Here is a 60,815-nt window from a genome sequence, read left to right as displayed (position 1 = left end):
ATGTCAGTAATTCTGAGACCACAGTGGCGTTTTCCCGGGTGTCTCTTTTCTCTGGAGGAGTCCTGCTGGTGCAGTGGTTTAAGCTCTGGCTGCTAATTGAAAGGTCGGCAGTTCAAACCCACGGGCTGCTCCACGGGAGAAAGATATGGCAGTCGGCTTCCCTAAAAAATTACAGCCTTGGAAACCCTACGGGGCAGTTCTACTCTGTCCTGTGGGGTCGCTGTGAGTAGGAATCGACTGGACGGGCAACATGTTTGCTTTCTTTTCTCTCATCCCGGTTCCCTACCTCTGGAGTTCCTGCCCCACCTCTTCCTTTCCTTCGCCACCCTCTCCGAAGGATCCGCCGTCCGGGATTTCCCGCGCTCCGGCCAGCCCGCCGCTGGGAATAGATAAGTGCGTGGGAGCGCTGCGGTAGCGGCAGCGGCAGCGGCAGCGGCAGCGGCAGACATGCGCAAAGGGGGCGGCGCACCGCGCATGCGGGAACATGGCGGGCCTGACATCTTGAACAGTAGTGGGTCACCTTCCTTTCCTCCCTTCTGTGTTAGCGACGCTGAAGTTCGTGGGGGTAGTGACGCTCCTGTGTGTAGGGCGGCCTAGACAGGCGGCGCCTCGGAGGAGTCGCAGGATCTGGTTCGCGCTGAGCCCCCGGAAAGCCGTGTGTTGGAGGCGTAGCTCGATCAGAGCGGGAGAAGGCGGGAGAGTGCGCAGGGTGCGAGGGGCGAATGGCTGCTCGGCTCGGCAGCATGAGTCAGCAGCGGGCACCGAGGAAATTGCCCAGCCTCCTCGTGAACCCGGCGGAGGAGACCATTCGCCGCCGCTGCCGAGACCCGATTAACGTGGAGGGCCTTTTGGTAAGCCACGGGACCGTGGGGTGGAGGGTCTCGGGCACCGGGCCCTCTCTGGGAGGAGAGCCGGGCTGGCCGTCGTCTGTATTATGAGCTCCCCCAGGGCTTCCCCTCCGTCTTCCCGGCTCTCCCACTGCCCATCACGGACTGTGAACCAGACTGGCTTATTTGCTCCTACATGTGTTGTCAGCTTTTTTGGCTCTTCCCTCGGGGCTCCAGAGCACTTTTAGAGAAAACTGCTCAGCCTCGCACGGTAAATGCATGCTTGTCTACCTAAACTGGCCGTTCAGTACATCTCTGCAGATTTGTTTTTCTCTTCAGCGTCTTCTCGCATTCTCCCGCTTAAATGCAGAGGTTTAAATCCTTGTCCACATCTCACATTTCCCACCCTACAGCTCTCCATTCAGTAAATTAGCTTCTGTCCTGTTTCACAGAGAAAGCAGAAGGGAGATTTGGCTCCCTCTCTGCAGAAGCCTTATTTCGTCTATTCTTGTTCTAGACTGGAAGTTCTATTCTCTGGGGTTCTCAGGGCACATTGATGGACCCGTCATTTTCTATTTCGGTCGATATTTTCAGTTTCTCTGCTGGCTTCTTTCTGTAACTTGTGATAGCTAAACAATTACTGAACAGTCAGATGCCCGGTTTTCATGTCAAATGGTTTATGAATATTATCTCATTTAATTGCTCACAGCAATCCTAAGAGATAGGCACTGTTACAGTATTATTCTTTTTTTTCTGTAGTGGTGTGTGCTGTGGAGTTCTTTCAGACTCACAGTGACCCGATAGGGCAGAGTAGAACTGCCCCATAGGGTTTCCCAAGCTGTAATCTTTACAGAAACAGATCGCCAGGTCTTTTCTCCCGTGGAGCCGATGGGTAGGTTCTAACAGCCAACCTTTTGCTTAGCAGCCGAGCACTTAAACGTGTGTGTTACCAGACCTACTGCGATATATCTAGTTGATTCCGACTTATAGCTGCTCTATGGGACAAAGTAGAACTGAAAAAAAAATTTTTTTTTTTTCATGGGACAAAGTAGAACTGCCCCATAGGGTTTCCAAGGATCAGCTGGTGGATTCGAACTGCTAACCTTTTGGTTAGCAGCCAGCTATTGACCACAGCTTCACCAGGGCTCCTTATTCTTGTTTTATGGTTGCCGAAACAGATTTGGAGATGTTAGGTGATCTGCCCATGGTTAGATAGCTGGTAAGATAGCTAATGAGCCCTGATTTAACCTCAGAATATCTGACTCCAGATGATAAATTCTTGACTGCTTAACTGATCCTTGTCTTAAAAGACTGTCCCTTAATTTTATATCCCCTTTCATCTGCTGTATGTCTTCCCCTTCACAGACAAGCTTCTTAAAATAGTTGTTTGCACTCACTTTGTCCGCTTCCCCACCTCTCATTAACTCTTCAACCCACTGCTCTGGGACTTCTGCCCTGCCCACACCTCTGAAGGGTTGGAACCAAGCTCATCATCCATCTTGTTAACTCTGATTAGATGTTTCACTCGTCTCCTGTAACTTTCACACAATTAACTACTCTCTCTTGTTCCAAAGTCTCTCCACTGAGCTTCTCTGACACCGCATATTCTTGGTGCTCCATCTACCTGTCTGGCTTCCATTGTGCTCCTTTGCAAACTCATCTTCCCCTTCCCATTCATTAAATGTTGGTGTTTTTCAGGGCTTTTGCTTACCTTCTATCTTGGTAAATAGTACCACACCCACCGTATTGCCCAAGCCAGTATCTTAGGCATCATCCTTACCGTCTCCCATCTCCAAACTGACCCCCTTCATCCTCCCAATCCAATTAAAATTAACCAGCAATACTCACCACTTCTAACCATTACCTGTTTTTTTAGATTATTGCAGTGTTTTCCTGTTTCCAGTCATGCCTCCCACTTTCTCATATGTTCTCCACATAGTAACCATAATGATCTTTGTAAAGTATATTTCTGATCATGTCATTTTGTTTAAAGAATCTGTCATGATTGCGTAGTGCTCTCAGAATAGAATAGAATCTCCTTAATGAAATGTGGCTCCTGGGTTTATCTTTTCAGCCATCCTGAACTGCTTATAGTCACTAAAGTTTTCCATATCCTTTCTTAACCCCCAGGTCATCACATGTGCTGTTTTCTTTGTCTGAGATGATTATGTATACTGCTGAGTGTTTGGTGGAGCCCTGGTTTCACAGTGGTTAAGAGCTCGGCTGCTAACCAAAAGGTCAGCAGTTCGACTCCACCAGCTGCTCCTTGGAAACCCTATAGGGCAGTTCTGTTCTGTCCTGTAGGGTTTTTTAGTGTTTGGTGTTGCCTGAGTAAGTGAGGAGAGCGCAGTCACCTCAGAGAAAGGTGCGTTTCCAAAAAGCTCTCGAAGGAATGTTACCACCCAGAACAGAGAATTGGGAAAGAGGCATTTGTGAAGAGAAATGTATAACCAATTTTGAGGCATCGCTTCGTATTTTAGTCCCTGAGATTCATCTTTTATTCTCTTATTCCACCTTGGAAGAAGCGTCTGAGGTCATTTCAGGCTTCGGCCAGAAGTAATAGGGACAAGGGACAGCGTGCTAGCCTCTGAGATCTCAGAATAGAAGAATAAGGCCTTTAGATGTGTGATTTGGAGCAGTAGTGAAATCCCAGTTTGGAACTTGAGAGAATAAACCAATTCATCCATTAAGAGCCATTGGTTCCTAGGGAAGCACTGAGATCATACTTAGTGGTTTTCAACTTAGAGGCTTATGCCTTCTCCATTCATTTTCCACCTAACATACAAACAGGCTAGATAATAAACCTGAACAAATGAGGGACAGAAATAACTTGAGAATTAAAACGGAAAGTTTATTAGCCAATCCAGTCTTAAGGTTTAACTACTCTCCCATGGCAGCTCCTCAGGGAAGTTACTTGAGAGGGATCTCTCAGTAAGGAGTCTCTGGGTGGCGTAAACAGTTAAGTGCTCAGTTGCTAGCCAAAAGGTTGACAGTTTGAACCCACCCAGCAGGCGTCTGGAAAGACAGGCCTGATGTTCTGCTTCCAAAAGGTCATAGCCTTGAAAACACTGTGGGGCAGTTCTACTCTACACACATGGTATCACCATGAGTTGTAATAACTTGATAGCAAGTAGCAACAAAAACAACTTCTAAGTAAAAGATTTCCTTAAAAAGACTGGAAACGTTGACAGTGCCCCCACAGTGGTGGGTTGCCAGAACTAGAAGCAGCAGCATCTATGCTGGCATCTGGGTGGGTTTACTCATAGAAATTTGAGGGAATGTTCCTCTGAGGATCACCATTTGGGAGATGCTGGAGAAAGTAGATAAGCGTCTTTCATGGGAGCTACTTGGAAAGGGTTTCCATTGGCCTAATCTGGGACAATTGGAGTATCAAAATAACAGAATTTAGCCCACAGGATAAAATAGGAATCCATGAGTCCACACTGAAGTGAATAAATAAATTAGAAGCGGAAAGTCTTCCTTACAATAGGATGCCAATTAGTAAGTGTAAAAGGAATGGTGAAATAGAAAATAACCATTTGGCAACCACCATAGTAATTGTTTCAGTCAGGGTTTATCAGTGGAAGCCAGTATGAGTGGGCAGAACTATGAGAAACAGGATACTTGCGTATCTCCCCACAGATACTATTATGAAGGGGAAAATACTAACTTTACAGTGGAGAAATCTGACAGATCACCTAAGCTAAGTGATCAAAACTGACATCACTAGTAATGGGAGAAATAAGCAAAATGTCTCTACTGAGATGATGGACTGAGAAGGACACATCACTTTTGTGGTATTCCTGCCAAAAATACATAACTTGAATCTAATAAGGAAGAAACTTTAGACAAACCCAACAGTTTTTTTTTGTTTTGTTTTTTTTTAATGAGGGATAGTCTGTAAAATAAGCAGTCTGTACCCTTCAAAGATGTCAGTCATGAAAGCTAAAGATTAAGTAACTGCTCCACATTAAAGGAAACTCAAGAGAAATGACAGTCAAATGCAATGTTTGATCCTGGACTGGGCTTTTTTTTTTTTTTTTTTTTTTTGCCAGAAAGGACATTAACAAAACAATTGGCACGTTTGAATAAAGTCTGAAGATTGGTGTATTGGTTATCTATTGCTATATAACGAATTACTCCGCAATTGTTGGCTTAAAACAACAAGCATTTATCACCTCACAGCTTCTGTGGGTCAGGAATTTAGCTGTATCTTAAGTGGGTGCTCAGGGTCTCTCAGGAGGTTGCCTTGAGGCTGTCAATCTCATCTGAAGGCAGGATTCAGTTCCTTGAGGGATGTTGAACAAGGGCTGACTGTTAGCCAAGGCCTTCCTCAGTTTCTTGCCACTAGTGCCTTTCTATAGGGCAGCTCACAATATGGCAGCTGGCTTCCTTCAGAGCAAGCAAGAGAGCACAAGCAACGTGGGAGCCAAACCTAATCTCAAGTGACATCCCATCACTTTTGGCGTGTCCTGTTCATTAAAAGTGAATCCCTAAATCCAGTCCACACCCAAGGAAGGGAGATTACACAAGACCATAAATACCAGGAGGCAGGGATCAGAGGCCATCTAAAAGGCTACCTACGACATTCCATTCCCTGATCCCGATGATTCATGTTACTCCCACATGTAAAATATACTCACTCCCTCTGAAGGTCCTAGAAAACGTTCATTCCATTGCAGCATTGGCTTAAAGTCTAGAGTCTCATCTCAGTTAGGTCTAGGTGTGGTTGCGGCCCCTAGGTGTTTTTTAAGAAAAGCTTCCCAGGCATAGATCCTCTGAATCTTTAGACCTGTGAAACTAAGAAGGTAAGTTATCTGACCCTCACATACAGCATACAATGGTGGGATAGACTCAGAGTAACTGCAGTAGACATTCCTGTTTACAAAGGAGGAAAATGGGAGTCACAAAGGAGTAACTAGTCCATAATAGTTCTTAAGTCTAGCAAGACAAATGTTGGAAGTTTCTTAAGTCTCAAGGTCTGGGAATAATTTTCCGTGGCTCTTTGTTCTACGCTCTGGGCTCTTGGTTCCACACTGTGAGTCTTCCTTTCTTTTTCATGAAAAGTAGTACCTATTTGCAGCTGAGTAGTTTTTTCAGCCTGCTTTCTGCCAGCAGAATTTTGGTTGTTCAACAGCTTCTTTTTCCATTTGAATTGTCTCTGTCTCTTCCAGTCCAAGCTGTCAGTGTTTTTGCTGATGCAGTTCTCTAAAAACCACTGTAGGTCTCCGGTTATTCTCATTGTTGTTCACTCATTAGACAAAACTCCCACCTGCAAATTTCATCAAGATAAATCCTTCTCTACCTTGGGCTCCTGGTAGGACAGCTAAGGACAATGTCCTTAAGTCTATTCGAGGCCCTGTTGTTTGAGATGATCTGAGATGCCCATTCTTAATCTGTTTAAAGGGATTTTTGTGTGACTGACTAGAACTCAGGGGCACAATCCTTGATCTAAGGTCTTGCTAAACACTCTGCCACTATATAACAAGGATCTCCCTTCTAGTTTCTGATAAAACATTCCTCCTTTCCTTTTGAACCATCACTGGCAGTGCCCTCAAAGTCTAGATTTTTACTACCAGTCTGTTGAAGGTTATTTAGGCTTGAACAGAGTTTGATTATTGTATTGTGGCTGTGTGAGAGAATGACCTTGAAATACACACTAAAGTATTTAAGAAATACACACTGCAGCTTATTCTCAAATGGTTCAGGAAGAGAAAAAAAAGTATGTGTAGAAGAAGAAATAATAAAGTAAACATAGTAAAATGTTAATAAAATTTGGAGGATTTGGGTGAAGGGTGTGTGGGAGTTTTTTTTTTAACTATTTTAGCAACTTTTTTTTAAGGCTAAAATTATTTCAAAATAAAAAGTTAGAAAGAAAATGGGTGTTCCTGAAAAGAGCTCACATGGTCAGTCTCCCATTGGGAGGGACCTCAGTTCCTTAGCATTCAGTGGGACCCTCTTTCCATACCATTTCATGTCTCGGTTTCCTCATCTATGTAAGAGTGCAGAGCCTAGGCAGTCTCCCACCATGGGCAGAATAACTACTCTGATCTGAAGCGCCTGAATGACTTGAAGCCAAGTGCAGGATGGCATTTCATTTCTTTTTTTTTTAAGAGCTAACTTGTGGCTGAGGAAACATTCTATTTTTAAGGCCACTGCAAAAGGATAAGATACACGCTTCTATCTACTTCCAGAAAAGTGCCTAGCCTACCTGTTTAATGCACAGCTCATCAAAGTTAGAGTAGATGTGAAGGCTTGCCAGAATTGAGCGTCAGGTTGAACCCATCCAGATAATACTGTATTAGGAAGCAGAAAATGAGGACTCGTATTCTTTTCAGTGATTGTTACTAATTGTGTACCCAAGAGGAAGTCTTTGCTCTCTGTTCTTATGTCTGTAAAATACTCATTGTTTCATAATTTCTAGGTCGTTTATCAGTTGAAGCCACCTATGACAAGGCACTATTTCAGTCTCTATACATTATTTTAACATACGTTTACCAGGTGCCCCGTGTGTGCTGGGCACTGTTCTGCTTCAAAAAGGAAAACAATACTGATAGCCTCTTGTGTTTGCATAGTATTTCAGAATTTATAAAATTTTTCATTTAATCTTCACGTTAGCTTAGAAATGAGCAGGAAAGTGCTATCGCTATGTTAGGTTACAGATAAAGATGGGGTGTCCCAGCAACTAAGATGTCATGTAGTTGGTAGTCCTGGACCCAGCCTTAAGCCAAGAACCGTTTTGAAAATAACGGAGATGAATGTGTCAGTGCTATGGGAGCTTTGGAAGACTCCGGAATTGGGGACCTGTGTTATTTATATATATTGGGATGCCTGGCCCTGAGAGGTGACGGCGATACCGTTGTGATTCCTCCAAGATAAAGTGATACTGCTTCATATTCAAAGAAAAAACAATGAATGAATGTTTTTGGGGTTTGGTTTCCACACAGTTATCAGTATAGCCAGTGTGTGATTCAGGTATTAGCCCTGTGCCAACCTGTGAATGACAGTAGTTTAGATAAGGAGGTAAGAGTCAGGGGTAGTATGTAGAGCAGAAAAGTACCCTTCTAGAATGTTTGGGTAGCAGATAGAGGTGTTGGATTTGGAAACGGTTACATTGTATGGAGTCCCTGAGTGGTGCAAATGGTTAACGCACTTGGCTGCTAACTGAAAGGCTGGGGGTTTGAGTCCACCTAGAGGCACCACAGAAGAAAGGCCTGGCGATCTACTTTTGAAAAATCAGCCATTGAAAACCCTGTGGAGCACAGTTCTACTCTGACACACATGGGGTCACTATGAGTTGAAATGAACTCAGCAGCAACAGGTTGGTTGTATTGTACATGTAGGGCTTCGCCCTGCCACTGTAAGAACAGAAGCTTCTCTGCAGCAAGGCACCTGTGAACTGTGCTATGTTAACCACTTCTGCCTACAATTTCAGGACTGCGCTAACAACTGTCATAAAATTTATTCTAATGCTACAGTAATTAAAGCAGTATGCTACGTATGCATAAGCAACACATCAACGGGCTGAACGGAATACTTCTAAAACAGGCCTTAATATATTTGCAGAGTGCTGGTGGCACAGTGGTCAAGAGCTTGCCTGCTAGCCAAAAGATCGGCAGTTGGAATCCATCAGCCGCATCCTGGAAACCCTATGGGGCAGTATTGCTCTGTTCTATAGGGTCGCTATAAGTCAGAATCGACTCAACAGCAGCGAATTTTGTTTTGTTTTGATATATTTAGCAACTTAGGGTATAGTAAGAGATGTTTCAGATGTTATAAGGATAGAACTTTTTTTCATTTAAGAATCTAGCTACAATAGATTCGTTATATGGGAAGATTTTAGTTAGACTCTGTCTCACAGAAGAGTTAAATGTAAAAATGGCATGGACAGCAGCCATACTTTGCGTTTGACTTAGAAGGAATGCTTCACATGTTTTGCTGTTGAATATCGTGTTGCAACTCAACTGTTGTAAGCACTGCTGGCGAGAGTTAGCCAGACATAGTCTCTGCCGCCTAAACAGGCATTCCCAGCTCTAGTTTTCATACCCTAGCGGGTCTGCTTTTAAATTTAAATTCTAAAAGCTAAATTAGTTTTACAGTAGAATTCTGTTTCGGTGGAGTTACTCCAGATCAAGTTAACTTGCCAGTAGATGCTGTCATCTTGTCATACTCGATAAGGAAATCATTGTACCAAGAATTTACAACACTGATAAACAAAGAGCTTGTTTATCACTTTGCCTTCAGGCTTCCCCATGCCCCCAGTCCTTTTGCTACATTGTTACCATACTCAGTTCTAAACCATGAACTTGAGTCTGTCATGTTCTTGTTCAGAAATCTTTGGTGATTCTCCACTGGTTTTTAAGGAAATAAAGTCCAGACTCCTTAACCTGACTTTTGTGGTCCTCCATGTTGAGTGCAGTGTTAGCATACCCTTCCAGCTTCAGAAGAGGTCACGTCACACGGGACACACAGGTGTGTTCCCAAATGTGCCCAGCAACTTATATCTCCATGCCTTTTGTTCATTCATTTCCCGTGCCAGGAAAACCTATTTTTCTCTTCCCTCCCCACACATTATCCAGGCACAGTCTAGGTTCTCCTTCAAGGCTCAAATAGGGGTCACCTTCCCTGTGAATCCTTCTGTGATTGTCCTCTCTGAGCACACCTCTAGTACTCTTGTTGGTTCTTATTCTTCTCTGATCGTACCTGTGGAATTCACTTATCCCAGCTTTGCCGTATGGGCTAATGTTTTTCCCTTAGACAAGAGTTGAACCTGATCATAGCCTGTCTGGAGGCATGTGACATCAGGCTCTCCCATTATATACTCTTCATTCTAAGCATGACATTAACATGGGTTTCTGTTTACACTGTTTCATCTTAAGGTTTTATATTATGTATTATTTTGTAAAAAATGATTTCTAAGTGTACTACAAGTGTTATCTCCAGTTTATGCAAACTTTCATAGCCTCTAAATAGCCAGGAAAATGGTGAACCTTGATAATGGAGCTACTACAAATGTCCTGGTTGTTTTAAGAATTTGGGAAACTTTTTTGTTAGTTTAATATCAAAGTTTCTAGTTATCCAAAATATGCATTATTTTCCATTATTAGAAATGCTGTTGTGTTTTACATTAATTAGAATGGGAACGTATGGCTGCATATAAAAGCTTCTGAGAAGAAAATTTTGGAGCCATTTATGCTGAAACAGCAAGAAATGAGCATTTGTTATTTCAGACGTATCTTTCACCTCCATCGAGCTTTCCAGTGTCAGTGTCTTAATCATTTTGTATTCCTTTTTATCCTCAGTGCCTGATGGTGGACAAACAGTAATAAATTCTCGTGTTCGTATTTTCTCTTCACTCTCTTTCTCTCCTTCAGCTACTACTTCTATATTTATGGAAGCCCGTGCTTTATTTTGGAGATGTTCCGATTGTCTATTCTTTAGCCATTTGGGAAATTTAAATCTATGAGCATTGTCAGATGTGATTACCGTTAGAGTAGACACAGTTTGGAAGAATGACTGCTTCTCTCACACCCAAGTTACTACCAGAGAGTGGGAGAAAAACAAAAGCAAAAACCCGTTTATCCTCTCCAGTAGAATGGTATCCGTTTGATTGTTGTTTTTAGATTGCTAAGTTAAATTTTTGTCTGTTTTTTTTTCAGCCGTCAAAAATAAGGATTAATTTAGAAGATAACGTACAATATGTGTCCATGAGAAGTAAGTTTACTTCTGAGTAGATTTTAAGTCTTGTAGCTTGAACTTTATGTGATTAAAATGATTCGTTCTAAATGTATGTGAGCTGCTGAGAAATTTAAATAAAGTATATCATTCTTGCACTGAAATGCAAAGTTTGACATTTTAGCTAAAACTACTGAGGTTATGGTCTGGATAATGCGTACAAATGCTAGTTTATGCCCCCATTGCTTTGGAAGTATGTCATTTTAAAATAGAACAGTCTATGGTTTAAGAATATTTCCCAAAATTCCTCTGAGAGAAATTACATGTTATCAGCAGAGCTGAAAGCAGTTTGGCAAGAAGCGTGAGAACAATCTTATGCGCTGCCCCGGGTTTCCTTTAACTCCCTTTACTCTTTCTTTCTTGGCCTCTGCCATGGATCAATGTTGAGGGTGTCACTTAAAGGAGATAGAGTATCAGTTGCTATAGTTTCCTATCTCTCTGGGAATCTTTACAGTAAGTTATTCCACCCCTAATATCCTCCTTATGTGATCCTAATCTCAGTGGACATCAATACCATCTATACAGATGCCCAAATACAAATTCTAATGCTAACCATTCATTTTTCCTCAGTCACTTCCACAGCCTCACCCACAGCTGGTCACCAGGTTTGGTCATCTTTACCTTTGAAGCGTTTGCTTCATCTCTCCTATCCTCCTGACTTATAATATCTAACTTTTATTGAGCTCCTGCAGTGCCTGGCACTGTATTATGCACTTTGCATGGATTATCTCAACATCCCTTTAATATATTGGTATGGATTAATATATTTTATAAAGAACCCTGGTGGTACAATGGTTAAGCACTCGGCTGCTGACCAAAAGGTTGGCAGTTCAAACCCACCCAGAGGCTCCATGGGAGAAAGACCTGGAGATCTGCTCCTGTAAAGATTACAGCAGTTCTCCTCTGTCGTGTGGGGTTGCTGTGAGTCGAAAATCAACTTGACGGCACCCAACAACAATCTTCATATTTTTTAGACCAATCAACTGAGGGCAGAGAGGTTATATATAACTTGTTCAGAGTTAGGATTCATCCCTAGACCTGTCTGACTCGAGCCCAGAGTCCCAACCACTGTGTCAGACTGCTTCTTTTAGTTCAGGTTCCCCCTCTCTCCCAGACTGAAGTAGTGGGGTAGCCTCCTAAGTAGGAGATTGGCTTTCAGGTTCTTCCTGCCCCCTTCCATTTCTGCTGCCAATGTGATTTTTCTTACACAGAAATGGGATTATGGTATCATTCAGCCCTGTCACCTGTAGAGAAAGCCACGACTCTTCATATATTTGATTTTACTTATTTGTATAAAATTTATAAGCCACTTCATACTTCAGAGGGAAGAAGGCGGTGGAGAATGGATCAGTGGGACAAGGCCTTCAAGGTTGTTTCCTGCTTACCTTTGCAGCCCCATCTGCGTGCAATCCTCTCCTCATCCGTTGCTAAAGCTGTGCTACGTGGGGATTCCCTGAACACACCGTGTTCTCAAATGCTGCTTTGTGTTTTGACATGTTTCCTGTGTCTCACTGTAGCCTCTTCCCTTCCCTCAGTGAGAGAAAAAACACCTTCCTATTTAGCTTTCTATACTCTGTTCCCAGCATGCTCCCATTAGGAGGCCTTCCTGATTTCTCATTCCAGTTAGGTTTTATTTCATGTTCTCAAGTAACTTCAGATGCCTCTCTTAGCACTTATTTCATTGCTCCTCCATGGAACTCCTTTAATTTGAAGACCTTTTTAATTGTCTTTATATCCTCTTGAGCAGTTGTTATGTTACAGGTGTTTAATTAATATGTTTTTTGTAAAATGACTAACATGATAGGAATGTACTTATTTTGAGCTTCTAAGACCTTGTTTTGTTAGTAATTTAGTATAACTAAATGTATACTTTATAAGTTAGAATTTCTCATTTTGTAATCTTCCAAGGTTTGTTGTAGAATTGTGACTTTCTTCTACTTCCAATTTAAAACTTTTTTTAAATTTCCTTATTTATTCTTGTTTAACTTTGAATATGCTAACCAAAGGGTGGGCAGTTCAAATCCGCCAGGCGCTCCTTGGAAACTCTATGGGGCAGTTCTACTCTCTCCTATAGGAACGCTGTGAGTCGGGAATGGGCTCAAGGGCACTGGGGTTTTGGGAACCTTGAATATGGGAGTGGTCTCCACAGGGAAGACATTTGTATTATAAAAAAATGTGCTTTTGTTCTTGGAGTAACTGCCAGAGGTCTTTAAATTAAATGTCACATTGCAGAAGTTCTGGGTAAGGGCGTTTCTAACTGAAGATAGGAGGAGGTTTTGTTTTGAAGCACACTGACTTTTTTCTAGAAAAAAAGAAAAATCATATACCCTACACTGGAATGACGACTAAGTTATTTTTAAAAAGTATTTCCTCTGCAAACCAAAACACTAGTGGTTTAAAAATCTTAGAACAGATTTTTTAAAAATTATAATGTTGACTTTTGGCGAGGAGCTGAAGAGACCCTCGTACACCGCACAAAGTGGATAGAACCCACAACATGGATGGCAGTTTAGCCGTATATATCAAAATTCCTTTAAAATACCCTTGACTCAGCAGTTGTACGTCTCATAGTTCATCTAAAGGAAGCAAGCATGCTTACAAAAATTGAGCTACACAGACGTTTGTTACAGTATTGTGCAAAATGGTAAAAGGTTAAAGACAGTATGAATTTCCAGCATTGGGATTAGTTTAGCAAGTATTCCATTTGGTTGAATATTATGTGGCCATTAAGAATAATGTTGAAATACATTTGTTGTCATGTCAGGATGTTCACAGTATGGAATGAAAAGAACATGTTACAAAATGGCATGATCTGTTTTTGTTTAAAAGACTATATACATTTATACACACGTTTACATATGTGACCCTGTAGGGCAGAATAGAACTGCCTCATAGGGTTTCTAAGGAGCAGATGGTGGATTCGAACTGCCACCCTCTTGGTTAGCAATCATAGCTCTTAACCACTGCACCGCCAGGGCTCCAATGTATGTTTATAAAGACAAAGTCTTCATAGTAGATGAGTTGGGGCATTAAAGGTTTTTTTTTCCTTTTTTTTATCTGTCAGCTTACCATAGGGTAACACATATTTAAAAAACAGATATGCCACTTTTCCTCAAGGTTTGTGTCATAATTGTTCTTACAGAAGAATAGGTGTTTTCAGAAACTTTATCAGACAGGGTTGTACTGTGACGTGTAAAGAAACTTTTTTTTTTTAAGCCAAGTCTCTGCCTTTGCTTTAAGAATTCCTGAACTGGAAGACCAAATGAGAAATTTAACTTAATCAGAAATGGGACTGGTGCCTATTTCAAATACTTCATTCAAATCAAAAGCCTTTGTTTAGATCTAAGATAGACTAATAAATTTTTTTTACCCTATTTGAGAAATCGGTTTTATAGGAGCGACAGCACTGGGTCGGTGTGTAAGAATTTCTTTATGTGTTTATGTGTACTGATCAAGAGGAAGTAAATGATTTTTTAAACTAAGTTGAAAAAGGAGTGTTATTTAATATTTGACAAATGTGTTTGTTTTGCAGAAGCTCTAAAAGTGAAGCGGCCTCGTTTTGATGTGTCCCTGGTTTACTTAACTCGAAAATTTATGGATCTGGTCCGATCTGCTCCTGGGGGTATTCTCGACTTAAACAAAGTTGCGACCAAGCTGGGAGTAAGAAAACGGAGAGTGTATGACATCACCAACGTCTTAGATGGAATTGACCTAGTTGAAAAGAAATCTAAGAACCATATTCGGTGGATGTGAGTTGGTTTCTAGCTTTTCATTGCCTTTTTTCTTTAAAGCAAGCTAGATAACAGCAATGTTTTGATAGTATAAAGTAACATATGACTTCTTGTTAGAAAAGGATTCTATAAAATTTTCTTGCAGAAAATCATAAGAAGGGGACATCTGGTTATATAGATTTTTATTTTTTATTGTGCTTTTAGTGAAAGTTTACAGTTAAGTTGGGCTCATACAAAACTTTATAAACACCTTGCTGTATACTCCTAATTGCTCTCCCCATAATGAGACAGCACACTCCTTCCCTCCACTTTCTCTTTTAGTGTCCATTTGGCCAGCTTCTGACCCCCTCTACCCTCTCATCTCCCCTTCACACAGGAGATGCCAACATAGTCTCATGTGTCTACTTGATCCAAGAAGCTCACTCCTCACCAGGATCATCGTCTGTCCCATTTGTCCAGCCCAATCCCTGTCTGAAGAGTTTATATAGGAGATTTTAAAAGACTATTTTCTCTCTTGCAGTGATTATTGATATCAGGAGAAAATCACTCCAGGAGCCAAAATAGTGATTCTTAAATCTTAGTGTAAAAAGCACCTCGAGACCTCCCACCCTAGGAGTTCTAATTCAGTAGTTCTGGGAGATAGCAGGAATCTGCATTCCTGACATCTACCCCAGATGGTTATAGTGCAGGCCGGCTGTCAATCACACTTGGAGACACATTGCCATGAATGTAAAGTATACTTTAAGGAAGATGGGGAATTTTATGATCTGGAGAGCAGAAAAAATCAGTAGACTTAGACATGATTAGGAAGAACTCCATGGAAAAAAGACCTTAGAAGATTTTTTTAAACGTGGGCACATACACATATACGTACATACATAGATTCATATACACACAGAACAAGAAAGCTTGTTACACTTAAAACCAAAAAACCAAACCCAGTGCTGTCGAGTCGATTGCTACTCATAGCGACCCTATAGGACAGAGTAGAACTGCCCCATAGGGTTTGCAAGGAGCACCTGGTGGATTCCAACTTCTGACCCTTTGGTTAGCAGCCTTAGCACTTAACCACTACGCCACCAGGGTTTCCCTTGTTATACTTACAGTAGTCAAATAGAACCTTTTAGGCAGATGAAAAATCAACAAAGATCATAAATTGATTCTAAGTAATTAATGTAGTTATTAGAGAAATCTTCATAACATTCTTAAGGAAGGTTATTTTAAAATTCTTTTTTCAGTATACAGAAATACAGATTAAATTCTAATTAGAACATGTTTACTGAATGACAGAGGAACTCTGTGGTGCAGTGGTTTAAGTGCTGGGCCCGGTCACTGCAAGGTTGGTGGTTCAAACCCACCAGCTGCTCCACGGGGAAAAAGACCAGGCCATCTGCTCTCATAAAGATTTACAGCCTAGGAAACCATATGGGGCAGCTCTCCTCTGTCCTGTAGGGTCACTATGAGATGGAATCAACTCTGTGGCACACAGGAACAACTGAATGACATTACAAAGCACGTTAGAGGTTTATATCAGATTGTATTCTGAATCTAGTCAAGATCAAATTTGAAAGCTAGCAAGCAAAAGGTAAAATGGTAACACCTTTTCCTCTTTTAATTTTCCACAAATATTGAAGAAAAAAATGATTATCGGTTGTTGCTCTGGTCGTTTCATATTGGAGTAGAAAGAAAGAACTGAAGAGAGTGTATCTTTTAAGATTAATGTATAGCCATTATATTCCAGTAAAACCAGGTGGTGTATGCACGGCACGGAGAAATAGACTCGTGGACTTTTAGCAGAGGAACTCTCATTTAGCCAGCACATGCCTGTTTTTCATATGTGAGAACTAAGGCACTAAAAGAGAGCTTGTCAGAAGTCGTGCAGTAAATGGTAGGGCTGGGGCTTGGACAGGTATCACTGACACTTAGCTCAATGCCCTTTCTACTTCATTAGCTTCCTCTACTGTTACAGTTTCATCAGGGTTATAATGTAGTTTTGAAAGTATAGAAATCTCTGCCTAAGGCTAGAAACTGTAAATGGGGACAAAACCCAGTTTATATCCAGGAAGGTTAGTGGCTGTCTAGGCTAAAGAGAAAGCAGGAGTTAGGTTGAAGTACCTGGTTCCTGTCATGGTGGAAAACACCTAATATGAACATTTGGAGAAGTGCCAATAACCTTAACTTACCTTTTTTTTTAAATGTCTTAGATGTTATTTATGGCGGTTCTTAAAATAACGTTTTTCTTTTAAAGAGGATCTGATCTTAGTGATTTTGGAGCAATACCCCAGCAAAAGAAGCTGCAGGAGGAACTTTCTGACTTATCAGCAATGGAAGATGCTTTGGATGAATTAATCAAGGATTGTGCTCAGCAGTTGTTTGAATTAACAGACGACAAAGAAAATGAAAGATATCCTTTAACTCTATTTCTATATTTTATTGCTGTTTCCAAAACAGTTTAGTAGTGTCAGCTTGGGGTTTTAATTTATATATTTAAGATACAAAACTAGACCAAGTAAAAGTAGTATAGCCGCAGGTGTACACAAATGGTATACCGTTGCCTTTAGCATCTTCGTGTGAAGATTACTTGGGTTAAATTCTGCACTGATGACCTGCACAGTACAGTGACGTAACAAGGTTAATGTTTCTATTTAAAATTAAAGTAGTGGAGCTTTCTTTTTCTGTCTTTATAGTCTGATTAATATAAAGACAGTAGGAAATTTGTTGGCTTGTGTGAAGTTCATGTGTTTCCTAATTTGTGAACTAAAGTTTCTGAAACAGAATGGATTGCCATCAAAACGCACTTAAACTGCCATTGTAGTCCACAGGAGCCTAATGTCGCTGAGTGTCAATACTGCTGTTAAGCTCAGTGTCTTTGTGGGACAAGATGGGGAAGACTTTTCTTTGGTACTTGACCTTCTAGGCTATGCTGCTCTGGTCCCCGTGTGGCACCCTCTGTGAGGGTACCATTAATTCTGAGCCATTCCATTCTTCAAATTTACTGAACCACTGTACGTCAGTCAAAATTCCTGTTCCCGCAATAATTATTAGAAGAAAATAAATGCTAACATCCCCATAGCTTCTCAAAAGTCTTTGTAGTAAAAAAAGAATACTAGAGAAATCCAGTAATCACTTAATTAGGAGAATTTGAGGCAACACAGTGAAATCAGATGAAAAGCATTCAGGTAATGAGGTGGAAAATAATTTGGCATGAGGGAAATCCCATGAATACAGTATAGTCCTGAGAAACTTGTTTTCTAGATGTTTCTGCTTTTTACAGATTTTCCCCCTCTTCCAGTTTAGGGGATTCTCATCAAAACTGAATGTTTTTTTCCCAAAGGTGCTCATAGCAAGATGGAGCAATGAATAGGGAATAGGGTAGGGATTTGAGTCCAGTGGACTAAGATTCCCCTAATCCTTTTCTCCAGAAATTCTCATCGTAATCACAACAATACAGTTTAAAGAAGTTCTGTGAGTCATAATTATTGTAAAACAATTTATAAAACGTCAAGAATTGTTTTTAGGAAATACAAGAATTGTGTATGAAATCGTTTTTTACTGACTGCTCTCCTCCCTTAATTTTGAGGTTTTTATCTCAAAGAAACTAAAGGTATTCTAACATCATACTTACGTTCATGTGTTGTAAGAGATAAATGACTCCCAAGTAAGGACCACTCTGCTTGCAGATCCTTGACTGATTTCTACGCTAGCATACGTGACGTATCAAGATATTCATAGCATTCAAGCCTTCCACGAACAGATCGTTATTGCAGTTAAAGCTCCCGCAGAAACCAGACTGGATGTTCCAGCTCCCAGAGAAGTAGGTAGCAAAGCATTTAAACAAGTGTTTTAAAGCAGGGGCCAGCCAGTTGCCTAGGCTGTGCTTTAAGCGATCACAGTAACTTAACCGTTACATCTACATACTGGCTATGTACCTGGTACTGTTGAAGGCACTTCACACATTTTAGCCTGTTTTGATTAACATAACAAATGAAGTAGTCATTATGTCTTCTTAAAGATGAAACTGACACACAGAAGATTAATTTTGCAAGGATTACACAGTAAGTGGTAGAACCAGGACTCAAACTCGGATAGGTTGGTTTCGTAGATTGTGTTCTTAACCATTGTGTTAAAATGTCTATTAGAGGAATCACCAAGAATTGACCTAAGACTTGAGGTTCCAAAAGTAAGATCTGGTATCAGCCAAGGCCCTAGATAATTAACCGACTAACCAAACTCATAAAAGACTAATGAATAACCTAGAAAACTAAGTTTTAAAATTAAAATAAAATTGCTGTGTAAATGAAAATATTCTTATCAGCTGCCAGCTGCTTAGCACATTCTTTCCCTTACAGGAAAGTTTCTATTGAAAGATAATTGTCATCAGAAGGTTGCTTGGTAAGGATGGAATCAGAACGAAGGGATGTGGCCAGTCTTGGGACAAGTCATCAACTTCTGGCAGCCTGATAGACCCACCGGAGCTTGTAGTGATGTCCCCTTCATTGCTATAGGGTTATGCTTGCCTCATATTGAATGATACTTCTTTGTCCACCTTTCCTTTTATTCCAAGCAGACCATTGTCCAAGTGAAACCCCATGTTGTTACTTGACAGTTTATTATAAATTGATTAGATACCAGCTTTCTTTTATTTCAGTCATATCCTAGTTGTGACTTCTTGGTGATGTTTCCTGGTTTTTTATTTGGATTTATATATATTCCACATTTCCTAAGCAAAATTTATGTTTCATATGAGTCATTTCACAGGTATTTAAACTCCATTTTTAAGATAAGTAACCAGTAATCTTTCAACACACCCTTATTTGAGGGCATGATAGTTCATTTTATAGTTATTGATGAGCTTTTATTTTTTCCCCTGCTTTGAGCTTCCTCAGACTGTAATGGCCAAATCTTTCTGAGCCTTCGATGGCCCCCATGGCTTGAGCCCCATTTAAAAGTCGGTGCACATGCGTCCTCTCAGCCAGCTGTTCTCTGCACTAGGAGAAGTAAGCGAGAGGAGTAGATGGGAGTACACTGTTCAGTGGAGTCTGACTACAGAAGACGTGGGGAGAGAGCTGGGCAGCAATCTGGATCTAGTGCAGGGCTTGGCAAACCAAGGCCCTTGGGTCAAATCTGGCCAACTTGTTGTTATAAACAAAATTTTACTGGAACTGAGTTGCATGCTCATCTGTTTAGATATTGCCTGTGGCTGCTTTCATGCTACAGTGGCAAAGTTGAATAGTTAAGACAGAGACAGTGTGGCCCACAAAGCCAGAAATAATGTACTCTGTAACCTTTTACTCAAGCTCGTCAACCCCAGATTTAGTGGAACGTAAAGTCCTCAGCCAAGTCCTCAGTCTGCCGGTTCTGAGCAACACGTCGATTTATTTTGTAAAGTACGCTATTCCAACCAGACCTGAACTGGCATCCTCGAAGCTGAGCACACGTGTTCTCTAGTCTACTTCTCTGGTACCAGCAAGCTATAGAAAGGCTAGCAAATGGGGTTCCAAGACCCTCTGCTAGCTGTGTCTCTGGAGGTGAGGGGCAGTGGTGTCTGCAGTATCTAGCCCCGGCATCACAGCATGAAAGGGAAAGCAGGTTTTAGGCTACAGTTGAACCAGCTCACAATTAAAAAGGAAAAGGATCATTTATAACAGTGCCTGGCAGAGGATCATTTATAGCAGGGATCATTCCTTAAGAATTTAACAATTCTCAGAGCAGAACGGCCAATTTCCTGCTGAGATCTCATGGGAAAAGTATTTTAATTAACCCTGAGTAAATAGAAGTAATCTGAAGGCAAAGGATGTGAATAATCATAATTAGTTAATAATAGTCCTTTATGTAACTATCTTAACTCTGAATTTTTCTCAGTGTTTTAAATGACATGAGGTGTATTTTAACTTGATCTCTTCCTCTTAGAGTTATTTAAAGTGGACAAGGAATGGTCCATTCAGTTAGCTCAGGCCCTCTGCGGTGGTCTGAAGTCTAAGCACCCTCTTACAATTTGAGAATGTAGAATGCTCTGGAGTTCAGTGTCATCAGAACACTGACTTTCCGACTCTCAAGTATGGACTCTTAAAGGAGTTAAGTCCTTGAAGAGAGAAAGGCTTTTCACATTATGACTCTGAAAATGTTACTATCTGATGAATATCTGTTTTAACTGTGTGAATTGACCAGTGGATCAATGTGACTAAAGCCAAATACGTGATTTTCTCAAATATATGGTAGAAAGAAAATACCTGAATTTAAATTGTCAGAAAGTTCTCTCAAAACTTTTCTAGTTCTAGTAAGTGAAAAAATACGACTAATGAAAATTCTCTTATTCATCTTTGTGTTTTGCGTGTCTTTTGCTAGGACTCTATCACAGTACACATAAGGAGCACCAAAGGGCCTATTGATGTTTATTTATGTGAAGTAGAACAGGAAAATACAAGTAACAAAGTGTCTGAAGACGTAGGGACCTCTTCCTCTAAAAGCAAGCCTCCAGAACACCCTGAGAAAGGTAAACATAACAGTGTTGTTACTGGACAATGTGAGATGCTAATAGGTTTTCAAATATATATGATTTTATGGGTGTGTTTATAGCCTTATAAATGATTTTACTCTTCCTGTTTATAAAAACATTACAAATGTTTTTTAAATACTACAAAGTCATTCCTAACTGTAGGTAAGAATATTTCTAAAAAATTTAACAATATAGTTAAATTTTATTTAGTTTTGGTCTCAGTTAAAACTTAGAATTAAAGTTAGTACCGTGGTGGTGCCAGCTGGTGGTGGTCTCTGTTTTGGGAAGGCTGTCCACATTCTCTGTTAGATGCCCTCAAGTACATGTTTCAGATCATTTATTCGTGTGATGTTTTGTTTTAATTAGCCATGAGAATATGGATTTGTAACCACGGATCTTTTTTTGTTTTTGTTTTTAGCAGTTGATTTGTGTGTTCTGTTACTCGTCTGCCTTTCAGACTTTCACTTAGGATTTCTCTCTTGTATGCTCTTTAGCAGAAGAAAATCCTCCTCAGCAGTGAAGAGCTGCTTGAAGTAAGCAACTGACTACCTATAGCATTTGAGAATTCGTGTACTAAGTTCTTTTGGAAGATCCGGTGTGGAAGAATGGCGCATCAGATTTGGTTCTCAGCAATAATCATCTGTGAACTTCTCGTGCCCAGTTAGGAGCAGCACTGCGGCCAGTAGGATCTTCTTCCTCATCAGTAGCATTAAGGCCAGTAATCTCTTTAAGCAGTTCACTGCTTGAATTTCTGGATAATTATGGTTTAAGCATTTGAAAATAACTCTTATTATAATTATGCACTGCTTTTTGCCCGTGAGACAGACACCTTGCCTACTGAAATAACTTCATCACAAAGGGTGTCACTGAGACAGATGGTCAGGACTGAAATGTACGGTTCGTCGCGGATGCTCCCCTTTCCTTCAAAGATCGTGTGTCATAAATCACAAAAGAAATTGCCTTACACTGGTTCACATTTGCATTTAAATGTTGTAAATTGGATAAGTATAGACAAATGAATCTGAATGTGATGTCTTTGTATATATCTGTATAATGTTAGATTACTTATCAGAAATGTCTAAGTGAAGCTTTTCACCATTGTACAGCCAAAACAATGTATATATGGAAAGTAACTGACAAAGCCTCTAATTTCTGTGGTGTTTATAACTTATTAGAATCCTCTGAATGAGGGTTAGAAGATTTTTTTTTTCAAACTTCTATATGTAGAAGTATCAAAAATGTGCTATACATTTAAAATTCATGGATTTAATTAAAGTATTTTAATATGGTTTCCAGTGCCAAAATTGGAGCCTGATACTTCTTAATATCAAGCTACCTACAGGATTATTGTATCCCATTAGACTGATGGCACACTCTAAGGCTCAGTGACCAAGTATAGGCTGTTAGGTGATGGCTTAACTCATTGCGAGATATCAATTCAACGGTGGTGAAAATTGGAACCTATTTTAAAGCTCTTTGTAAGCAGATTTTGTAATATGTTTCTGTAAGTCTGCAACCTTGCTCTTCAGTCAGTGGTTTTACTTATAATAAGTTGTACCCTGCCCTGTCTCCACTACAGCCCCACATTTCCAAGTACCTAGCCATTTCTACCTCACTGGGTAATCATTTACCTCTCTCTGTGCCTCAATTAACTCAGTAGTTTGCCATTAGACTGTGAGCTCCTTGAGTGACTTTGTCTTATTCTTTGTTATATTCCGGCACCTTGTACCATGCCTGGCACATTAATGCTGCCAAATAAATGTTTGAACAAATCAGTGAGTGAGTGAGTGAGTTATAAAATTAGACTGATAATATACTTGGCTTGTCTGTCATACACGATTCTTGTGAGCATCAATCAAATTCACATTTTAAACCTTTTATGCTTTCAAAGAAAGATTTGATTCAATTTGAGATCAAGACTGTATAATAAGACTTAAGAATCAAAAACCGAAGTACTGAAAAATAACACTGCTGATAAAATCTGGGTTCTTGAAATTTCCTTAAGCTTGCTTTTTCTAAGTTGTGATGTGATTAAGTTAGCTATCCATTAAACCCATTGCCATCGAGTCAATTCCGACTCATAGCGACCCTATATGACAGAGTAGAACTGCCCCATAGGGTTTCCACAGAGCACCTGATGGATTCAGACTGTTGACCTTTTGGTTAGCAGGCGTAGCACTTAACCACTACACCACCACGGCTTCCTCAATTAGCTAAGATGTGTATATATCGAGAGTTTAGGACTCACATACCTCTGAGCTGCAGCGGCTTTTGCCAGCCTTATCCCACAACTCAGCACCAACCTCCTCTCTCCCAACAGTCTCTGCTGGCTCATTGCTCCATCCTAGGACTGCGGATTTTGCTCCTCCCTCTCAGTGGTTGCCCTCAAGCCTTTTTCCCCCCATTCTTTGTTTTATACAAAAAAAAAAAAAAATTTTTTTTTTTTTTTTTTTTTGGTTTTATACAAGCAAAAAATTATTTGAACTGAGCCAAAGAGAAGCTACGGGGACCACTATTTGATCACTGTTGGACTGACTACATGGTGGTATGGTTTAAGAAAATAGCGGATACAGGAGAAACGGCAAGGTTTGGGTAAAAATTGTTTGGACATGTTTGATGAGTGAGAGTTTAGGCAAGCGGTATGTATGAGTAGGTCAGCCGTTCAATGCAGAGATCTGAGCTCTGCACAGTAGATTTGGCCGTCAGTTAAAATATTATGATTTAAAACCGTGAGAGTGGATGAGACCACCTAATAAGAGGGTGGAGCAGGACAAAAGGAGAGAACTTCTCTATTTAACAAGGAACACAGAGGAAAAAAACCTTTAGCCCCAAGAAGGCGTAATGAGAGGAGAACGTAGTGTCCCAGAAACCAATAAAGAAGCATTTCCAAAGATGAAAGTGTCATTTCTGAGCCACAGTTTCTTACTTGTGAGATGTGGCAATTGTTCTGGGAGTCAAATGGGATGATGTAAGCGAAAGTCCTTTGTAGCCTGTAGATGTGTTGGACAAATTAAGTCTTTCTCCGCCCTTGTCACTCCACATTCAGGTGTTTGGTCTCTGCTTTTTAGAACTGCTAAAGTAAGCACCTCCTGAACCATCTTCCAGGCTCATCCTCCCCACCCTATCCTGAACATCATTGTGCTATCTGTCTGTATATACACTACCACTTTCTTCCATGTCACAAAGCCCTGTTGAGAAAATTTGAATATTTCTATATTTCCTTTAGGCTGAAGTCCAAACTGTGATATGAGGCCTCCAGGCTAGCCCCAACCTAACTTTCCAAACTGTCTTGCTACTTGCTTTGCAAGCCCTCAGCCCAGAGCAGATTCGCCCATGCCTGAGGCACATGTTGTACTTTGCCTTCTCTGTGCCTCTGCTGTTACCATTCTTCTGCCTGGAATTGTCGCCCTCTTCCCTGTTTTTCGAAATCATACCTCCATTCTGGACCTGGCTTAACCAGGCCTGGCCTACACCCTTCCCTTCACTTTACCCCCATCAGGTATACAATCTAAAACCTGTTGCCATCAAGTCAGTTCCAACTCACAGTGACCCTACAGGACACAGTAGAACTGCCCCACAGAGTTTCCAAGGAATGCCTAGTGGATTCAAACAGCCAACCTTTTGGTTAGCAGCTATAGCTCTTAACCACTACGTCACCAGGATTTCCAAATAGGGTCTATACGGGGCATTGGTGCTCATCTTCCTCTTATTTTGCCATTGTTTTTCCCAGCTGCCATTCCATGCTGTCAAGAGTAGAGATCATAAGTAACATGTTTCTATCTCCTACGTTTAGATAGTGTTCAAAAAACTGGGTTTTCCAAAACACAAACCAACCAACAAAATTAAGCTGAATTTACACTGGAAGAAAAAAATTATTACTCTGTACCAATTTTGCATTTTGTTAAAAAGTTACAGCACATCTGACTTAATTGTCCCTTATCTCAGCAGAAGATGAACATCATCGCGCCCTGAGTATGCTGTTGTAAAGAAGGGGGCTTTAAACTTGAGGCAAGGTGACCCCTTTTGTCTCTTTCTTTTGACCCCTCTTAGGTAGCAGGTATCAGCTTAGCAGATGCATGTATTGACTTGCATCAAGTTGAATACCCGGCATTGCACAAGTGATCAATAGTACTGCTGCAGCCTTGGAGGGCCTTAAGGCGGAGCCAGCGTTTCTCTTTTGTACAGGAGTGATAAAGAAGCTGTGTCTCAAAACCTCAGGACTCTGCCACTTATCCATCATAATTAAAAATGAATATAAGAAGAAAACCACCTAAGTGATTAAAAGCAATTCATTCTACCACAGTATTTCCGAGTTGGTGCTTTAATTCTGCTATTAACTATTGGGTTATCCAGCTCACAGTGGCCAGGCTCAGCCATGCCAGGTGTTGCTGAGAATTAAGGCAGTGCCTTCTCCTGGGTTCTATCTTTGGCTCCTGTAGCTTTTCTGACCACTAAAGGCAGATTTGGCAGCCTGCTTGGCCTTGGGCCTCACTGTCACTCTGGTCAGGTGGGGGGCTGGAGCGATGTTCAGGGCTTTTAGCCTGGCTGGCCTTTAAAGGACAGTAGGTGGGGGCTAAGAGGAGGAAGACAAATCCCCTCAGAGAAGGGAGAGAAAGGAGCAGAAAATGAAAGGGAAGAAAGAGCCAGGGTGAAAGAAGAAAGAGGGAAGGATGTGAAGGAGGGGTGGAAAGAGAAGAGAGGAAGAGAGTGATGATGTGGGCTGGGGGATGGGAGTAAGAGGGGTAGCCTGCAGCCAGAGAAGAGGGCCAACTCGGTGTGTCCACTCCCCCAGACCAGAGGCCCCCAAAGCATCACTAGCGTCAGTGTGGAGGCTGGCTGTGAGATGCCTAGTGGTGAAGGGTTGCAATTAATTTTAAGAAACTTCTTTTAAAGCCTTGGTGTAGTATCAAGGAAGAATATCCTCAAGTATCTGGAGAGGCTGTTAAAAATACTTTCTGTTTCCAACTACTTAATTGTGTGGGGTTAGATTTTTCTCCTATACTTCAACCAAAACAACGTATCAACAGAATGAATGCAGAAGCAGATAGAAGAATCTGTCTTCTATGAGGCCAGACATTAAAGAGATTTGCAAAAACATAAAATAATGCCACTCCTGATGTAATTGTTTTTGTTTTAGAAAATAGAGTATTTTTCATAAAAATATGTTGATACATAATGCACTTACTATTGCTGAATCAATAAATGATTTTTTAATTTTCTGTTTGAATTTCCTGTTCTATAACTATCACTTGCTACAGTCTGTAGATGGACAAACGCTCTTTGGGGTCCTCAGTAACTTTTAGAGTATAAAGAAGTCCAGAGACAAAAGAGTTTGAGAACTGCTACCCTAGCTTATTCTACTCAAGGGCTGGGAACTTTGGGGCATCCCTCATTTTCTTGAGAGCTGAAGTGTTTGTAGGTCTTGACCCCAAGAGACATTTTGCTGTGTATATTCTCCACAACACCACCACCACCAACAAAAAATACAAGAGGGCTTCTAGAACCCCAGCCATTATGCCTACATACTTGCCAGCCAGAAGGAAGAAGAAAGAGAAGAAGGGTACACTCTGCCCTGCAAGGTGTACACTTCACTGGGACATCCACTGGCCACATCTTACCCACTTGGACTTGGAAATGTAATTTGGGGCGGGAGGGGCAGCCATGTGCCCAGATAACATTCAGGAGTTCTGTTACTATTGGAGAAGGAAAGGATACAGGGTGGGGTAGACATTCCTAGTGTTCACCAGTATCTGATTCTCCCCTTGTGGGCACCTTAGTGAAACCATGTGACTAGTTCTAGCCAGTCGGCTATAATGGGAAGTGATGCATGGGGAAAAGACCATGGCATTTCTCCATCCCCTCCTTCCTGCCTCAGCCACCAAAAAAGCCACAGGTTTCAGATGGTGAAGCTACAAGATACTGGAGCCCTCATCAACCTGAATCCCTGGAGACCATGGAAGAGAGGCTCTGCCAATTTGCATGCAATATATGATATGTGTCGAATCGTTGAGATTGTGGAGTTGATTTGTTAAACTACAGAATAACCAATACGTTTGGGGACAACTAGCAATCTCAGCCATAGGTCAATAGGTGAAAGAATGATACAGTCAAAATAGTCACACACCAAACCAGTGTCATAAATAGCTTTGGCACACTCTAAATTGCTGTCAGTTGCTATGACCAGAAAGTTGAAATATTGATCACTTGATAAAAAGTGACTCCTTGTGAATCCATTTGTTGACTACTAGTGGAATGAGGAAGTCTCTGGGTGGTGCAAATAGTTAACATGCTCACCTGCTAAACAAAAGGTTGAAGGTTCAAGTCCACCCAGAGGCACCTTGAAGGAAAGGCCTGGAGATGTCCTTATGTAAATCAGCAATTGAAAACCCTATGGAGTACAGTTCTACGCTGATACACATGGAGTCGCCATGAGCTGGACTCAATGATAACTGGTTTATTGTAAGGGGAGTCTAATACAAATTTATGTAATGATTGCCATCTAGTGGAGAATTTACAGATATTATTCAGATTTATTTACTTGCTTTTAATTAAGCAAGATACTGCTGGCGAATGGCATTGACTTTATAAAACAGTGTCCAGATCTCATTCTTGTTGATAAAGTGAATTTATGCTAACTTTAACATACAAGATGTAAATGGCACAACTTGGGAATTAAAAAGTTATAGCCGATAAGAATTCAGCAAAAATGGAATATTCCTCAGTAGAGAAATGAAATCTCGATACATGCTACAGTATGGATGGAGCTTGAAGACATTATGCTGAGTGAAATGAGCCAATCACAACACGACAAATACTGTAAGACCTCACTTATATAAAAAGAGAAGAAAAAGGAAATGTAGAGACTGGAGTTTTTTAGTGGTTACCAGGGGCAGGAGGGAGGGGGAAAAGGGGGGTTAACGATGATGGAAAAGTTTCATCAATTAAAGGTAGTGACGCACAGCTGATTATTATAACTGCTGTCAATAAATTGCACACCTGTAAAAGGGTGAATTGGCAAAAGTGTAATAAATATACTTACAACAAATAAAAAAAAAAAGCTGCTGAGGCTGTGTATGTACAAACATCTCAAGATATTTAGTTCCTTGGTTTGGAGGTTTAGGGTCATGAGGACATCCCAGTTAATTGGCCTAATAACATGTTTAGTGCTTCTATTCTACCTCCTAGTTTGCTGCATGGTGCCTGGGGTCTTAAAAGCTTGCAAGCAGCCATCCAAGGCCCAACAATTGGTCTCTGCATGGAGCAACAGAGGAAGGAGAGTCAGGAATACGAGGAGGATATGGAAGATGTGGCTACTTGCCTTCACGAACAACTGCCTCCTTTGCCATGACTCCAGAAGAACTAGATGGTGCCCAGCTACCATTACTGAACATTTTGATCAAAGATTCTGTAGAAGAACCCTGATCAAAAGGGGAAAAATGCAGAACAGACTTTCAAATTCTCATGGACTCCACACTTGCTGGAGCCATGAAGGATGGATCAACCCCTGAAACTATTGCCCTGAAATAATCTTTAAACCAAAAATATCTCCTGAAATCATCTTCAAACTGAACAATAGTTTAGAACTAGTAAAGAATGTCTGCCTAGAGTATTATGTTGTTTTAAGAACTATTTATGTGGGATCAAATTGACAACAACTGGAAAGATCAGATAGGAACCTGGGGAGGGGGTGAGTTTATGTTAATGAGGGAGGAACAACCCTGAAAAGGAGGGTGAGAATGGAACTGGAAGGATGTAATCAATGTCACTAAATTGTACATGATATATGTTTTCCTGTGTATATTCTCAACAATAACAAAATAAAATTTAGGCTTAAGAAAAAGAAATCACTAAAAGGGAAAACAGGAGACCTGGGTTCTAGTCCTTGCGCTGCCGTTGGGGCTATTTGAACTTGAACAAGTCAGTTCACCTCTCTAGGCCCCCTATCCTCCTCTGGAAAATGAACTATTGGAATCTCAAAAGCCACAGGTCTGACATTTTCTGCCCCTATGGGCAACTCCAGCCTTCAGTGCTCAGAACCTCAGCTATAGCCTGGTTCTTCCAGGACTAATCTGATATGAAGGGTTCTGTGGCCTCACGGGCAGGTACCAGTATAGCTGAAGCCCCCAACCCTCCCAAACTGAACATCAGATTTGCGGCTGGGATTAATGAGGCTATATAAATCTGCTGCGACAGGGCTACAACTCAAGAGATTTCTCTCGCCCCAGATACAACCTCCATTATTCAGGGACTAGCTGGACAGTTTGTAGACTGTGAAACTTACCTTTCTTCTCGTGCTTGGCCAGCCCCCTACCTTTCGGCACCTTCTGTGTTCTTGGATTGCTACAACAGAAAAAGGAAAGGAATAAAATGAGTTTGCTTTGTTGTTTGTTTAGGTACCTCTGAAAAGGTTGCAGGTTCAAAACAAAACAAAAAATCAAACCCATTGCCGTTGAGTCAATTCTGACTCATAGTGACCCTATAGGACAGAGTAGAACTGCCCCATAGTTTCCAAGGAGCGCCTGGTGGATTCAAACTGCCAACTTTTTGGTTAGCAGCCATTGCACTTAACCATTACACCACCAGGGTCACAGGTTAGGAGAGGGGAAAATATAGCTTGGTTAAAATAAGGCTTTGGGGTCCTCAGCTGACTGCCATTGCTCAGGTTAACTAAGAATTGGTTCTGTTGTTATAGTGCAGGTGGTGGTATTGACAGTAGGAGGAGGAGAATAATTACATATCTTACATTTTTTAGTGCTAACCTCGTACTGGCCACTGTTCTGCGTGTTTAATACGCATCATTTTATTTATTCTTCATGAAGACTCTATAATAGCTTATCATTCCTATCTTATAGACGAAGAAACTGAAGCACAGAGAGATTAAGTAATTTGTGAGGTCATGCAGCTAATAAGTGAATGCAAGCAGTTAACCTGGCTCCAGAGTTCTACTCAGCTTTCCGTATCTTGTCTCTGAGAATTGTGTTTACTCCTTCGTTTCAAAAATACTTATTTAGTACCTACAATTTGTAAGGTACTGTTCTAGGTATTTGAGAAACATTAAAGATAAATAAATAAGTAAACCCGTTGCCATAGAGTTGATTCTGACTCTTAGTGACCCTACAGGACAGAGTAGGACTGCCTCATAGAGTTTCCAAGGAGCAGCTGGTGGATTTGAACTGCTGACGTTTTGGTTAGCAGGTGAGCTCTTAACCACTACACCACCAGAGTTCCTGGGATACATTAGTGAAGCAAAAAGACAAAAATTCTGGCTCTCATGGATTTTACATTCTAGTGCAGGGAAAAAGACAATAAACATTAAAAAAAAAGTAAACAAAACAGCCTCTTAGAATGTCATAATAGCTACCGGGAAAAACAGCAGAGTCAGGGGCTAAGAGTACTGGGGTTGGCAGAGAACCCCTGAAGGAGCAGGAGAGCAGTGGGATGCAGACCCCAAATTCTCATAAGACCAGACTTAATGGTCTGACTGAGACTGGAAGGACCCCAGTGGTCATGGCCCCTGGATCTTCTGTTGGCCCAGGACAGGAACCATTCCCGAAGCCAACTTTTCAGACGGGGATTGGACTGGACAATGGGTTGGAGAGGGATGCTGGTGAGGAGTGAGCTTCTTGGATCAGGTGGACACTTGAGACTATGTTGGCATCTCCTGCATGGAGGGGAGTTGAGGGTGGAGGGGGTTAGAAGCTGGCGAAAAGGACACGAAAAGAGAGAGTGAAGGGAGAAAGCAGGCTGTCTTATTTGGGGGAGAGTAATTGGGAGTGTGTAGCAAGGTGTATATAGGTTTGTGTCCGAGAGACTGACTTGATTTGTAAACTTTCACTTAAAGCACAATAAAAATCATTTAAAAAAAAAAGTATACAGCCAAAGATTGTAGAGAAAAAATATTATAGAGTTATGTCTTGCAGTTAATTAATAAAAATATTTTTGTTAGTTTTCTAAAAGTTATAATTTCTTTTCTTACTATAAATAAAAATTTACTGTTAGATCTAAAAAAGGAGTACTGGGGTTGAGTTGAGGGAAGTTGGAATTTTAAAAAGGGCAGTCCAGTTAGGGCTCCCTGACACTTTGACACTTACTGCGCGCTGATTTCTGGGGGAGAGCATTCCTGACAGAGGAGCAGCCAGTGCAGAGGCCCGAGAGGGAACGTGCCTGACAGGTTCCGGAAACAGCAAGGAGATCAGTGTGGCTCCAGCGGTGTGAACAAGGGTGAGAGCAGCAGGGGATGAGGTCCGGCCATGTGAGGCTTTATAGGCCATGGGGAGGATTTTGGCTTTTACTCTTGAGTAAAGTAGTCCATTGGAAGGTTTGGAGCAGAGAAGCGGCCTCATCTAATGCATGCTTTAAAGGTTTCCTGTGGCTGCTGGATTCAGAACAGACTGCAGAGGTGGGTAGGGAAGCAGGCAGACCAGGTTGGAGGCCACTTCAGTAACCAGAGAAGTGATGACCAGGGCCAGTCAGTAGCAATGGGGATGATGAGAAGTGATAAGTCTGGATATATTTTGAAGATAGAACTGACAGAAGTTCCCGATGAATTAGATATTAAGTGTGAGTGGTGGGCAGGAGAGGAAGAGTCAAGGATGATTATGTGTGGAGTAGAGTTCCCATTATTAGGAAATACCTTCCTCCAGGATAAAGCGTTGATTTAGATGTTGGCTCTAAACCCCTTTCTGGTCCTACCTTGTTAATAGAAGCGCCTCCTCTTTTCCTGTCTGTGATTAGGCATCCTTTGCCCTCAGTGGTGCAGTGGTTAAGAGCTCGGCTGCTAACATAGGTCGGCAGTTGGACTGTACCAGCTGCTCCTTGGAAACCCTATAGGGCAGTTCTACTCTGTCCTATAGGGTGGCAATGAGTCGGAATCGACTCGACAGCAACAGTTTGATAATTTTTGGTTCACTTAAAGACCCTGCAATAACTTTACTTGAGGCATTGCCTTGTGAGAATTCTGTCTTTTCTCCTCTTATCCCACTCCCTCCCACCCTTCACGGCCTTTAGATAGATCTGCCCCTAGAGTTAGACCCCAGCAGGGCTCAGGCACCAAGGACAGACAGAGTCTGACCTGGAAGGAGAAGGTTTCTACCCACAAAGGAATAACAAGATTTTGCTAATTTATATCAGCAGAAACCCGGAGGATATGTATAAAAGTAATTCTAGAGATATTAGACCAAGGAGGATGGAAAATAACCTTGAATTAGGCTGTAGTTAGAAGAGATTCTAGATTTAATGAGCTATCACAAGCATCTTACAATGGTTCTCACAGTTTGCTTCATTGGTTGACTGAAACAGCTCACCAGATGGTCTACAACTATATTCAGTGAGGGTCAGATGAGAGCACTGCCTTGGGGTAATAAACGAAATAAACCAAAGGCTTAGAGAGATAGGGATGTTGGAATAGATTTATCATGTGCCATGACCCCGTGCACACACACGCACACACACACTCCTATCTCCCCCAGGAGGGCCCAGATGACACCCCTTCTCTAAACCACTAAATATATATGTATTAGTAAAGGGAATGTCGACACGTTGTGATAAATGTAACTAATGTCACTGAACAATTTGTGTGGAAATTCTCAAATGGGAACCTACCTTGCTGTCCTCTGTAGGTCAGGACTAATGGTAGCGGCAGCAGCCGTTGAAATGGGCTCCCTGGTCTCACTGGGAATGATGGAATTCCTGAGTGGCAGATGTCAAGTGGCATTGCTTCACTTCAGATATAAGCAGCAGCAGAGACAATGTGAAAATCGGAATGGTTTGACCTACAAAGATCTTTGGTGGTGGTGAAGTCATCATGGTGTTCCTAGGAATGAAATAGATGGGCAGCCTACTAAACTATCACTTGATCTGTATACAGTGAAACCTGTGAGAGCCGGAGGCCTGAAACTCAACGGTCTCGCAAGTTTTCTGCCTTTGACAGGGTGCAGTCTTAAAACTTTTCTATTGCTCATTTTAGTGGAAAATATTTTAATGTTCCTTTTCTGATAGATACAAGAGTGGTATCTACAAATGAGGCAATTTCAACTGTTTATACTGCACTGCATTTCCATTGCCAAGAATGCAAGTCTTTAAACTGAGCATGTTTCAACATAGAGCCACTATGTTCATAAATGAAGTGGTTGCGTGGTTGAGGCTAGGAAGCATCCCGGAGCATTTTTGTAGCATTTCAGCAATGAAGTACCTATGGTGCTATGTGGGTGAAAGGCAAACCAAAAAAAAATCCAGCCTCTATCCGATTAGTAACTGAGTTACTTTGAAAGCACATTTCCTCTAGGGTTATACATATAGGTGTTGCAAAGATAGCTGGCATAATGGAAAACTATAGAACATAGCAAAGCTGATGGGGGGGGAAGTTATTTTTTAGATTTAACCAGATCTGTAAGGGGCTTATTACCTTTAAGTGCCCATTGTTGCCTGTAATCCATTTTTTTATAAAAAGAGAAATTTAATTTGAATCCAAAATTTTCAGTTTTACTAACCACTTTGTTCTGTTTTATACCTCCAGCCCCCAGAAGAGAAAAAGCCTGGTTTGGATGCATCACTTAAAAAAAAAAAAAAAAAACTTTTTGTTTATGGACCTTCTGAAATCTGTTTCTGATGGCATTCTTAATTTAAATGATATTGCATCAATATTGGGAGTATAATCAAAAAACACCAAACCTGTTGCCATCGAGTCAATTCTGACTCATAGCAATCCTATAGGACAGAGGAGAACTGCCTCATAGAGATTCCAAGTAGTGCCTGGTGGATTTGAACTGCTGACCTTTTGGTTAGCACCCATAGCACTTAACCACTACACCACCAGAGTTTCCGTTGGGAGTGTATGACATCATAAGCATGTTGCAGGGTGTTCATCTCATTCAAAGCAGATCCAAGAATCACATTCAATGGATGTGAGTTGTCTTCAAACTTTTTATTATTTTTTTAAGCTTTAATAATATAGAAAATTTTAAGACCCATTATGTGGGTTTTAAAAAGCTGAATATGACAAAAATTGAAAAGCATATGGATTAATATACATTAAGTAGTAAGAAAAAGGTATTAAGTAATACATTTATGCTAGATAAAGATTAACTGCAGAGTCTGTAAAATACTGAACATTTCAGAGTCCCTTCTGTAACTAAGGAGCCCTGGTGGTGCAGTGGTTAAGAACTTGGCTGCTAACCAAAAGGTCAGCAGTTTGAATCTACTAGCTGCTTCTTGGAAACCCTATGGGGCAGTTCTACTCGGTCCTATGGGGTCTCTATGAGTCAGAATTGACTTGTCAGTGACAGGTTTTTTTAGTTTTCTGTAACTAGGCTCTGTTATAGGCATTTGAAAGACAAATATAAGTGTGACCTATTCCCTGCCTTTAACCATAACATTAAAGGAGACCAACCAGCAAATATCTGCCACATAGTGGGATCAAATGCCCCAAAGAGGAAGGTATAAAGTATTAAATGAGCGAGAACAGAATGGCTACCAGCAATGCATTTAAATTAGGACTTGAAGGATAAACAGAAGTTCCCGAGGCAGAGAAAGGGGAAGAACATTCCAGATGAAGAAACAAAAATACGAAAAGGTAAAGAAAAGGGCACTCACTACACTAAAGCAGTGGCTTTCAAACCTTTGACCACAACCTACACTGAGAAAGACATTTTCCATGGTTAGCCACTGACCACATAAGTATTTCTCAAAACAATACTTACCTCACTAGCCGCAATGCGCTCTTCTACTCCCCTTTTTTTTTTTTTTAAATGGTGAAGACCTACTGGGTCACAAGCTGCAGCCTGAAACACATGGTGATAGAGCTTCTAGAATTCTCCATTTGCTGTAAGATAAAGGGCTGTTGTCGCTGCTGCTGCTGCTGCGGTTGTTGTTATTTCTGCTGCTGTTGCCGTTGTTGTTATCAGGTCAGTGATATGGTCAGGTGTGTATTTTAGAAAGATGGCTGCAGTGAACTTAGAGTCAGGACGACTGGAATCTGTTCATTCATTCCTTCATTTATTCAACAAATGAGCACTGCTGCACATTATTCCAAGTGCTACATATGCAAAGATAAATAAGGGCCTCACCCTCAGAGAGGCCAGGGGTTAGTAGAGCTTGAATCCTGGCTCTTCCACCTATTAGCATTCAGACTGTAAATCCTTTGCTTGAACTCTGTGAGCCTTGGTTTATTACGCATTGAAGTCTTCAGTGTGGAAGAAAACAACAACAACAACACAGCGTCTGGCTTAAAATAAGCGTTCGTGAAATGTCAGTTTTCCCCCACCTAGTGTGGAGGATGGCTCACAGAGAGAAATAGCTCGGGGCGGGGAGAAAATATTATTTTTAATTTCTGGTTCAGCTGTTTTAAAAAAATGTATAGATTATCCTGAAGTTGTTGACTAGGATATTTTGCTTTTTAAGAACTTCAATTAAATTTTTAGAAATGGCTTATGGTGGCTTTGGAACATGAATGTGGTTTGTTCTGATTTGGGTTCATAGTTTGGCTCTAGTGTCTGACAGGAACTGAGCTGATAAACTAAAAAGGAGGTATATCTACCATGTGTCTAAAAAATAGTCAGATACACAAGGTTGTTATACAAGGATTAAATGAGTTTTTTATATATATACATATAATTTTATTGTGATTTTAGGTGAAAGTTTACAGCTCACTTTAGTTTTTCATTCAAAAATTTATGTACATACTGTTTTGTGACATTGGTTGCAATCCCCACAATGTGACAGCACTCTCCCCCTCTCCATCCTGGGTTTCCCATGTTCATTCATCCAGTTTTCCTGTCCCTTCCTGCCTTCTCTTCTTGCTTTTGGGCAGGAGTTGCCCATTTGGTCTCGTATATTTGATTGAACTAAGAAGCATGTTCCTCATGTGTGTTATTTGTTTTATAGGCCTGTCTAATCTTTGTTTGAGAAATGGGCTTCAGTGGTGGCTTCAGTTTTGAGTTAGCAGGGTGTAGCAGGATCTCGGGGGTTCCTCCGGTCTTTGTCAGACCAGTAAGTCTGGCCTTTTTTCATGAACTTGAATTTTGTTCTACATTTTTTCTCCCACTCTGTCTAGGACTCTCTGTTGTGATTCCTGTTAGAGCAGTTGGTGGTGTTAGCTGGGCACCATCTAGTTCTTCTGGGCTCAGGCTTGTGGGGGCTGTGGTTCATATGGTCCTTTAGTTCTTTGGGCTAATATTTTCCTTGTGTCTTCTGTTTTCTTCATTCTCCTTTGCACTGGACAGGATGGGACCTATAGGTGTATATTAGATGGCTGCTTGAAAATTTTTAATACCCCAAATGCTACTCCCCAAAGTAGGATGTAGAACATTTTCTTTATGAACTATGTTAAGCCAATTGACCTAGATGTCCCCTGAGACTATGGTCCCCAGCCCTTAGTCCCAGCAACTCTGTCTCTCAAGTTGTTTGGATGTGTCTAGGAAAATTCTATGCCTTTTCAAGGTCATGGAAGCTCCATAGACACATCCAAACTCCCTGAGGGATCGAATTACTGGGCTGAGGGCTGTGGGAACCATGGTCTCAGGTAACATCTAGCTCAACTGGCATAACATAGTTTATAAATAAAATATTCTAAAGTCTACTTGGTGAGTAGCATCTGGGGTCTTATACACTGGTCTCACCCCTTCATGAGCAATGGAGAATGAAGAAAACCAAAGATACAAGGGAAAGATTAGTCCAAAGAACTAATGGACCACAACTACCACAACCTCCACCAGAATGAGTCCCGCAAAAGATGGTGCCTGGCTACCACCACTGACTGCTCTGACAGTGATCACAAAAGAAGGTCCTAGACAGAGCCGGAGGAAAATGTAGAACAAAATTCTAACTCACACACACAAAAAAAGGACAGACTTACTGGCCTAACAGAGACTGGAGAAACCCTGAGAGTATGGCACCCAGACACCATTTTAGCTCAGTAATGAAGTCACTCCTGAGGTTCACCCTTCAGCCAAAGATTAGACAGTCCCATAAAACAAAACAAGTCTAAAAGGGCACAGCAGCCCAGGGGCAAGGACTAGAAGACAGGAGGGGACAGGAAAGCTGGTAATAGGGAACCCAAGGTTGAGAAGGGAGAGGGTTGACATGTCGTGGGGTTGTTAACCAATATCATAAAACAGTATGTATACTAACTGTTTAATGAGAAGCTAGTTTGTTCTGTAAATCTGCACCTAAAGTATAAAAAATAAAAAAAATTCTATGCCTTTGCTTTGGTCAAGATGTGCTGACTTCCCCTATATTGTGTGTTGTCTTTCCCTTCACCAAAGTTGACAGTTGTCTGCTATCTAGTTAGTGATTTCCCCTCTTTCTCCCTCCCCACTCTCATAAGCATTGGAGAATATTTTTTTCTGTGTGTAAACTTTTTCTTGGGTTCTTATAATAGTGGTTTTATGAGTTAATATTTTTAAAGTATTTATAAAGTACAGGGCCTGGCATGTAGTAAACATCATGTAAGTATTTGATAAGTAAAAAAATCTAATAGAGCCAAGGCTAATCTGAATCCTGCTTTAGTTGAAGCTTTAGTTGGATGGATATTTATACTTTAAATTTTTCATCAATCCATTGCAGTGTCTTTTTAGATGGTAGAGGGCACACTGATTCTTTTAAAGGGTCCTTCACAGATCCGTATGCTAGCATATGTGACATATCAAGCTATCCATAGAATTCAGGCCTTCCATAAGCAAATTACTAATCAATGAAAGCTCCAGCAGAAACAGAATTAATTGTTCCAACTCCCAGAGAAGTAGATGGCAATTCACATGTTTTATGTTCCTGGGAAGAAAGTGAAAACTTTTAGCATATTTGCTGTTAATTTTTTAAGGTGGCCATAAGAACTATTGTCTTTAGGAATAAGTTTGCAAAAAAGTTTGCCAAAGAGCCCAATAAAGCTGTCCTTATCTGGGTATCAATTCTGTTAAGCCCATTGGTTACTTATAATCACTATGCCTGAGGTGGGAACTGTTGGAGCTGGTTTTGTGGTTAATCAGAACACTTTGCTGTGTCCTGGATAGTGTGTCTTTACTCTGTTGAGCCTCTTTTGCAGTCTTGCCAGGGAGAAGAAGCAGCTAAACTGTGTTGAGGCTTCTGAATATGCCCAAGGCTTCTGTCAGTCCATTCAAATGTGTGCGCGCAGGGGCCCTCTTGGCCAGTCATTCTCAGTAACAGGAAAAGCAAGGGAAAATGGTTAACAAGAGCACACTGGGGTCAGCTGTCTCAATCCACAAGGATCTGGGGATGGAGCCAATGACCAGAATGTGGTGGACCTAGACGGATGTGAAGTCTTCAGATGGCTGCCTTTAGAGACTTCCGGAAAAATGTGGCCCTCTGGGGAAGGAGAACCAATCCAAGCAGACTTAGACCTGGAGCGGAGCTGCTGAGCTGAACGCAGATGTTCTTTGGGCTGTGTGTCTAAAGGGGGAATTCGTATGTGGGGTGATAAAAGTGGGATTGACACTCTGATATTTCACATCTCACTACCAGTTACTCTGTTAAAAGATGGCAGTGAGGCACGGAGCAGGCAGGAGAGATGGTGTCCATGGGGTCTAACCCAGGCCCAAAAGCCTGAAAACAAAGCAGTCCAGGTGGGGAGCGGGGTGTCTTCATTTCCAAGTGTCAAACTGCTCCTTATAGTTATATAACATTGTCGTCATCATAATGACAATAGCTGGCTTTCCCCAAAAGCTGTTTCCATGTCTAGAATGGAGAATGAGACAGACAATGTGGTAAGGAGTGATCAGATTGCGTGATGAAAGTAGCCCTCATGTGTGGGGTGGATGGCGCAAGTTTAGGATCAGCATAATTTTCTGAAGGAAAATGTTCCTTTCTCCACAGTGTAAGGAGAAGTCATATTTGAAGTTTTAAAAATATTTAAAAGGAAATGAAAGTCTGACAACAAAATACATGAATACTCATCATTAGTTTTGATTTTGCAGGCCATTTTAGACTAATTACATATTAATTATATGGGAGTTAAGGCAATATGAGTTGTACTGAGTTAATCTCTTCTTTTTGCATCAGAAAAGGAATGCATTCTTAGTTGGCTTAACATTCTCTTAAATCACACAAAGATGAAAACGAGTATCATTTTAGTATTTTGGTCTCACCAGGACTCTTGTTTCTCACAAGTTTATGAATTTCAGTAATTCTTAGAGGCTGAATTTCCAATTCACGCAGGACCCCCTGCCCCCACCCCCCAAAAAAACCTTTGTATGTAGTGGAAGCTGGTTTTTAAACCTTATTCCAGAAACATTTACCATTCGATATAGTAGCCACTAGCCATATCTGGCTGTTTAAGTTTAAATTAATTAAAAAGTTTAAAACTCAATTCCTGAGTTCAGTAGTTACATTTCAAGTGCTCTGTAGCCACATGTGGCTAATGGCTACAAGGCTGGGCAGTACAGCCGAAGAGCATTTCCATCCATCATGATAGAGAATTCTATTAAACAATTCTCCTAGGAACTTTCATTATGGAACCCCCACTGAAAAGGCTACTATGCTGTAACTAAACCTTCCCAATTATATCTCATTATTTGAAAAATTTAATCAAGAAATATTTCAATATTGAAGATTAATTATGGTGATTCTAGTCAGAAGTTCAACTATTAAAGTGGTGATTAAGCTGATGAAATTAGTAGCACAGTCATCAGAAAGCAGGTTAACAATTCAGCATATAATATTGACAAACACGGAATGCATGCAAATGAACTAGGTGCTCAAAAATTAGCCTGCTGTTTAATTTAAATAAGCTTAATTAACAGCATCGAGGAGTAAGAATTTTGTGTATTCAGGTCTTGGTTCTGTGTGTCCAGCTACCTATGTCTGTCATATCCCTGTGCTGTGACCTTTTCACTAAACTGACAGTATTTTTTTTTAAACTTTACTCATTTTTCCTCAAAAAAGAAAAAAAATTACAGAAATGAAAAGGATCTAAATTAAACCTTTGAGAAACAAATTGCCTATTCTTCATGGTTAATAATTTATCTTATCTATAATTATTTCTTATATATCTTTTCCCAGGTTGTGTCACGGTCCATATAAAAAGCACAAAGGAACCAATTAGTGTTTACTTGTGGGAAAAGAAACAGGACAAGTGGTACCACAGAGCTTGAAGACCATGGGGTTTCTTCATTGAAAATATATCTTTAAGATACTTCGATTAAGGTAAACGTAAAGGGATTTAGCATAATTACATAAAAATACTTTTTTGCAAGGATATTATTGCTTTATTTTGATTATAAGAGCAATATTAGGCATTGCAGAAAATTTGGAAAATGCAGGGAAAAATTAAGAATCATCTGTATTTCTTCCTACTTTTATGTCCTTACATATACAGTTGAAAACATTGAAAATAAAATTTTACATCAGAATAAAGAGCTCTAGAACCCATAAAGTTCAAAACAGACACAATTATATCACTTTAATTATATTCTCTCAAGAAAACATTTTTAAAATTCCATTAACTAATAAATATGTTTAATGAGGCCACAAATACATTAACTGATATTAATATCTTATTCTCCCAACATAAGTTGTTGCAGACAATTTCCATTATGTGAGACAGTATATTCTAAGGTGATGTAAAATTCCGTGCATTAAAAAATTTAACCTAGCAGAAATCAAATTATGGTTGTTGGGTGGGTGTGATCACAGATTAGAAGGAGGTACAAGGGGTGCTGGGAACTTTTTGAGGTGATGAGAATGTTCTATATTGTTTTAGATTGTGGTTATATGAGTGTATACAATTGTCAAAACTCATCAAACTACACATTTAAGATCTGTGCATTTTTCTTATTTTAATTTATAACTGTTGTTAAGCGCCGTCAAGTCAGTTCTAACTCATAGCTACCCAATGGAATGAAACACTGCCCGGTCCTGCACATGCTTATGATCGTTGTTATGCTTGAGCCCATCGCTGCAGCCACTGTGTCAATCCACTGCGTTGAGGGTCTTCCTCTTTTCCGCTGACTCTGTACTTTACCAAGCATGATGTCCTTCTCCAGGGACTGATCCCTCCTGACAACATGTCCAAAGTATGTCAGATGCGGTCTTGCCATCCTTGCTTCTAAGGAGCATTCTAGTACTTCTTCCAAGACAGATTTGTTTGTTCTTTTGGCAGTCCATAGTACATTCGATATTCTTCACCAACACCACAATCCAAAGGCATCAATTCTTCAGGTTTCCTTACTCATTGTCCAGCTTTCGCATGCAGATGATGCGATTGAAAATACCATGGCTTGGATCAGGCGCACCTTAGTCTTCAAGGTGACATCTTTGCTTTTCAACACTTCAGAGAGGTCCTTTGCAGATTTTTCCAATGCAATGCGTCTTTTAATTTCTTAACAGCTGCTTCCATGGGTGTTTATTGTGGATCCAAGTAAAATGAAATCCATGACAACTTCAATATTTTCATGATGTGGCTTATTGGTTCAGTTGTGAGGATTTTTGTTTTCTATACGTTGAGTTGGAATCCATACTGAAGGCTGTGGTCTTTGATCTTCATCAGTGAGTGCGTCAAGTCCTCTTCACTTTCAGCAAGCAAGTTTGTGTCATCTGCATAACGCAGGTTGTTAATGAGTCTTCCTCCAATCCTGATGCCATGTTCTTCTTCATATAGTCCAGTTTCTTGGATTATTTGCTCAACATACAGATTGAATAAGTATGATGAAAGGATACAACCCTGACTCACACATTTCCTGACTTTAAACCACTCAGTATCCCCTTGCTCTGTCCAAACAACTGCCTCTTGGTCTATGTGCAGGTTCCTCATGAGCACAATTAAGTGTTCTGGAATTCTCGTTCTTCAGAATGTTATCCATAATTTGTTATGATCCACACAGTCGAATGCCTTTGCATAGTTAATAAAACACAGGTAAACATCCTTCTGGTATTCTCCACTTTCAGCCAGGATCCACCTGACATCCGCAATGATGTCCCTGGTTCCGTGTCCTCTTCTAAATCCAGCCTGAATTTCTGGCAGTTCCCTGTTGATATAGTGTTGCAGCCACTTTTGAATGATACTTAGCAAAATTTTGCTGGTGTGTGATATTAATGATATTGTTCAATAATTTCCACATTTGGTTGGATCACCTTCCTAGTGAATAGGCATAAATATGAATCTCTTCCAGTTGGTTGGCCAGGTAGCTGTCTTCCAAGTTTCTTGGCATTTTATATATATATATATATATGTATGTATATGTATATGTATATATATGTATATGTATGTATATATATACACATATATATAATTTATAATTAGATTTTAAAAAATTCTTAACTTCAATACCATTTATAATTACTTCAAAGAAAATGAAATACTTAGGTATACGTTTAACAGAACCTATATCTTGAAAATTACAAAATGCTGATGAAAGAAGTAAAAAAAAAATCTAAATAAATGAGGAGATATACCATGCTCATGGATTGGAAGACTCAACAGAGTGAAAGTGTTCATTTTCTCCCAAATTGATCTATAGGTTTAATACAGTCCCTATCAAAATCCTAGCAAATTTTTTGCCAGGTACATATTAAGTACCATCCAAAAAAAAAAAAAAAAACCACTGCTGTTGAGTCGTTTCCAACTCATAGTGACCCTATAGGACAGAGTAGAACTGCCCCGTAGTGTTTCCAAGGAGAACCTGGTGGATTCAAGCTGCTGACCTTTTGGTTAGCAACCATAGGTGTTAACCACTACGCCACCAGAGTTTCCATACACAAGCTTACTCTAAAATTTATATAGAAGACCACATGCCCTAGAATAGTTAAAATTATCTTGAAAAAAATAATAAAGTTGGAGAAATCACCTACCCAATATTACCAAAATCAAAACCAAAGCCGTTGCTGTCAAGTTGATTCCAACTCATAGCGACCCTATAGGACAGAGTAGAACTGCCCCCATAGGGTTTCCAAGGAGCAACTGGTGGATTTGAACTGCTCACCTTTTGGTTAGCAGCTTAGCTCTTAACCACTGCACCACCAGGGCCACACCCAATATTAAGGCCTACTATATAGTTGCTGGAGCCCTGGTGGTATACTGGTTAAGAGCTTGGTTGCTAACCAAAAGATCAGCAGTTGGAATCCATCAGCCACTCCTTGGAAACGATATAGGGCAGTTCTACTGTGTCCTATAGGGTTGCTATGAATTGGAATCAACAGCAATAGGTTTGGTTTGTATAGTTACTAGGAGCCCTGGTGGTGCAGTGGTTAAGCACTCACCTGCTAAGTGCTCGGCTGCTAACCAAAAGGTTGGCAGTTTGAATCCAGGAGCTGCTCAGGATGAGAAAGATGTGGCATTTGGTTTCCATAAAGACTACAGTTGAACTCTGTCCTACAAGGTTGTTGTGAGCTGGAATTGACTCAGCGGCAATGGGTTTGGTTTTATATAGTTGCGGTAATGAAGACTGTGTGCTCTTGGTGGGGTAATAGACACATAGGCCACTGGAACAGAATGGCGAATCCAGAAACCGACCCACACAACCATGCTCAACTGGTTTTTTTTGTTTGTTTGTTTCTTTGTCTCCACAAAGGTGAAAAAGGGAATTCAATGGAGGGAGGATAGCCTTTTCAACACATGGTGCTGGAGCAATTGGACATCCACAAGGGGAAACAAAACAACAAACAAATCTCTACCTAAACCTCACACCTTATACAAAAATTTAGCTTAAAATGGATCATGAACTAAAATGCAAAGATGTCACTTTGAGAACTAAGGTGTGCCTGACCCAAGCCATGGTATTTTCAACCGCCTCCTATGCATGCGAAAGCTGGACGATGAATAAGGAAGACTGAAGGAGAAATTGACAGCTTTGAATTATGGTGTTGGCAAAGAATATTGAATATAGCATGGACTGCCAGAAGAATGAACAAATCCATCTTGGAAGAAGTACAGCCAGAATGCTCCTTAGAAGCAAGGATGGCAAGACTTCATCTCATGTACTTTAGACATGTTATTAGGAGGGACCAGATCCTGGAGAAGGACAGCATGCTTGGTGTCTTAGTTATCTAGTGCTGCTAAAACAGAAATACCACAAGTGGATGGCTTTAACAAAGAGAAATTTATTCTCTCAGTCTAGTAGGCTAGAGGAAACCCTGGTGGCATAGTGGTTAAGAGTTAGGCTGTTAATCAAAAAGGTCAACAGTTTGAATCCACCAGGTGCTTCTTGGAAATGCCATGGGGCAGTTCTACTGTATCCTGTAGGGTCACTGGGAGTTGGAATCAACTGGATGGCAATGGGTTAATAGGCTAGAAGTCCAAATTCAGGGTGTCAGTTCCAGGGGAAGACTTTCTCTGTCGGCTCTGGAGGAGGTCCTTCTCATCAGTCTTCCCATGGACTAGAAGCTTCTCTGGGCAGGAACCCCAGGTCCAAAGGATGTGCTGTGCTACTGGTGCTGCTTTCTTGGTGGTATGAGGGCCCCCTTGTCTCTCTGCTCACTTCTCAAAAGAAACTGCCTTAAGACACAATCCAATCTTGTAGCTTGAGCCCTGCCTCATTAGCATAACTGCTGCCTAGCCCACCTCTTTAACATCATAAAGGCAGGATTTACAACATACAGGAAAATCACATCAGATGACAAAATGGTGGACAATCAGACAATACTCAGAATCATGGCTTAGCCAAATTGATACACATATTTTTGGGGGACACAATTCAATCCATGACACTTGGTAAAGTTGAAGGTCATCAAAAAAAGAGGAAGACCCTCAAGGAGATGGATTGACACAGTAGTTGCAAGGATAACAACATTGGGAGGATGGTGCAAGATCAGACTGCGTTTTGTTCTATCGTACATAGGGTCACTATGAGTCAGAAATAACTCGATAGCACCTAACAACAACAACAAGCTATAAAACTTTAACAAAAAAAAAAGGAGCAAATCTTTAGTATTTATGGCTATCAAACACACAATCCATAAAAGTAAATATTGATAGATTACCCAACCCAAACTAGACCTCCCAAAATTTAAAGCTTTTGCTCTGAGAGAGCTTATGTGAAGAAGACGAAAAAGAGAAGCTACAGAATGGAGAAAGTATTTGCAAACCACCACCCACTAAAAAAACCCACTGCCGCCGAGTCGATTCTGACTCATAGTGACCCTATAGGACAGAGTAGAACTGCCCCGTAGAGTTTCCAAGGAGCTCCTGGAGGATTGCAAAGCACATATCCAACAAAAGACCAGTATCCAGAATATATAAAGAACTGTTACAACTCAACAGTAAAACCCAGACACACAAAAAAAGCACAATCTAGTCAAAAATGAACAAAAGACATGAACAGATATTTCACGGAAGCGTATATACAAATTACAAATAATCACATGAAAAGGTATTCAACATCATTAGCCATTAGAGAAATACAAGTTAAAACCACGATGAGATATCACTACATACCTATCAGGATGGTTAAAGTTAATAATAAAGTGACAACACCAAATGCTGTCAAGGATGCAGAGAAACTGGATTACTCATACACTGCTGGTGGGAATGTAAAATGGTACAATCACTCTGGAAAACAGTTAAGCAGCTTCTAATAAAACTAAACATGCAGGTATCATACAAACCCAGTGATTGCACGTTTAGGCATTTATCCCAGAGAAATGAAAATTTATGTTCACACAAACACCTGTACACAGGTGGTCATTGCAACTCTATTTGTAATAGTCAAAAACTGGAAACAACCAGGTGTCCTTCAAAGGGTGAATGGTCAAGCCAACTGTGGTACATTCACACCGGGGGATACTAGTCAGGAATAAGAAGGAGCAACTGTTGATAATTAAAAAAAAAACTTGGATGAATCTCCAGGGAATTATGATGAAAAAAAGTCAGCCCTAAAAGGTCACAGATAGTCTGATTCCTTTGGAATACCATTTTTAAAATGACAAAATTTGAGAAATGGAGAAGGGATCACTGGTTGCCAGAGGTCAGGGACAAGGGAGGAAGAAGTCAAGTAGGTGTGGCTACAAGAAAGCAACAGGAGGGATGAAACTGTTTTGTATCTTGTCTGTATCAGCGTCAATATCCTGGTCATGATATAGTATTACAGTTTTGCAATATGTTACCACTGAGGGAAACTGGGTAAAGGGTACAGGGATCTCTGTGTGTTATTTCTTACAACTAAACTGCATGTGAATCTACAATTATTTCGTATAAAAAATTTAATTAAAAACCAAAATTATTTCACATTATGAAGAGTCTTATTTGAAGGAGTAAATAAAATAAGTGGTAAATATTGCAAAAAATAATTAATTAAAAAAAAAATTTGGCCCCACCTCCTCTGCCCCCACCATCCTTCCTTCCCACAGACTCTCATTGTACCAATGCATTAAAATTGCTGTATTGAAAGGCCTTTTACCAGTTAAGAGAAAGCATCCATCATCATTTTCCTCGTATTTATTGGTGGCAGTATTCTATTTTTCCTTGTATTTGCTTACCTGTTTATAACTGAACAAGGTCACAGAAAATGATGGAGACATGAAGATGACCTTCAAGTCAATTCTGACTCGTGGTGACCCCATGTGTGCAGAGTAGAACTGCTCCACAGGGTTTTCAAGGTTATAATCTTTCAGAAGCAGATCACCAGGCTTTCCTCCAAGATGCCTCCGGTTGGGTTCAAACTGTCAACTTTTCGGCTAGTAGTTGAGTGCTTAACTGTTTGCTCTACCCAGGGACTCCTGACGTGAAGTTTAGAGACTGATTAATAAACCCTCAAAAAAAAAAAAAAAAAATCAAATACCCTTCCTAAATGACTGAGGATTTACAACTGGATTCTGACCGAGCACATACAAGATGAGCTTGCCAAAGACCAAATGGGTGGAAGGAAACCAACCTTGGGAGACAGGATAATGCTGAAATCCACAGCTTTGGAACCCATATATTGAAATGATTTTCCACTTGGTAAAGATATTTTGTACATTGGCTATCTCTTAAATTATCTCTGGTTGATCAGAAAGGTGGTAATATAAGGATAAATAAAAGTTTAGTGGTGAAAAAAATCAGGCTTAAAATACATATTGAAACGTTGCATATTTGAGAATCTTTTAAAAATGTTTTCACTTAACATATGGTTACTTACTCAGTTGTAAAATCTGGCGAATGAGAGAGAAGCTCATGACACTGACTTGCTATTTAAAATGAGGCAATATATTGCTTAGTACTTGTCAGCTTCCTGAAGACACTGAACGTCACGTCCAGTACTTCATAAAATTCTTTTGGATCCTCTAATCACAGCTTCAGTAAAAAATGTTACCACAAGCTAACTCAGTTGTCTGTAGACAGGCTCTCATTTTCATTTTAACTTTGAAAATGTATTTAAGATCCTTTCGAAGAATTATTCTTTTCAGTTGCACTGTGGAATTTTCTTGGGCACAAAAAGGAAAATTGGGATGTAGGTAAACATTATATCATGTTTGGGCAGTTATCTGTAGCAATTTCAAGCTATGCCTAGATCTATTGGGCTTTGATTCATTGTATTATATATTTTTAATGTTATAATTATTATCTACTCATAACGACTACCCTTTATTGAGCCCTTATCACGTTCCAGCCACTGGAGCAGGCGGTATAAATAGTTTTGTCTTCACCATCACCTTGTTTTGGTAGGTGTCATTATCCTCGTTTTAGAAATGAGAAAGCTGAGGTGTCACAGAGTAAGTGACATACCTACCCAAGGCTGCAAAAATAGTAAATAGTGGTTGAAAATTTGGACCCAAAACAGTATGATTCTCAAGTCCACACTCACTTTAAAAACAAACTTGACCTCCTTTCCAGGCTATGTGATTTGAGATTCTAGAACTTCTTCAGTTTGTATTGTAGACACTAGAGAATGCTTCAATTTCCAGACAACTCCTCAGGAGTTGAAGCAAACACTTACTATCAAATTTGACCATACCAGAGAGACAGATGGATGGACAGATGAATAGATGGATGGATTGACAGCTGCCGTTGAGTCGACTCCTACTCATGGTGACCTATGTTGCCTGGTCCTTCGTCATCCTCACGATCTGTGACATGTTCCATCGTTTCAACTACTGTGCCAATCCATCTCACCAAGGGTCTCCCTTACCCTTTCTGGCCCTCTACTTCACCAAACGTGATATCTTTTTCCAGCAATTGATCCCTGCTGATGACCTGTCCAAAGCAAATAATCGGACAATGTGCTGTTGTGATCCATAAGGTTTTCAATGGCTAATTTTCAGAAGTAGATCCCCAGGCTTTTCTTCTTATTCTGTTATAGTATGGAAGCGCCACTGAAACCTGTCTACCGTGGGTAACCGTGTTGATATTTGAAATACTGGTGACATAGCTTTCAGTATCAGAGCAACATCCAAGCCACCACAGTATGCCAACCTACCAGACAGGTGGTGGGTGACCATCTTACCCAGTTCTGCTTCTTCTACCATTGATCACTTCTTTTTTCCTGTGGTCAGTATGTGTGACTGTGAATGAATACGGTGAAAAGATGCAGTCAGTAACTAACTCACTAGGACTGGTTCCTTAGTTTGGTTTTCTAATTCACCAATAAGGCTGTTTTAGCTGGTGGGTGAACACCTGGAACTGTGTAGCTGGTACAGGTTGTACTATATGTCTCATGAGAGCTGCGTGTATATATACTGGGGTAACTTGATTTTGGAAATGTGGAATATTTATTTTTGTACTCCTTTAGGGAATTTGATTAGAGAAATTTTAAGCTGACTCACTACAAAAAATCTGTCACAGCAAATTTAGAAAGTTGCCATTAATGCTTGAAATATATCATTTTTACTTACCCCTCACAATGTATCAAACAGGATTCTTATGAAAATATGCAAGACGGCATTAAAAAAAAAAAAGTTAAAATTGGGGCAAAGGGCAAATAAGGGTAGAAAAGCAACATGAAACCAGGAGAGGTTAGTACTCAGAATGGGTGCTATAAAGTATGTGTTCTTTCTCGCATCTCATTTTAAAAATAAAACAACACGGCCCATTTTACTAAAAATGTAGCTTCTTGATCAGGAGTCTCCGTCTATGTTTCAGTGATGCAACTTCTTCTCCTTTTTTATACTTGTTCTTTCTATCCCTTTCTTAGGAAATATTCCACTTGATTTTTTTCCTAATAGGCAACCTTCCACGGCAATCTGTGACAATGAAAAATCACTTGGGCTTTTTTAAACAAGTGATCTCCAGGAGCATTTGGGGATTCATTTGTCAACGTAGTTAGTTGGAAGTTCTTCTGTGGGCAAGCTCATGTTTCCAATTTGGGACTGAGAGCAAGCAATCAGCTGGGTAGCATTCCCATCTCCGCTTGACGTCAGCATTGAGACCTGCGATATCTTTAGTAGTTCACTGTGTACGGTGACACCAGCTGGATGAGTTGTCCTCGGGGAAAACAGCTCACTTGACATATGTTTATAAAGCTACAATTTGGCAATGGTATCAAGACCTTGCTTCTAGAAAATGCTATCACTGCTACACATAGTGGACAAATCTGAAAGGAGAGTGTAATTTTGCAGACTTTCTCCACTCCCTTTCCTAGGAAGATTATGTGGTACACCACGGAAAACCATGGCTTGCAAAGTGAAAGCACTGATAGCATTCTTTACCTCGACATTTGAAACAGATGAGAACAAATGAGTTCTCTATAGAACTGCCAGAGGCATTTACACTTAATTTTGCCATATTTAGCTCATCTATAGAACTGCCAGGAAACCCTGGTGGTGTAGTGGTTAAATGCTATGGCTGCTAACCAAAAGGTCAGCAGTTTGAATCTGCCAGGCACTCCTTGGAAACTCTATGGGGCAGTTTTACTCTGTTCTATGAGTTTACTCTGTTCTAGGGTTGCTATGAGTTGGAATCGACTTGACGGCATTGGGTTCATTGGTTTATAGAACTGCCAAATGGTTTAGATAAATGTGAAGTGTGCATTATTCTCACTTTGTGATGCTGTAAATATGAGAAGAAATAGATATGGTAGGGAATTGTGGAGGAGGGGCTCTGAAATTCCAAAATAAATGTTCGTTGAACTTTTTATTATATCAGGAAGGAAAAAGAATTATTTCTAGTTCTGGAATGTCACAGTACTGGTAGGTACCTCCAAATCCAAAAAACCCACTGCTGTTGAGTCGGTTCCAATTCTTAGTGACCCTATAGAACAGAGTAGAACTGCCCCATAGGGTTTCCAAGGCTATAACCTTTGCGGAAACAGACTGCTATATCTTTCTTCTGCAGAGTGGCTGGTGGGTTGGGTTCAAACTGCCAACCTTTCGGTTAACAGCTGAGTGCTTAACCATTGCATCACCAGGGCTCCTGTGGGTACCCCCAGGACAGGTAATAATATGGAGGCCCACCTACCCTCTCCCTCTCCCACTTCTCCAACCTTGAATTTGCAGCTACCCCTGAGATAGTATATTAGTCAACTATTCCCATGAAATGCTATTTAACAAACTACCCCAAAGCTCAGTACCTGAAAACATCAACTACTTATGCACAAGGTCACAACAATTTATTCACAAGCGGATTGGCTGGACAGTCGGCTTCAGGCTGTGGGTCAGTTGGTTGGTTGGGGCTGCTGTTCTATGTCAGTCTGGGGCCCACGCTAGAGGGGTGGTGGCTACCTGGGGCAATTAGAAACATGGGATGTGTGTTAAGGTGTAGGCTTGGAATTGGCACACTGTTCCTTCTGTCCATATTCTATTGGCCAAAGCAAGTCACATGGCCAAGCCCAATGTCAGTAGGACAGAAAAATATATTTCTCCCATAGAGATCAGGGGAGAGGGGTGAATATTGGTTGGACAACTGTATGAGAAACCACATAGTGAGTTGGACATTGAAAGTTTAATATAAAGAATTATTAACTATAATGGGATTGGAGTAACAAAGGATTGGATACCCATTGAAAAACCAAACCAGTTGCCATCAAGTTGATTCTGATTCACAGTGATCCTAGAGTAGAACTGCACCCATAGGGTTTCCAAGCATCGGCTGGTGGATTCAAACTGCCGAGCTTTTGGTTAGCAGTCAAGCTCTTAGTTACACCACCAGGGCTCCAAGGAATAATAGCTATAAGGAGCAGTCACTCTGCCTGGGACTCAGATAGAGCTCCCACGGAAGAGACCCCACTCATCCCAGGCTGAGATTCAGATCTTAGTAGAGAGGTACAGCAGGCTGTGGGTCACTGGAGAGCAAGAAATTGCTGTGGTGCCACATCTTTGGAACTTACTGGAACTTGTCAGAAATTCACCCTCTTGGGCAGAGGAAAAAGCTGTTCAGGAGGAGGTGTCTCAGCAGAGGCTTTCCTACAAAACCACCCAAGGGGGGTTGCTGGGGAAAGCTGCTAGGCACTGCTGGCTCCCGTGCACTGCAGGAGCCAGGCCAGGCCCTGGAGAAGCCATGCACTCTGCAAGAGCTGCGTGCTTGAGAAACTGCCTGCGCTGCAGGTGGGCAGAAGCTGGCCCTACAGGAGCCTGCACACTGCAGGAATCTGCCCATCAAGCACACTGAAACCAGAAAGCAAAACCTCTTTCCTCCTGCAATGCTTTTCTAGCTTCTATTGAAAAGTATTGTGCCACCTGTCAAAGGAAAAGTACTTAACGGGCCCAGATCTATTTTCACAGAGCAGGCAAAAAGAGTGAATATGGAACTGAAAAGCAATAAATCACCTATTAGCACAACAATAATCTAATCTACCACAGACAGTAAGGATTCAAAAGAGGACAACCTAGGAAACTGAAAGTTAACTCCTTATGAAAGGCATCCAAGTTCACCCTCTGGACCAAACCACTTGTTCTGCTGGACCATTGGGTCTTGAAGTGCCCTCCTCAGATCTGTTATACCAGAATCATCTGAAGGGCTTCTAACAATGCAGATTCTTGGGCTTCGACTGGAACTAACGAACTGAATTAGAATAGGGGAAGGGGAACAGGCATAACCATTTTAAACTTCGACCCCAGCTTGTTCAATGTACACTAAAGTTTAAGATCCACAGAACTCCTTGAGGGTAGGGATCTTTTTTTATTCATTGTTATGTCCTTGACTTTTGGTCCAGTATATACCATTTTATTACGTATTGCTGTAGGTTGGTTCCTGGGTGGGTTGGTTGGTTGGCTGGCTGGCTGGCTGGCTCACTCAGAGATCTGATTCAAACCCGACCAGCTGAAATTGGCCATAAGCTATATCCCCAACAGTACTTTAATGGTGTTTGAGTGGTGAACGTGCCCCTTCACTGTTCTTAGTAAAACCCAAAGGTGACATATCCTCACCGGAATGACAATATTTTCCAAAGATGGCTGCAACAATATATCCTATCCCACATGTTATCATACAGTATGACCTTGCTACCCCTTCCATCAAGAAACCAAAAACCAAATCATTTGCTGTCAAGTCAATTCTGTGTTAGAGTAGAGCTGTGCTCCACAGGATCTTCAATGGCTGATTTTTCAGAAGTGTATCACCAGGCCTTTCTTCTGAGGCACCTATGAGTGAACTCAAACTTCCAGTCATCAAGAGATGAGATCTGTGTCCCCTACCCTTGAGCCTAGGTGCACTTGTGACTTGCCAGTAACAAATAGAATGTGTGAAATTTATGCTGCGTGACTTCCGAGGCTGATGTGGAAAGGCAATCCAACTCCTTCCTTGTTCCCTGATACACTTGCTATCATGAACTGACTTGTGTCCCCCCAAATATCTATCAATTTGCCTAGGCCATGCTTCTGTGTATTGTGCAATTGTCCACCATTTTGTCACCTGATGTGATTTTCCTATGTGTTGTAAATCGTTTTTGTCATGTTGATGAGATGGGATTAATGTCAGTTATGTTAATGAGGCAGGACTCAATCTACAAGATTAAATTGTGTCTTAAACCAATCTCTTTTGAGATATAAAAGAGAGACACGGGAACCTCATACCATCAAGAAAGCAGCACCAGGAGCAGAGTGCATCCTTTGGACCTGGGGTTCCTGCTCAGAGAAGCTCCTAGACAACGGGAAGATTGATGACATGGACCTTCCCCCAGAGCTGACAGAGAGAGAGAGGACCGTCCTCTGGAGCTGATACCCTGAATTTAGACTTATAACCTGCTATACTGTGAGAGAAGAAACTTCTGTTTTTTAAAGCCATCTACTTGTGGTATTTCTGTTATAGCAGCACTAGATAACTAAGACACTCGCTTTTCAAGTCTTGAGTGTCCATGTGAAGGAATTAAACTACCCCGATACCTCCGTGCTCTGAGAAAGCCCAGACCACATGGATAGGCCATGTGTCGATGCTCCAGTTGACAGCCCCAGCTGAGGTTCCAAGCTATAGCCAGCATTAGCCACCAGACATGAGTGAAGATGTCTCCTGTGATTTTAAGCCGTTGCATCACTTCCACCACTGTCTTCCCAGCTGAGGTCCCTGACTTCAGGAGCAAAATCAAGCCATCTCACTGTGCCTTGAGCAAATTCCTGACCACAGAATCTGTGAGAGTAGTAAAATGATTGATTTAGGCTCCTGAATTTGAGAATAATTTGTCATGCCACTTAGTAACTACAACATGTTCTATAGCACTTCTCGATTCAAATCACCTGGCCATCGCATTCTATATCTCGTATACGCTGAAATACATAAACTTATATTTTTAAATCTTCCCTCTACTGGTAATACTGCTGTATTCTTCTCTTCTGTCCAATATCATTCTAGAAGAGAAGCACAATGCTCATTCCTAATTTTGTTGCACTATTTAATGGGTTAAAAAAAAAAAAGTAATTCAGAAGTGTGACACAGGTTTCCTTTGCAATATAAGGAAGATTTAATAAAGCAACATGAAAAACTAAACCAAAATCATTTTCAATTGCATTCCAACTAAAATGAATGCACTAAAGAATCAATTGTGCCATAAGAGTGCCCAGAAATCTGGCCAAGTAATCTTTAGCAGGCCTCTCAGTTTAGCAGGTGGAATGGAAAAATGGTAAGAGGAAATAATTAGGGGACTTAAACCTGGGTTCATAACTAGGTTCAACCATGTATTTTCTGTGTGATCTTGAACAAGTTATTTAACCTCTCTGATCTTCAGTTTCTTCATCTCTAAAACAAAAGTATGTAATAATATTCCTAATTCCCATGACTGTTATGCTGATTAAATGAGGTGTTAGGAGCTGAGAAAGCACTTTGTAAAGCTGTAAGACCAAATAAATACAAAGAGTTGATCTATCTTTCTACTAAGGACTGCTTCAGAACAATTATTTTTGGGAGTGGGAGCCAGAAAAATTAGAAGGAAAATAAAATAGATAATTTTATCTAGGCAATTTAGGACAGAATCAAAAAAGGTGAAGCAAAAAACAAAACAAAAGGCCCTTTCTGGGCATTTTCTTCCTTAAATTGCAAGTTTCCAAGTAGACACAGGAAAAAGAAAAAAAATGCTGTTGTGTTCATTCAGACTCATAAAGACCCTATAAGACAGAGTAGAACTGTACCATAGGGTTTCCAAGGAGCAGTTGGTGGATTCGAACTGCTGACCTTTTGGTTAGCAGCCCAGCTCTTAACCACTGCACCACCAGGGCCCCTCAAGTAGACACAAGTGTCCATATTTGTCTGTTATGGTGCTAAGAGGAACTGGGCTGTGAAGGTTGCACCACTTCACCGCTCTTCCTTGCAAATCCTGTTTACACAGAATTTTATGCTGCTTTGCTCTTAGCTAGTTTCTCTTCTCCTGCTTAAGTGTTTCCTCCTCCGACACCCCCACCTTCCAAACAAGCAGTAGCTATGGTTGCTTTGCAACGACTCATTTCCAATTCAGATTCCTAAGGCAAGCTGCCAGTCTTATTTGGGTCTTACATCTCTTTTAGGTTTTAGGTCCAAACTGCAGGAGGCCTAGCCCGTCCGTTCCTGTTGCTCGGGGAATTTAAACGCTCATGTTCTATTTTATATTTGCATAGCTGAAATGACCCTTAGAATTTGGCCAACCCCATCATTTTACCAATGACAAAACCAAGACTCAGGAGAGGAGCAGGCTCACAACCAGGTGTCACATCACATTACAGAATGGAGCTCCCATTTCCATAAATAGGCCCCCTAGTTATTCCCGCATCAAGCACATGTTCCAGGCTCTTAGATCCAGCTGCCTGCTTGACATCTCCAGTTGGATGACTAATGAGTTTCTTAAACTTAACTTGTCTAAGCAGAACTCTTGATTCTACCCACCCACCCAAACTTCCTCCTCCAGTCTACCCAATCTCAGTTAATTGCCCAGCTGCCCAGGCCAAAATCTCAGGAGTCATACTTGATTTATCTTTTCCTCTCACTTTCCACATCCAATTCACCAGCAGATCCTATGGCTCTACCCTGAAAATATATCCAGAATTTGTCTACTTTTACAACTTTGATGAATACTAACCACCAAGCTACCATCGTCTCTCCCTTGGGCCACACAGCTGGCTCCATACTTTCCTTCCTTGAGTCTTTTCATAAATCAGATCACATTGCCGCCTTACCCAATGCCCTCCTTACCATATTTGATAACATCTACATAATTGGCCCTGCCTGTTTCTTGGCCCCATCTCCTGTTACAGTCCCCTTGACTCTCTCTATTCCAGCCACACTGACCATTTGCAGTTCTTGGACCACACCAAGCTCATATCTGCCTCAGGGTATTTGCACTTGCTGTTTCCTCTCCTGCAATGATTTTCACCCACATCTTGGCATGGGTCGTTGCCTCACTTTATCCAGATTTCTGACTGAACCTACCTTGTTCACTCTATCGAAGCATACATCTATTCATATACTTGTTTAGTGTGTATCTTCCGGTCTTGGTCCCTGCTTTATCCAGGGTGCCTTAAACAATATCTTTCACATAGCTGGCACTCATCAATGTTTATTGAATAAATGAAAACTAGCAGAAAATATGGGGCAATCCAAAACTTTCTGAGAAACAACTTTTAGACTTAACACATCATGTGCGTTATGTGTCGTTTTCTTAGCACATGATTCATGTAGAGGCAATTTAACCGATGATGAATTTGCCAGAGAACCACAGAGCTAATAAAGGAGCTAGGTGATAGAATATTTAATAATGCACTGAGCGCAGGGAAAGCACTAACTGGGCACTGTAATTTCCGGTTGGCTTTTTGTTTTCCTGTGGTGTATTTATGTACTTGTAGATTCAGACCTAGCTGCCTTCCCAGGACGTGCAGCTCCCAGGAGAAAGGTGGTCAATTCCAAGCCATTAGAGTGATCCACCTGAGAGCCGATGGGAGAGTCTCCCCAGAAACCATTTTCACAGTAGACTTCCAGGAATTTCCTGGCAAAAAGGAATCAGACCTGCAGGGGGAGCTGATGGCACACGTCCATTTTGGAAAGTCTGGGGTCCAGAAATTTAGGTATTCCAAGTGGAACAGATTTAAAAAATTATTAAGTTTTATAAACACCCAAGATATCTTATTACTCCTGTGAGGATCTAAGAAATTGAAAGATATCTTAAGATTGGGAATCTCAAGTGGTTAAATTGGATTTATACGGCCTGAACGATCCAGGATATTATCTGGACTCTGGGACCACTTCCTCCTGAGGTACAGTTTTGGATATCCCTTACCACCTTGCCTCACACGTGACCGTGGCGGTGGCTCCTCATGATGGTTATGAATGCCCAGAAAACATTATATTGAAACTTCTGGTTGAAAAGTACAACAAAGTTCTCATCATCATATAGCAGCCCTTTTGGTTTTTTTGAGAGAACCCCAGGACTCTGCTCCATGGAACCAAGAGCAAAACAATGTGACCTTTGTGCTGGGCAGTCAGAAATTACTAAACAAAAGGGAAATCATTCTCTTCAGAGTTTACTTATGACACTATTGCCAGGTCACCATTAATTCTCAAATCTTGCTGCAGATTTTGCAAGGACAATCCCGTTTGCATTTAGTCAGTCATTTGTGTAGGTTACAATGGCTGTGCTCACTCTCAGGTTTCAGTATTCAAGGCAACCTTTGAAAATGAAAATTTTCCCCACCCTAACAAGGATCATTAAGGTCAGGAAGAAAAGGGGGGCGGGTTGTCTTGACCTGGTATTCTCTATAAGGTCTGGAAAATGGTGCTATCTCTCCCTCCACCTGAAAGGGTGGGAGGAGAGATTTGCAAAAGAGTGATGGGATTTCATAACCTTCCTAAGGCAAGCAGTGTGACTTCATCATTTCCTCTTAAATTTTGTGAATTCTTCGACTCCCCTCTCCAGGTTTTAAAACCAAAAACACAGCCCAAAGAAAGATATATTTTTAAAGGTTACTCACGCCTCGTCACCCCCACAAGATGTGTGGAAATGTATCTGATATCCCCACGGATCTTGCCAACCCATGATCACAAAATAAGGGCGTGTCTAAATTATAGTGACTCTGAGCCCTCCTCTGTCCCCCAAAAGCAGGAAATTCAGGCTTCCTCCCTCGACTCCCTTCCCCAAGTTCTATATTAACCTAGTATTTTCTGATGTTGTTAACGGCTCTGAAAGATTACATCTTATAATTAACCTCAAAAGTTAAACGCTTTGAGTAATTCCAGGCAGAGGTGTTGGTTGTTACTTAGTTGTCTGATGGTCCTCACCTGCCCACATGGAGAATTAGTCCTTCACGAATCTGTCCACTCCTCCAATTATTGGTTTGCACTCAACTACTAACCTAAAGGCTGATGGCCTCAATCCACCCAGTGGTGCTATGGAAGAAGGTCCTGGCAATCTGCTTTCATAGAAATTGCAGCCATAGAATTGCTATTAAGCAATTCTACTTTGTAACACATGGTGTTGCCATGAGTTGGAATCGACCCGACAGCAATGGCTTTTTTTTGTATGTGTGTGTGCCATCACACATTGCTGAATTTTAACTTAAATTTGGAATCCTAATTGTCATTTCAAATGTTTTTGTAATGCTATACTGTACCACAGCATTGAAACAGAAAGTTATTTCTATGCCAAAATCTGCCGATACAATAAAATGCAATAGAAACTGCCAAACTTCTTGGAATATATCTTAGATTTTTCTAAGTTAGGCAAGATTAGCATAGTCCATTCTTGCCTACCAAATGACTTTTCCTTGCGTTCCAGTACAACCATCTATCAAAAGCTCCTGGCTGGTTTTTAAGAAAATTGATTTGACTTCAGTGATAGGAAATTCAATTGAGGAAAAAAAAAATGAAACTAGGAGTTTAACCAAATAGAAAATGCAGATAACTAATCCCAGTCTGCCAGGTCATTCTGGAAGTGCTCAAGAGATTAAGACCATAAATTCACGCTATGAAATTTCTGTCACCTTGATGCTGTGCAGTATTGTCACTAGGGGGCGCCGGGGTGAGGATCATACCAGGTGATGCTGTCAGAAGGAGTGACACTGAAGTTACTGTCTATAAAATTCTTGTGCAGTGTTTCAGCAGAAATTCATTATTTTATATAAAAAATCCTGTAGTTAGTTATAACAACAGAAATATTTTTCAAAAGCCCAATTTACATGTATCAATATACCTCCAAGGCTAAAACTCTATGCTAATTTACTTTTTGAACCTTCTAATGTGCTCTCTGGTCAGAGCTGTCATTATTACCCAGTTCTGATTACGCTTTGAATCACATGGCTTCGTCTGCTTGTTTTCATTGCTGCCAGTGTTTTTATAGTTGCTGATTTTGTCAAATTTTCTGGTATTTAAAAAAAAAATTTTTTTATTTTTATTGTGGTAGTTAGCATGGGGGGCTGACATCATGAGTTACCACACTGGGTGACACCAACCCTAGTGATGCCACTGATGCTATGTGTTCCTTCTGATGGCAGAAATTAATTCAAAGACTCTTCAGAGTCTGGATATGAAGAATGTGTAAATAAAAGTTTAACTGTACACTAAATAAACTGATGTAATTAATTGTACAGATTAATGTATGCTATTAATTGTTAATGACCCAGGTCATGGTATTTTCTGCTGCCTCCTATGCATACAAAAGCTGGAAAATGAGTAAGGAAGTCTCAAGAAGAATTGACGCCTTTGAATTATGGTGATGGTGAAGAATACTGAGCACACCTTGGACTGCCGGAAGAACAAACAAATCTACCTTTGAAGAAGTACAGCCAGAATGCTCCTTAGAAGTGGGGATGCTGAGACTTCCTCTCATGTACTTTGGACATGGTATCAGAAGTGACCAGTCCCTGGTGAAGGACATCATGCTTGGTAAAGCAGAGAGTGAGCGAAAAAGAGGAAGACCCTCAGCAAGATAGATTGACACAGTGGCTGCAATGACGGTCTCAAATATAGAACAATTACGAGGAGGGCGCAGGACCGGACAGTGTTTCATTCTGTTGTACAGAGGGTCACTACGAGTTGGAACTGACTTGACAACACCTAACAACAACAACGTCTTAGAAAGGAGCCCTGGTGGTGCAATGGTTAAGTGTTCATCTGCTGACCTGAAGGTTGGCAGGTCCAACTCACCAGTGGCTCTGGGGGCGAAATGATCTGGTCATCTGTTCCGTAAAGATTTCAGCGTAGGAAACCCTACAGGGCAATTCCACTCTGTCATATGGGGTTGCTGTGAGCCTGAATAGATTCGACGACACACAACAATAATAACAACATCTTAGAAGAGGCACCGATGGTTCTGTGACAGAATTCTTGCCTTCCATGTGGGAGACCCAGGTTTGATTCCTGGCCAGTTCTTCTCATGTGCAGCATTACCCGTCTGTCAGTGGAGGCTTGTGCATTGCTATGATGCTGAACAGGTTTCGGCGGAGCTTCCAGACTAAGACAGACTAGAAAGAAAGGCCTGGCAATCTACTCCCCAAAATCAGCCAGTGAAAACCCTGTGGATCACAACAATCTGACCCACAACCAGTCAGAGGAATGGAGCTTGGCTAGGCAGTGTTTTGTTCAGTTGTGCAAAGGGTCACCATGAGTCAGGAGCCAACTTGATAGTAGCTAACAACATTTTAGAATGGAAGAGATGTGTTTTCCAGGCCCCTCATAGTTGCTTTCACTGGTTCACCTCCTCACTGAGGCTCCACTGCTTCCCCCTGACAGGTGAGCAGGAAAACTCAGATGCTGATGATGAAGGGTGCTGCCAAAACAATGCCCCACCCATCACTGTGAATGGGTGCTTTCTGGCCACTGCCCAGCCAAGTGCCCCCATGCGTATAGCAACCCAATAAGCTCCCATCTTAACCGTTTAAATATTGGGGCACCTCTAAGAATTCATTTCAAGAAAGGGACCCAGAGCTAAAATTTTTTAAGTCAGTGGACAAATTCAACTCTAATATCATATTGGTTCTAATCTTCTGTGATTGACTGGACATGAGCTGCGTTAAAAAAAAATTGAAATAAAGTAGTTATGATTATCTTTACTTCACATTAAGTGGCAAAATCAGAGCAAATGTAAATGACTCAGCTAGGATTAGGATGACTCCAGGTCAAGTTCAGTAGTTCTCAATCCCAGCTTTAAAAAAAAAAAAAAAAAATATGTTAGCGATTCATTGCAGGCTAGCTAAATCAGAATCTCTGGTGGAAAGGCCAGACATCAGTATTTTTTAAAAGGTTGTCTAGGCAATACTGGAATACATGTCCAATTGCCTCCATGAACAACCACCTCCTTTGCCATGAGACAAGAAGAACTGGATGACGCTTGGCTACCGTTACTAAACAATTTGATCAAAGATTCTATAGAAGAATCCTGATCAAAAGGGGGGCCAACGTAAAACAGAACTTCAAATTAGCATGAAATTCAGACTTTCTGGGGCCGTTGGGGCTAAATGAATCCCTGAAATTATTGCTCTGAGGAAATCTTTAAACCTTAAGCCAAAACTATCTCCCCTCAAGTCACCTTTAAATCAAACAATAATTTAGCTTAATTAGAAAAGAATATTCTGTCTTCAGCATTGTGTTCTTTGAAGGAATTATTTATATGAGATCAAATTGACAACAGTAACTCAAAAGGTTAGATGAGAAGCTTAGGGGGCAGTGAGTTTATGCTCATTATGGTGAAACAATTTGGAAAACGATATCAAGAATGGTTGCACAGCTTAAAAAGTGTAACCAATGTCACTGATGGTACATGTAGAAATTGTTGAATTGATACATGTTTT

At 40.8% G+C, this 60,815-nt stretch overlaps 1 protein-coding gene across 3 annotated transcripts; it reads left to right on the top strand.

Moving 5' to 3' along the window:
• Positions 1 to 422: 422 nt before the first annotated feature.
• E2F6 (E2F transcription factor 6) lies at positions 423 to 25,891 on the top strand. 3 transcript variants are annotated; one of them, XM_049903886.1, is made up of 7 exons: positions 423 to 851; positions 10,487 to 10,541; positions 14,095 to 14,311; positions 16,542 to 16,697; positions 17,993 to 18,107; positions 18,643 to 18,685; positions 20,639 to 20,728. In XM_049903886.1, exons 1-6 carry the CDS (start codon positions 723 to 725, stop codon positions 18,655 to 18,657), a joined length of 687 nt encoding a protein of 228 aa, XP_049759843.1. In that variant the 5' UTR covers positions 423 to 722; the 3' UTR covers positions 18,658 to 18,685; positions 20,639 to 20,728. The 3 variants fall into 3 exon arrangements, with proteins under 3 accessions (XP_049759843.1, XP_049759842.1, XP_049759841.1); XM_049903885.1 differs by lacking the exon at positions 18,643 to 18,685 and adding an exon at positions 21,287 to 25,891 and having other exon boundaries at positions 426 to 851; positions 20,639 to 20,786; XM_049903884.1 differs by lacking the exon at positions 18,643 to 18,685 and adding an exon at positions 21,284 to 23,215 and having other exon boundaries at positions 428 to 851; positions 20,639 to 20,786.
• Positions 25,892 to 60,815: the final 34,924 nt, after the last annotated feature.

The sequence above is a fragment of the Elephas maximus genome, chromosome 12 (assembly GCF_024166365.1).
Source record: "Elephas maximus indicus isolate mEleMax1 chromosome 12, mEleMax1 primary haplotype, whole genome shotgun sequence".
Taxonomy (NCBI): domain Eukaryota; kingdom Metazoa; phylum Chordata; class Mammalia; order Proboscidea; family Elephantidae; genus Elephas; species Elephas maximus.
This window is presented reverse-complemented; position numbering and strand designations above follow the sequence as displayed.

What these genes read in the sequence shown, in the direction of transcription:
- E2F6 (XM_049903884.1), top strand. Translation starts at nt 723, where the DNA reads ATGGCTGCTCGGCTCGGCAGCATGAGTCAGCAGCGGGCACCGAGGAAA. An exon ending in TTAACGTGGAGGGCCTTTTG is followed by an intron (nt 852 to 10,486) that starts GTAAGCCACGGG and finishes TTTTTTTTTCAG; the next exon opens with CCGTCAAAAATAAGGATTAA. An exon ending in AAGAACCATATTCGGTGGAT is followed by an intron (nt 14,312 to 16,541) that starts GTGAGTTGGTTT and finishes TTTCTTTTAAAG; the next exon opens with AGGATCTGATCTTAGTGATT.